Here is a 60948-nt window from a genome sequence, read left to right as displayed (position 1 = left end):
TGTGATACAACACCAATAAATAAGCAAAAAGCCTCCAAATCATTCTCAAACATCACACAAGGAAATACACGAATTTCATACGCTTAACAAGGGTTTAGAAATCCATTTGCCTCAAATAACCGATCAATCACACCGGGATTTGAGTCTTCCCTTTTTGTCGAGCTTCCAAACCAATGCAATTTAAGTACATATTCACAATAATGTTTCAAAACTAACAACATCCATATTACTATAAGTTTACCTAGGTCCAGAAGATCACCCAAATCTATAATCAAGTTCCTAAGTTTCAAGCTTAGGGTTATGTCCCAGTTCTTTTCCAATATTCATAATTTAAATGGTATTTATATGATACGATAGATCTAATATTTAATGATCTATCCGCGGAAAGAACACAACATTCAAACCCCAATACGCCACTGGATACTCATTCTAATTACTAATTTCCATCCACCTATGTACATAAATCATTACACATTAAAATATTCCTAAAAACTATTCACTATAATTTTTCCAGAACCCACGTTGACATTTACCAATTTCCAATGCTTTCATTTATGACAAATATTTTGTCCTTTCTCTTTTTCAATATAAGGATTACTTTTCAACACTCACTCTCAGAACAAATTCACACTCATTCATACATATTGCCATAAGCTTGCCCTTATTTTCACTGCTTTAAGTTCGCTATACAACTTTTAGGATCACGATAGGACTTTCTTAGTTTGTAACATAGGCTCAGGGTTAGGTAGGGTATATTTAGGTATACTTTAATGACTTGTTTCCCTCCTTGACATATCGGCTAAACATACCTCTTTTCAGCATTTTATTTCTCCCAATTTTTCATATTCTTTTACCTTGCTATTTTCCCTTCTTTCTTCATTTGTGTAAGTGACTCTCTTCTTTTCTTGCTTGTTTTTATTTATTTATTTATTTCACTTTTCTTTCAACTAATTCTTGAGTCACTTTACTTTTGTTCTTTCTCTCTCTTTGTTCTTTTAATTCCACTTTCCAGAGCATTCCTCATAATAGCCATTCTCAACTCATGGCTTTGCCATGAGTCAAAGTACACAATACCCAAAGTTGGGTCAGGGCCATAAAAAGGGTTGTTTACTGCATTAGTCACCCTCAACTTATGATTTTGGCATAAGTTGAGGTGCACATGTCCAAGGAGGGACCAGGACCAACACATTATTCTCAGAAAAGATCAGTTGGGCTGAAAAAGAAAGGTCTAGTTTAAGCTCAAATCATTTGGATCAAAGAAGGATTAATTTCATTTGGTTTTCTTTTATTTAGGCTAAAAATGGTCTATATTGAACAAGGGCCTATGATCCTTTCCTAATTGTCTATTACAGCTTACTTTTAGCAGGACTAACAAGGCAAGTTCTAGCTCAGTACAAATAGTGGACTAATCGAATCTTCCTCACACTCACTTGACATCTCATTACTCTACCAGATTATCAGACATCTAGTTCGAATTTTGGACTTAGGGTCATGCGGTGGTGTACCTCTATGCCATGCTTAGAGCCACACATTTATCAATTACTATGCCTAGTCATGCATCGTTTTCATTTTATCAGGATATCATTTTAGCCATCATGCTTCAGAATTAAAAAATGTACACAAGATATAGACATGCCGGTTCAACAAAAAAAATAATCAGTCTCTTGGGGAAAAAGAACACAGGCAAGAAAACTCCAAAAGAGCATAGTGAATTGGGCTACTCATACTTCACCCTAACACTCACTTTCCATTTACCCCACCCCCAACAAAAAGACATGCAGTTGTCCCTAATGCATAAAAAAAATTGAAATACAAGAGTGGTAGGTGAAGCAAACCTGGGGCGCAAAGCGCCAACGATCAGCAAGTTGGTGGTCCGGTTCCCCTGAACCCACTACCTCTGTAATCAAGTAAGGGCCAGTCAGTTTGGACTTGAGCTTGCCCGGAAGCAAACGCAACCTAGAACTGTCTAAAAGCACCAAATCCCCAACCATAAACTCTCATCTTTTACTTTTTAGTTCATTATCCTTCTCCATCTTTTCTTTGTGGGATATGGCAGATACCAATTGGAGCTCACCACTCTGCCTCATAAACCTACAAATGTTGAAGGTCGCTTCTTTCATTGTTCAACCGAAATTTCATCTGCCCCTTTTTCATATCAACTAAGGCTCTACCCTTAGCAAGGAATGGCCTCCCAAGAATAATAGGCACTTCAAAATCGACTTCACAATCAAGAATAACAAAATCTGTCGGAAATATGAACGACTCCACTTTTACTAGCACACCGTGGAGTATCCCTATAGACCTTTTCACTGTTCGATCAACCATCAGTAGCCGCATCGCAGTGGGCTTTGGGTCACCCAAACCCAACTTCTTGTAAATCGAGAGGGCATGAGATCCATGCTTTCCCCCAGATCACATAATGCTTTCGCAAAATGTAATGACCCGACTGTACAAGGAATAGTGAATGCACTCGGATCTTCTTTCTTTTGTACGAGAGATCTTGTAGCAATAGCACTATAATGCTGCTATCTATCATCTTCCTCGAAAGGACCGGTCTTTTCTTTGTAACCATATTTTTCATAAACTTGGCATAACCGGGCATTTGTTCTAGAGCTTCTACCAAAGGGACATTGATAGAAAGCTACTTCAGCATTGTTATAAAACGCCGATATTTAACATCCTCGGTCTTTTTCACTAATCTCTGAGGAAAGGGTGGTGGTATAGGCATGAGAATTACCTTTATAGGGACTTCTACATCTTTTCCAGTGCTATCTTCTGCTTCACCACTACCCTCTACCACCTTATTATTATCCTTTCTCACATTTTCCTTATTTGACGGCATAGGTGGGTCAATGGTTTGCTTACCACCTCGAGTAGTGATTGCCATATAATGTGCATCATTTTTTGATTTTTGGTCACTGTTGCTAAGAAGAGTGCCCGATTTCCGTGTGTTCACAGTCCCAGATAATTGGGCTATTTGCAACTCGATCTACTTAATCGATATTGCATGTGTATCGACTTTTTGCCCAATACCCGCTAATCACTCCTTAACTTTTTAATGTGCTTATCACTAGCATCGAACCTCCTCATCATTTTGTGCAACATATCCTCAACTCGTGCCATACTATATCCACCATCCTTAGGAGTAACATCACGATTTTGAGGAAGGACATAGGACCTATTCTTATCATTTCTGTTACCGTAGTTACCCCTGTTGAAGTTGTTGTCGCGGTTGTAGTTTCTATCTCGGACATAATGACCCTCACGGTTATAGTTACCATAGTTTCGACCTTGGTTCCCTTGACCTTGGCGCCAATTATCCTGATTTGAGCCTTGGATACTCGGTCGGAAACCCCCCCGTCTGCTCATTTACCGCATAGGAATCTTCCGCATAATAACATTCATCATTAGGTGGTGGTGGTTTAGACTAGTAGTTAACTGCATTTATCTTTTCTACCCCCCAGTGACATGTTTTAGTATCAACCCAAGCTCAGTTCTCAGTGAACCATATAGCAGCCTCTCCCGTCAGTGAGAAAGGAAACACTCTTAGCCCTATTACATCCAAGTTCAAGTCAGGCCTCCCTACACAACTTTTACACACTGCCCTAACCTTAGCTATATAGGCATGTGGATCCTCAGAAGGTAGCCTTGAAAACAAACCTCTGGCAGTGAACATTTGCATCAGGCTACTAGTTACCACAAAGGTGTGACCTTGTGGTAAAGGGGGCAAGACAAGTGGCACATCGAAGTCTGCTATATTATCATAGCCTCTGTAGTATTCTTGGGGCTGTAGAGCGGGATTTTGTCCCCTCTGTTGGTGTTCACCCGGAGCATCGGATAACAACTGACCATGAACATCAACCGGATCTGGGATGTTCTGGTTTGGATCATCATCATTAATTCCCAAGTTTCGATTCATGTTGCACAGCGTATGCTCTAATTCGTGATCATAGAGAAACAAGGGTTCTCTTCCTCTAAGTGTATTTGGCATACAATGAGGATGATTCTGCAAGAATCAAAAACAATAAAACAAGGTAAAATCAAGAAAATATTGACTAAACTATAATAATAAGTTTAAGTTAATCTAAAAGCTACTTTCCCTGGCAGCGGCGCCAAAATTTGATACGCTCAAACTTACTTCTCAAATAAGAAGTAAAGTGGTCGTGTCAAGTAAATAACCCAACTAATGAGGTTGGGATCGTTCCCACGAGGAAAATAGTTTAGACTTAACTTCAATATATTATTACTATTGTTCAGTCAATTATTTCCTTGGAAAGCAAAAATGATAAAAGGGAGGTTTTCTATTTCTAAATAGATGAAAATAACAAGCGAATTTAAAAGAGACAACTAACAGCTTCAAATGTTGGAGTTTAATCAATTAATAAAAGTAACTAGGGTTTACGTGTTCCCCACAGGTCCATAACTTGATAATTCTAACTATAACTATTTTTTTTCTAGTATCTTTGCATGCAAAGTGATAAGTTATGTATTTCTAAATTCTTGGTCCGGCATCTAGAAAATTTCACTCTGCACCTTGGTCCGGCTACGAGTGTTGCTAAACTAACCCTTACATTTACCTCATATTAAGCATCGTATTCGATATTTGACTAAGTTATTACCCCGTACCAATCAATACTAGCCTATTAGATAGTATACACTAAATCTATGTTGATAATTCTTTTCCTATTATCTACCTCCTTGGTCTGGCAAGTAGCATTAAGGCGAGTTCTAACGTTGGTCATCCGTTAAAAAGACTTCTAAGCGAAAGAATTATCAATACATGCAAGACACTATTCTAGAATTGTTATTTTAGTTAGGTTTTACCTCATTATTCACCTATGGTTCCCACAACCCTAGTTATGGAGTTTAGTTACCCATAGTCATAATCACAATATTCAAATATGTAATATAAGAATTCATGCACTTACTTCAATGAGAAAGAATAAAATCCAAAAGTTCACTTGATTAATCAGCAAAAGTCACCAACAATCAATTACAAAAGTCTAAAAATATTCAAGAGTCTCAAAATAATCAAGAAATCTCACAAAGAGTCTAAAAAATAATCAAGAGTCTCACAAAGAGTCTAAAAAATAATCAAGAGTCTAACCTCAAAAACGAGATTTTTTGAATTATTTATAAAAAATAAAAACCTAATTAAATAAGGACTCTATTTACTGGAAATCTGTCAAAACGCGGCTGGATCGACGGACCTAGCGATGGATCGTCGTGGTCATGACGGACCATCATGGACTTCGTCGTCCCATACTTGTGCAATTTCTTCTGCTGCTCTCTTCATTACCCTAGGTATGACGGATCGTTACAGGCACAACGGTCCGTCGAGGGTCTCCGTTCCAAAACACTTGAACTCTTGGAATTTGGGTACTCGGACTATTTCTCTGATTTTCATGACGAACCAGCAGGACGGACCGTCATGTCTACGATGGTCCGTCACTCACTCCGTAACCCCACACTTGGTCAGAATTCCCCATCTTCCTTCAGCAGCTGAACTACGATGCCACCTACGGACCGTCACGAGCACGACTAACCGCCACAAACTCCGTAGGTGGTACTTTTCTGTATTTCTTGCTCAAAAACCCCCCGCATTCATCTTTTAGATAGATTTCCTGCAAATAAAGAGAAACTTACATAAAAATTAGCACGAAAAGGCTTTTGGACACACTAAACTTAAGGAAAAAATATTAAAAATACCGTGAAACCATGGTATATCACAGTACCCATCAAATTATCTATGCTCAAATCAGCCAACCAATATATTAAAACTTTGATCAAACTTACCATAATAAAGAAAATAAACTAAAACTAAAATTACACGCATCAAACAACCTAATCCACTTATAGTGATATGATGTACACCCATTCTAAATTCTTAAATTGTAACTTCTAAAAAAAAGGAATCATTGGCCAATCACCACTTCACTCCCTTAATAGAAATCTAACATTGATAAAGAATTAAGGGTTGAAAAAACAAAAAGAAAAGGAATACATACTGATCCAGAAACATACGAAGCAAATCCTTCTCCTCCTACTTATTACAATATTATTTTCACACACATTCATATGCAGAAATTAACAAAAATACGTAGAGCGCTTGATGCAGTACTTGAAGCAGCTCGAAATTCGCAATGCCGAAACACTCTGCCTCTTTCTTTTTTTGATTCTTTTTCTTATTCAGTTATGACCCATTTAATTCACTTTAACCCATTGGCCAAGTCGTATAGAATATTATTAAGTGATCGCTTTAGTTTATGAATTATCGATTAATTAACTCGAGTTAAATAAATATTCAAAATTTCCAAAATTGACCTTTCATGTTATTACACTTTCCGTTTAAATATTGTCCTTTTCTAATTTGAACCTTATTTTTTATTGCCTTCTAGAAAGTTTTGTTTAATTTTTTTGCCCTTGTAACTCTGAATTCCTTTTGCTCTATCACAAACAATTATTTCTCCAATAATAATATTTAAAACTCACTCCCTTGAATTACCCTTGTCTACGAAATCATTTCAAACATTGGCATCAATAACAATCTCACTATTTCTTTTTATATTTTTTCTTCTTCTTTATTGTGTAATCAACGCATTAGTAAAAATAAAATTAAGAATTATGAAGGTTGAAAGTGGAAGTGGACACAAATACATATTAAGTTAAAAATAATTAAAAAAACACAAATTATAGTGAAAGATGAAAAATCTAATTGATTTTTTTAATAGAGAATATGAAAATAATCAATATAGTTGAGAACATGAATAGAATAAACAACTTAATTGGAGGAAAAAAATAATTTTGTACCGACTAACCAACAAATATATACATTATTTTGCTAAAATATTAAAACATTTCATTTGACATTTCTCTTAAATTTTTATATGAATATTTAAGATTTTTTTTTATATTAATATGAGAACACTACAAAAAAAATAGTAAATACCGTTCACAAATAAAAGTCGGTAATTTTCGACTTTCGAAGATTGGTATGGTTAAAAAGAATAAAAAATATTTTTTTTAGAAAATCAATCGCAAGGAGTCGGTTTTTATGAAAAAATCAAATAGCGATCTTTGAAGGTCGGATTTTTTCTCAAAAAATGAACTACAATAAAAATTGACCTCTTGATGTCGGTATTAAATAAATCAATATATAAACAATATTTTATTTTTTCTCTATTTAATGTAAAAACAAAATTGAGTAATATTTTAAATTAATTTTATTTAAATTGTCTTCCGAAGAAGATTTTGTGTAAAATAAAAAACAAAAAAATTATAATATTGACTTTCGAAAGTTGATAAAATTAAATAGTATGTAATTAAATTAATTTTTATTAAAATATTTATATGTGACTTTCAGAAAATTGATGAATTAATATTTTCAATTAACTTAAAATAAATCGTCCTCCGAATTACGATTTTATATAAGTTCAAAAATAAATTAATTTTAAATAATGACTTCCTTATGTTAGAATTATTAATTAGCATGACTATTTTTTTTTTTTTTATCTTACAATTTAATGTGACACCGACCTAATGAGATCGATATTTTTTTGCTTAATCTAATTACTTTTAATAAAAGTAACATCCGAAGGTCGTTTTTTTTTATTTGAAGACATTCAGAGGTCGACCTATTTAAAATATTCCTATTAATCATAATTTTGCTATTATGCATAATACTAAATTTATAATTTATGAAATAGACAATTGAACATCGTAAAGTACTATACAAAGCAAATTCTATCAAGATTTTTACGTTCGCTCTTGAATGAATATCAAGTGTAGTGATCATACCATAGACAATGACATGTAAAGGACAATTCATCGAAGAATGAAATATGTGAATTATATACTCGTCGAGTAGTTTAACAAATCAAGTCTTATATAATGTTTCAGATATGAAATATATTATCAATCAAAGAAATACTGATGATCAATTTAAGGATATTTATGTATTAAGTTTGATATGGATAAACTTCTGTTGATAAATAAAATTAATTTTTTTTAATATATATTGTTGACAATCAATTTTGACCGACTTATTCGATTAAATACATATTTTTAAAATATATTACGAGTTTAAAATCTTAATTGATTTAGTCTAAAATTATATATTATAGTATCACTAATTTATAAAAATTATCAATTATTATTATTAAATTATTATATATATGATCCACAGTTAAATTCGAAATAATTATTTTATTTAATTCTTCCTTAAAATTTAGGTGTATTTAATTTATATAAAAATATTTTAATTTATATAGTATTTTATTAATTGAATAGCATTTTCTTAATCTCTCCTTAAATCATTTAAATCATAACCTCTGTTGTTCAATTTGTTTAATTCATAGCCCTTTCCAATCCTATTTCATTTTCAATTTTATGTCAATTATGGCATCTGTTTATAATGTTGTTCAATTTGTTTAATTCATAGCCCTTTCCAATCCTATTTCATTTTCAATTTTATGTCAATTATGGCATCTGTTTATTTCAATTATAACCTTTCATCACTTTTTAATTATAAACTATCTGATTCAATTCAAATTCTCAGCAGCTTTCTTTTAATCTCAACCATTCGTTCAGCCAAGTCAACTACAAAATCACATCTTGATCGTCCATATCATTTAAATGAACCAACAAAATTACCAAAACCCGAAGCCATTCATTCATCTTCGTCACCTCTAGTCTCTATTCTCCTAGCAGCTCAGCCGAAGCAGCGAACGCCGCCGGCCAGCGAGCAGCCGCGAAAACCAGCCGGCAACCGAGCGCCGCCTCTTTTACGTTCTTCACGCCAGAAAGTGCAGGCCGCTCCGGCCAGAGGCAGCGCGAGGACCAGCTCCGACTGGCGAACCTCTTTATCTCTTCTCCTCCGCTCCAGTGACGACGACAACAACAAACAGCGGGGCCAGCTGCTGTGACCAGCGAGCGTCGAGCAGCCAACTCCGGCGAAGGTAAGGACCGGCGAACCCTATCGAAGACGACAACAACAACATCGAGACCCTCACATCTCCATTCCTCTCCTCTTTGGCGAAGTTCTAGTAATCCAGGTATTTTATTATTGATCACATATGCATAACAGTACTTATAATAAAGCTAAATTGAAGTTTAGTCGGACTTTTACATGGTCCAACAATTTCTGTAAATAACTCTAATATTAGAGCTGTAAAACTATTCAAATTTATTTAAGCTCTAGTTATATGAGACTAGCAAATCTAGATAATCGAACTTGGGATAGAAGGACAAACAATGTTTGTGAATGTAGATTTATTAGGAGTCTAGACTCTCTAGAGAAAAATTAACTCTTGACTCACTTCAGCCTTTTTCTCAATATGAAACTGACACTTTGAAACAATAGAGTTCATTCCAACAATCTTTGTATGGAAACAAGAAGACATACTGATTCCCAAGTAATTCATGACATTCCTCAGTCATCTTATCCAAGAGTCAGTTGTATGGAAGTTAGTGAGCGCTCTTCTGCATTTATTTGACCTAAAGTCCGTCTTTGTTTGAAACATATACAAACACACCACTGGATAAAACAAACAAGAAACCTCAGAATTAACTAGTGGAGCTTAGGTATAAATAGCCATGTCCTATTGGAGAGCCATTCAAGTCAACCAGGCAGAAGCAAGAACATTCAGTCACTCCTGCTAATGTTATGTATGCACATATGAAAATTGAAAGGCTGCATGAAGTAGAAGAATCAAGTCAAACCATTTTAGCTTTGAAGTATGGAACCCACTAACATGCGCACATTGATAAGGACTCAACTTCTGAACTCCTCGAGCGCACAACATTTCAAAAACTAATTTCAGCATATCTGTGTTTAAATTTCTAAAGTTCAAGTACAATTGTTTCATATAATGTGTTTGTGTCCATCTAGTATTAATGCTTAACTTTAATTTTGTGATAATTTGTTCCTGTCCATCGAGTGTTTGCTTAGATTTAGATTAGGTGATAATGTATTTGCTTAGCATAAGTACCAACACTAGATAAAATTGATTTTTCTTGCAAGATCAAATTGTGTCCATCTAGTGCTGATACTAAGCTTTAATATGTGTTTGCATACATTAGTAACAACACTAGCTTCCAAGATCAATTTGTGTCCATCTAATGTTGATATTAAGCTTTAATTTCGGAATCAGTGTTGTGAAAGGCTATCGCCTATCGACAATGGCGAGAGTCGAAGCAGGGCGACCCTTCATCGCCTTTGAGCTTTGTGGCGAGGTGATTTCCAAAAGGCGACACCATAGTGACAAAAGATGAGAGACCTGAGGCAATAAAGTCGGGAACACCTTTTGTATTATCTTAAAAAAATGCGACCAATCTAGGGCTTTAAAAGTAAAAGGGTAATTTTAGGGTTTTCGACTAGACTCCTTCGACGACCAACCAGACTTTTCCGGCTACTCCAAAGTCCAACCAATACATATTTCTTTAGATATCTTCTTTCTTCCTTAATTTTGTTTCCTCTACTTCAGACTTCAGAGTCACTTCACTTCTGTTTGACTTTTTTTTCGGTTTTTTCTCATCCAAATTCAATATTTGCTAATGTGTTATTGCTATTGAGAATTTGATTATTTACATATGCAATTAAATATTTGAACTTTTTGTATAAATTGGTATCACATTTCAAGAAGACGAACGCGTCACCGCTTGCCTTGCCTTGTGGCGTGGCAGACCCTTTGCCTTTTATCGCCTTTCGCCGTTCAGAACACTGTTCAGAATAATGTGTTTGTTAAACATAAGTACTCAACACTAGGTGATCCTTTGATGACAAAATTGATTTTCTTACAAGATCAATTTGTGTCCATCCACTGTTCACACCTAGCTTTAATTCAAAAATAATATATTTGTTAAGCATAAGTACCAACACTAGTTGATCCTATTGATGACAAAATTGATTTTCTTGCAAGATCGATTTGTGTCCATCTAGTGTTTATTCTAAGGTTTAATTTAGGAATACTGTGTTTGATAAGCATAAACATCAACACTTCTTGATCCTATTAGTTGGTGGATTTAGTCGTTGCAATTAATTCAAAAGTAGTTATAGATAATGTTGTTTAGTTGTTGAAATAAGTTCAAATAAAGTTTGGTCAACCCCTAGCCAGTTTGACTCATTATTTAAAATAATTTGGTTTAGTTGGTGTATTTAAGTCAAAACTAGGTAGAGTTAACTAATTGTTTCGTTGTTGCGATAAATTCAAATAGATAATGTGGTTTTGTTGGTGAATTTAGTTGTTAGTTGTTTTAATAAGTTTATATAAACAATATGGTTTAGTTGGTGAATTAGTTCAAAACTAGTAAGAATTAAAAAGTTGTTTAAATAAGTTCAAATAAATTATAATGTTGTTTAGTTGGTGGATTTAGTTGTTGGAATTAACTCAAAACTATTTAGAGTTACAGTTGTTTAGTTGTTGAAATAAGTTCAAATAAATAATATGGTTTAGTTGGTGAGATTAATTCAAACTAGTTAGAGTTAAAGTTATTTGGTTGTTTAAGTAAGTTCAAATAAATAATGTGGTTTGATTGGTAGATCTAATTGTTAGAATTAAGTCAAAACTAGTTAGAATTAAAGTTGTTTAAATAAGTTCAAATAAATAATTTGGTTTAGTTGGTGGAATTAATTCAAAACTAGTTAGAGTTAATATTATTTAGTTGTTTAAATAAGTTCAAGTAAACAATGTGGTTTAGTTGGTGGATTTAAGTGAAAACTAGTTAGAATTAAAAGTTGTTAAGTTGTTTAAATAAGTTCAAATAAATAATGTGGTATCAGTTTCCAAAAAATAAGTTGAAATAAATAATGTGATTTAGTTGGTGAAATTTAGTGAAAGCTAGTTAAAATGATGTTTGGTTGTTTAAATAAGTTAAAATAAATAATGTGACTTAGTTGGTAGATTTATTTGTTGGAATTAAGTCAAAATAATTAGTTTTGAAGTTGTTTGATCGTATTTTAGTTTATTTTGAAGTTGGATGCAGTTTATCTTGAAGAAGATCAATGTATGTTTTTAAAAATGGTGTTAGCAACTCTTTGGGCTGTTTTGGTAGAAATATGCAGGTGGATAACTGAAATTGCTGTTTGTAGCAGAAAACCGGCCTCTGGAGGTCAGCATCTCAAAAATAAATAAACAAAAAATAAAAGATACCGACCTCTTGAGGTTGGAATATATAAATAAATCAAATAAAAATAAACAATATCGACCTCAAGATGTTGGAATATTGGAGGTAAAAAAATACAAAATATAAAATACCGGCCTCCAATGGTCGAAATTTAAGAATTAAGAAAAATAAAAATAAAAATATACTGCTTTCCAGAGGTTGGAAATATTATTAATTTTTCAAAGATTAAAAATTAATTAATACTGAGTTTTCAAGGGTCACACCAGGTTTGCGTAGTGCGGGGCAGATTTTTATCCTATGCATGGCTTTCTCTCGTCACAAAAAAAGGAATTTTGTATTTCCCCCAAACCCAGTTTCAGAAACTCAAATTTACTCAAGTTATTGCCAATTTTTTATTGCAGTATGTCTAGTTCTGGGGAAGATTTTTCTCAATTTGGTATTTCTGTTGAGGAGAAAGACAAGCTTGTAGCAGAGGTGATTCGGTATGTATTATTCAAGAGTGAACAGAGTTCAAGTTGCCCTGTAAAGAGGGAGGAGCTAACCCAATTGATCACCGGCAAAAATTATCGTCAAAGAAATCTCCCTGCTTTTGTCATAAATGAGGCAAAATCCAAACTTTCCTCTATTTTTGGCTTTGAAATGAGGGAACTTCAACGCTCTCGCTCTTCCGCTCCTCAAAACCCTCGTTCATCTCAGCAAGGTTTTCTTTAAACTATCTTCTTATTTTATTGAATGTTCTTTTATTTCAAAAGTTTAGTTGGATTAGAACTCCCAATAATGTGTACTGTATGTAGCATTGGCCAATTCGTGTTATCTTTTTTGGCAGTTTATGAAGAGCTTGCTGTTTATTCACCTCATCAGTATTTAGAGAAAAGGCCTTCCTCAAGTATAGACCGCAGTAGCAACCAAAGTTGTGGCCTAGTGTTTTATGAAGTGATTGAGAGGCCTGAGGTCTTAGGTTCAAATCCTAAAAAAAAACAAAAAAACATTAGATGATTCTTTTTTTATGTCCTAGCCTTGATGAATAGAGTTATCTGGTACCACTGTTGCTATTGGGGTATCCCGTGGAATAAGTCGCTGGCCCCGACACAAGAGTCTTAAAAAAATGGATACAACCAATTTTGCTCCCAATGTTTCTTTCTATTTTTAGTTTGGAGTAGATAGAGAAGATTTGATGCATTCCTGAGCATCTATTGGATGTTATAGGAGGGAAATTCAAGAAGAAAAAAGTAGAGCCTCTTCTTGACTTGCAAAACATTAGCCAGGTAAAGGAGGATGGGTTGCACTAGGTTAATGGACAATGTAAAAATAGAAACTACTATTGGGTTACTCAAAATGCACCCATCTAGGAAGGGAATACATTGCATCCATGGGTGGTGTGAAATGAGGGTTCTAAAATATCAGAACAGATCCCGTGAATTCATATAGCTAACTTAAACTAGTTTAGCATTCTGGTTTAGTTGATTGTTGATTGTACTGAGTAACTAAAATCTTGCGTGTTGAATATTTCTTTAGGTAGTTGATTTATTTATCCAACAAAGAAAAAGAAATCTGCAGGCATACCATTCAAAACTCCTCTTGCGTTCCATTTGAATATCTTTTTGAGTAATTTTAGTTTTCATACAAATTTTCAAAGAACTCAAGACATACCAATCATCAAAAATTTAGACATGTTTCGTAGAAGTAGCAAACCTAGGTCTGCAAGGCTGATCTTGAGCTTCCTGCCTTGATTTTAGCAACACCGTTTCCGCTAAGATCTTTTGTTATCTGTAGCTCTTTAAACATTTTTATAAGCTTCCTCAAGCTTTAATCTTTCAAAGATTGTTTATTGCCATTGCCAGCGGTGCATATACTCCACGATGAGAATACTTCAAACTGACTCAACTTTTTGGTTGGATACTGGGAATCTAAGGCAGCATGAAATATCCAGCAACACATTCTTTAGGAGACAGATTATAGGATACTGATGTAAGAGTTTGATCTGTGAAGTCACTTCAGCTTCTAGTGCTCTTTCCTCTTCTTCTCTTTTCTTATATATGGTTGAGCCTGCTTGTTAAACCCCACTTGGATAACTAGCGTCTTTTCTAACTCCCCCCTTGATGAGGCCCTTGTCATGGTTGGAGAGAGTCCTTTTCACTAGACTATCCTCTTTTGTCAGCTTCTAGTGCTTAGTTATGGAAATCTATGTGAGATTGTTTGCTAATGGGCATATCAGCATTCCTTTGCATAAAACGGAATTAGAAATTTCCTCTCTGTTTAGGTATTCATGTTTTATATTGTCTGAAGCTTACGATCTGAATTTTGTCATGGCTACCCATAGGATTGAGTTAAAAATTTATTTTGATGTCACAAATAGTCTATAACATCAAAAAGTTCTTCTGCCTGTACTTAAACTTTCTGTTTACACCAAAAATACTAAATTATACAATTCATCTTGAATTCTGCAAATTGTTCTTCTTGCCCTCAAAACATCTTTGATTCCTTTCTTTCCACACTGTCCACCATATACAAGCTGGGACAATCCTCCATCTCTCCTCCTTAATTGTAGTATTGCCTATATTGGTCCAACAATTTAGGAGTTGTGCTATGCTTCTTGGTTTCACCCATCCTAAGGCTGCCGAATATTCTCCATAATTGATCTGTCCATTTGCGATGCAAAAAGAGATGGTTGACTGACTCTGCCTGTTCCCCAAACAAATAACATCTTGAGCATAGGTGGAACTTCCTCTTCTTTATATTTTCTTGTGAGAGCACTTCTTTGCTAGTAACCATGTGAAACAGTTTACCTTGTATGGGATTTTGGGTTTCCAATCATCTGCCATGGTCAGAGCTGCATCCTGTCATTTAATTTGAATGATTGAGATCTTTATAAGCTGATTTGACACTGAAAACCCCTTTGCTGCCGATCTTCCACACAACCTTGTCTTCTTCCCTAGTCAGATTGCTGAATTGTGCCATTATATCCTGGAAGGCCACTATGTTCCCATCTCCAAATCATTTAGATTCCTCCTAAGATGTAAGTTTCACCCCTGTCCTGTCCACATTTCAGCCACAGTTGCGTTTTGTTGAGAGCTTAGTGTATACAAGTCTGGCAATAATTGTTTCAGGGTTCTTAGGGCTATCCATCTATCCTCCCAAAATGACACCTTCATTCCATTACCCACCTGGAATCTTATTCTAGAACGAAACAGAGGCCAAAGATTTCTTACTGCCCACCAGATACCACATCCATATGGTGTAGTTACCTATTCCCCATTTCATATATTTCCCTGATCACCTCTCTCCATAGCATATTCTCTCTTGTCATAAACTTCCAAAGCCATTTCAACATTAGGCTTTTGTTTTGTTTCTTCATGTACCTAATCCCCAGCTTCCCCTCTTTCTTGTTTCTTCTGACCTCTTCCCACTTGACTAGATGAAACTTCTTTTTATCTTCATTTCCCTGCAAAAAAGGTCCAGTTAAGTTTACAGAAAACAACAATCACAGGGCAGCTGGCTTACCAGGTCCTCCAAATAATGTCCTGAGACAGCCTTTTTAAAACGAGTTATCCACTTCCCACCATGGCAATAAGAAGCATCCTTCACAGACAAATATAAATATAATCATGAAATTAAGTGCCCGTTTGATTGGCTTATTTTAGGTGCTTTTAAGCCAAAATAGCTTTTAAGCAGTTTTGAAGTGTTTGGGTAAAGTTAAAAAGTGCTTATAAGCACTTAATTTTAAGCCAAAATAACAAAAATAAGCCAAAAGCCACAAGTTAGAAATCCTAACTTATGGCTTATAAGTTGTAAGCCAAAAGCCAATCCAAACAGGCCCTAACTCAGGTAAGAGATATACATAGTTAAGGACTTAAACAAAATTGAAGACACAGAAATGCAATAGTTAGCATGAGCACCAAAACTATAACCTCCCATAAAGGAAGAATACCCTCCTTGAAAAGATGCAAATAAGTTGGGCTGGGCAATGCTGATGGACGAGCCAAGTGGCAGTAGCAAAACCAAAAACCTTCAACTCTGGATGATGAACACAAAATAGATCGAAAAGGCAGTCAAATTCACGTAAAGCCAAAGACCAGAAGTAAGTTGACTTACAGTACTAAAATCAACAATTTTCTTTATAGTGTCCTCGTACGATGTTTGTGTGCGAACCCCAAATTGAGTATACCAGAAAACAAACTTGTTCTGATCATGACGATGAAGCTAAGTGAGTACCAGAAGCACAATTCATAAAAGATAAAAAGTAAACATGGCTAGAAAATAATACTGTGCTTATGGAACTACAAAGTCGTGTCCCTAGCATATATTTTTTTTATATAGTGGGAAAACAGAGCATGATAATAAGCTGCAAGCATATCCTGTCATCATATGCGCATGCTCCTAGACATATCTGCAATTCTAAAACCCTCCTGGCGTGACTGGCACAAGTGAACATGCTTGTTTTGGCCTTCTCCAAAGAAGAAATGCAGAAATTGCATGCGCATCACAAATGTGACCACCGATGTGGGTGTTGATTGTTTTAAATAGTAGCCTTCGCTTTCATTCGTATGAACCAAGTTTTCCTTTTAATCCGTAACAAGTATCTGCCTTATGTTTGTCACTGCTGATGGATTTTTAAGTGGTGTCTTGCTTGAAGACTTCTTCACTAGTGTCAGGCAGCTTGTCTGAGTGATACATTCTGGCGTCTTCTTGCCAAGGCTGCAGGATTTTGCATAGTATTCAGTTCGGCAGTGAAGAATGTGTGGGGCAGCATTAGATATGAGATACACCAAGGGACAAAGAACATGAACAACACCATCCACATTACCCTCATCATGATCAATTCCTGATTGTTCTCTCCAACAACTTCTATAGTAGTGACTAGTGTCTGAAACATGAAAACACTGGTGACTTCCACCCACCTTAATCTCACACTCACTATCCTGGGATGCATCAGGTCTGAGAGAAACAAGGGCTGGAGACTATGAGCTTCACTCTCCATAGTGGCCTCAGCATAATCAACTTCAGATTCTTCAATGGGTTCTTCTTGTCCAACAACTTCTACAGTATTGACTAGTGTCTGAAACATGAAAATACTGTGACTTCCACCCACCTTAATCTCACACTCACTATCCTGGGATGCATCAGGTATGAGAGAAACAAGGGCTGGAGACTATGAGCTTCACTCTCCATAGAGGCCTCAGCATAATCAACTTCAGATTCTTCAATAAGTTCTTCTTGTCCAATGACTTCCATAGCAGCAGCTGGTGCATCCACATTAGCCTCAGTATGATCAACATCATATTCTTCCATGGGATTTTCTCAGCAACTTCCTGACCATGAGCTGCACTGTTGACACAATGCAGAATGATAAAACTGCACTGTTGACACAATGCAGAATGATAAACTTCATATTCTTCCATGGGCTCTTCTTCTCTAGTATCTTCCATGTTAGTTTTTGCAGTATCTTTCAGGCAATGCGCCTCTTCATGGAAATCTATGTTTGTTCTGGATTGTCACTCACAAGTTCTTCCATCAACTCTTGTTTTCCTGCAACGTCAGATTTACATTCTGCAGCCTCATCCACTAGACATTCAAATATCTGATTAAAATTATCTTCTTCGTCTCCATTTTCTGCCTCAAATAAGATGTATCACCACGATGGGGCTCATCCTGTTCATGCGGCTGTTTGGTCAGAACCACATTGCCATCTTAATTACTATTCATATCATCACCCAAGTTCTGGTTTTTGTTCTGAAAATCTTTTTCCTTTTTAGCCTCAGCATGATCAATTTCAGATTCTTCCATCGGTTCTTCTCTTCAGATCTGTTGTTATTGTGACCAAGTGTGGCTTCCTTTGAGCCCTCTTATGCTTTTGTATATAAAGCAACAAATACCAGGGCACTGCCAGTGTCTTGTTGAAAACCATCTTCCATGTCTACTTCATGTTGTACCAAGGTATTTGAATCTTGACCTGATACAGTATCTGATTTATTCTTCATGTTCAAACTCTCAAATGATTTCAAATCAAAACCATTTTGTCTAATTCTTCAGTCTATTGAACAGAATTCTGCTCAGAGTCCACCTCCAAACTTTCATAAGTTTCTTCAAAAAATGCATCAAACGTGATGGTTCCTGACTCTTCATTTTCTTGTGTGCTTGATTCCTGCATAGGTTTCCAGCTAACTTCGCTGATTGATGAGTGCTATAGACTTTCCTAACTGAACTTTTTGCCTTCTCTTCCTTTCTCTAGCTAGTGAGAACCGCTGCTCGTGTCTTTGGAACGTCTTTCTTTTCTTCTTCAATTTACCCCGGTCTTCTCTTTTGGTTCACACTCCTTCATTTCTGTTTCCAGCTTAGTGCAAAGTGAAGTTGTTACTTACACCCATCTTCTGGTAGTTGGTAATGCAGGTGTCTCATGCATATCATTTTGGGCTTCATCGAAGTCTCTTACCAATGATCCTCTTTGTCAAGGTCTCCAAAGTTTCCAAGTCATGTTATGTTTTATAGTTTGGGAACCAGTTCGTGGTACACTTGTTACTGCTTCTGACTTCCAGGATACTCCATGGATGGGTTTGCAATATCAGATTCACTTGTTTTCAAGGCTTCTTCAATCCCATCACCAAACTCAATAGATTGAAGACAATTGGCCATGGTGACATTGTGATGCTAGCTCTGATTTTGTTCTTTCACTTCTTGCAGAGAGCTTGCAATTCTCTCCTTATGAGGCTGTGGATATCATCTGTGTTTGAATGAAACAGGGAAATCAATCTGCGATTGTTGGGTGTGGGTGGGTGAGGGATGAGGTTTTTGTGAGCGATACTTGGATTTTCCATCTGATTATCCCTAGATACATGGTACAAAGTGTGGATATTTGCTACTTGTAATAAGTAATCTTCAAAAACAAACTAAAGTTGGAACTGTGATGTATTTGTATAAGATTAGTGTGTGTTAGTCGTATTCATAATTGAGGCTTGCAAAAATGGAATTCTTCATTCTAAGCTGCAAAGTGTTTTAGTGTTGTTAATCTATTCGGAATCATAGGCTGGTGTATTTCGTGGTTGAATTGTGTATTTTCAACATGGACTTTTTCATGATGGACAGTGGCAGCTGATGCAAAGTCATATATTCTCAGAAGTCAGCTACCTGCAGATGTATACAAGGCATTTGTGGAAGATGAAAATAGATCACACGTCAACGCTCTTACTTTTGTCGTTACTAGCATTGTTCGTCTTGCTGGAGGCAAAATTAATGAAGGTATATTTGCAATTTCATTTTTGCTTGAACATATTTTTCAATTCCTAGTTATTCCATGTCTTTTACTTCCTAATATCTAATGAGAGGAATGAAGCTTACATTTGCTGCTATCATTGTGTTGAAGAAAATCTTTGGCATCATTTGAGACGACTGGGATTGTCTGAAACTGATGAAAGTCATCCTGTTTATGGAAATCTCAAACTAGCATTGGAAGCAATTGTTCAACAAAGGTTAGAATTGTCAAACCAGAGGATTTCATGTCCATGTCATACAGTTCTTCGTTATGTTCTGATTTTTTCACATCCACAGATACTTGCACAAAGAGAGAGTTAATGGTCCAGAAGGTAATGCAACGTTTTATGAACTTGCTGAGAGGTCACTAGATGGGCCAATTAATGATGGAATGAAAGAGCATATAGCAAAGGTATTATTCAGACTTTTGTTGCATCTTATGGTTTTAGTATGCCATTATCTCCTATTTTAGTCTGCTGCAAGGATACTGCTTGTTGTATCGAGTTGCATTCACCTGGATTATGAACTGAACTGTCAATCTGAATCATTGTGTCAATAAGCTTTTGCTGCGTCCCTATGGTTCCCAGAGTAGGTTTGTATGGATATCATTATTTGTTGCAAGAAATGTATCCGCTAGATTCCCAATGTACCACAGTCCGTGCATCAATAAAATATATGCTTTTTTTCTTCCTATTTGGGAAACTGTGTGATAACTCTAGCAACCAATCCCACAAATAGAAACTGTCTAATTTACATTAATACATGATGCTTGTTGCAATTTGACAAATTTGCCATTTGGTCAACTCCGAAATTCCAAATGGCCTTTGCTAATTAACCTTGAACTATCCTTTGCAGATTGTGAATAAAGATATCACCTCGGTGGATGCTGACTAGTTTCTTTACTGCTGTCTGGGATTCGTCACAAGTGTTTTTGGCCATAGTTCCTCCTAACTGTATGATATTGGTTTTTGAAGCTGTTAAATTGGTATGATGTTTTAGATTTTCGTTCTGTCTATTTTTGTGAAATACAGCCGTTCATGTATTTACGCAGCTGAATTGATGTTATTCAATGATCGTCTTTTTTGTCTGGCATACTAATCAATATATATGTTTATAGAAGCATTGATATAGCCCCTTGTATAACCAAAATCTTTGGTTAATCGTGCGTGAACAAATAATATTTGACAATGTATCATCCACTTTCTTTATTTGGTTAATCGTGCGTGAACAAATAACTAGCAATCCAGATTTAATTAAGTTGTTTATTTTGGAGATGTGCTTCAAAATTCTAATACAACACAGGGAAACTGTTTTTGAAGTTTGCCCTGTTGTCAGCCAAGAATAAAAGAGTGCTGTCTTTTCCAAAGGCAGCGAAAATGGTTCCTTTTTGCTGTATTGGTAGCTTGAAATCAGTTTCAAATGCTGTTAGAGGAGAAATATATTCATTTACCATGTTGCTTGTTACATGTCCCAAGTTGGGAGGATTCTACTGTGTAATAGAAACTCTGTTTCAACGATGGCATGCGAGCTCTCTTGCTCATGCCTGTCGTAAGTTATGTTAACATGCACCGAGAGAGCATGTGAAATGGGAAATGTCTTGAAAGGGATTTGAAGGGTAGTTATGTCATTGATCAATTCTGATGCTTGGTATTAGTAATAAACGAGTGTTTGTCATACATGGTTAAAAAAGTGTACCAAACAAGTATTACTATACATGGCTAAAAAAGTGTACCAAACAAGTACTAATAATACACAAAGCTAATCCAAGATTAAAGATGCACATGGAGAGTTGAAAACTAAGATTAAAGATGCACATGGAGAGTTTAAAACTAAGATTAAAGATGCACATGGAGAGTTGAAAACTAATTCTGAAAGCATTACTAAAGTGTTTGTAGACTACTATAAAGACATCTTAGGTGACACAACTTCAAGTAGAGTCAAAGCTAATACTCTTACTAATGAGCACCAATGAAAGAGTTCACACATACAAGGATGTGAAGATTGCATGTTTGGGACTGGGAAGAATGAAAAAGTTGTTGATTTTTTTACAGGAATGGCGAACAACTTTATTAATCACTTTTACTAATATTGCCTTCATTCCAGAAGTTCATTGTCCAAGAAAATGCTAGTCAATACAGACAAATATCATGTTGCGGTGTAGTTGTCGTTAGGTAGTGTGTAGTAGAATAATGCTCAAGTAGACGCAAGGAAGATGATGCTCATATAGTAGCAGATAACCATGCAGACTTTATTCTAGGAAGATCTATGATTCATAATGTGCTTATATGCCATTATTTGTTCAACCATTAGAAAGACAACTCATAGATGCCTCGTGAAAGTTGATGTCAAAAAGGCCTATGATATGTTAAGTTGGAAATTTCTTGAAGAATCAGCTGATGAGGAACATTTAGTCCTGTTGTTTTTAATATCTTGTGTGAACCTCTTTGTACTAGCAATGACCTAGTTTTTAACAAACTGCTATATGGAGCAATGCAACATCTGAATCATGTAATGGAACTCGAAATCAAACTTCGAGTGATATATACTTGAAAATATGTAACGGAATATTTGATTTATACAATTAAGTCCTCATATAATATGCTTAGGTCCAGCTTTTGAAATGCATCCATTTGGCCATGGCTGCAAATATGGACAATTGAAGACGGTATGAAGTTTAGATGGTTTTGTTGGATTTCGACCCATGGTGCTTGTCTAGATCAAAATAATGATTTTTCTTGATTAAAAAAGGGGGACACTGCACCCAATCATATCAAAAAGATAAGGAGAACTATCCATGCTTGTGTTGTTTAGATAATCTAGAATGAGAAAAATAGAATAAAGACAAGGTCGCAACAATGCATACTAGGTATAGATCCTTAAGACTTTTGGCCCTTTGCTACCCTGATATTTATAGGTCTCTTTCTCTTTCGCTATTGTACATGGTCCATTACTAGCTTAGTACTTGGTTTACTAAGTGAAGAATATGCACTTGGCTTGCTAAAAAACCAACTAGTGTGGGTTGAGCTAAATTAAGCATTATGCATTTACTTCATCACGCCATTTTCGACACTAGGGAGAAACAAAATGGTAATAATGTGCAACTGCATATTCAGCCAAATAGTTAACCAGTGCAATTGATGAGACATAAAACACCTTATTACCGGATTTGGCAACCTTGAAAGGACTAGCCATATTTAGCTCAAAAAAGCTAAAACAATTAAATCAATTAGATAGTAACATCACAGTAACTACAAGAAGATAAAGTGACAATCAACTAATAGTCATAAATATAAGAAACCACAACAATTAAACTGAAAATACATAAAAAAGAAATAGGAATACAATAACAACTAATGTAGTGCAAGTAAATGGAAAACAAAACTTCAACATTTAGAACATTATAATTATCAAATACCAATTTTGATAAAACTATCTTTCACTTCTGCTACCTTGAAACAACCATGAACTTTGCTGAAATACCCTATCGTTTGATTTTATTCTTCATTATGTATCGATAAGTTTTGTAGTCCAGCTATTAATTAAGTCCATAAGCCTCCATTCCTCCCCATAACCCATCCGCGTAGACATTGTTCCCTTTGAACAAAATAAGTGATTCCCTGTAATTCTAAACATAACAAGTGAGACATCCCTCGAATACCAAGATCTCCATTATTTGGATCATAAGAAACCATATCAGTTCTCCTAGTTGAATACAAAATGTCACCGTTGTTCCTAAATCGAACAACTTCCTCCATAGTTACAACCAAATATATACAGTACAATCTACTCTAAGATTCTAAAAACTCCATACTGTTTCATCACCCATAATTCACACAAGCGCCATCTATCTTCCTCCTATAATTAACAAAAACAAGTGATTCCTCAAATAACATAATCGGTAAATTTGTTGGAGTTACACTAACTAAAGCATTCGGTAACATAATAACCCCAAACACCTCATCCACTATACTAAAAGACATAACTAAACTCAGAATTCCACAACCATTCGAAACCACATCATACACAATCTAATGTACAACTCCATTAACAAAAGCCCGAGACCACATAACCTCCATCATGCAATATTTAATCTGAACTCCTCCCACTCTCCTCCAAACTCACTATTAATTGAATAAATTGCAATATCAAGAGAATCATTATACCTGAACATAATATTCATATGATACACAAGTCTAACCAACTTATAGTCATAAATCTCAGGCAAATCAGAACCAAATCCAAGAACAAACACATGAGGTGACTTAAGTCTTAATTGAAGGAATATGTATACTTATAAACTTATGAATAAAAGGGTTCCACAAAACAAGACTCCGCAACTCACCATGCAACTCATCATACAAACACACAATTGGTGAGGTGAGCAGAGATGAAAGGAAAATTGGTGACGAGTGAATGGTACGATTTGTAAACAACTGTAAATCAAATTAAGGATTTAACAGGTAGTTTCAGTTGGATTTCTCTCAAAAGCTCGTAACCAAAGTAGGCAGAGTCAGAATTAGTCGTTTGTCAAATTTGAGAGTAAGAGGGACAAGAAGAACCCTAGTTGTGGAAGACATTTGTTGTAAAATTTGGTTGAAATATAGGGATGTCAATGGGCTAGGGAAGATATAACTTTTGAGGATCGGGGCGGGACGAGGCGGGGTAGGACAAGCTTAGATATTTTTAAAATAAAAATCATGCGGTGCAGGGTGGGTTGCAGTTTTTGAATAAATGCTAAAAATCGCTTTATTTCACTTATCTTCTTGCTTTTTTCCCCTACAAGTAAAAGAAATGGCTTAGCAATTTTAGTATTTACTCTAAACCTGCGACCCGTCCTGCACCGCATGATTTTATTAAAAAAATATCTAAACTTATCCTTCCCTGCCTCGTCCTACCCTGCCCCTCAAAAGTTATATCTGCCCCAGCCCCATAGAGATTTATTTATTTAAAGCAAATTTTATAAAAATTGTCTTCCACAGCAATGGTTCTTCCTGTCTCTCCATTTTCCTCTCAAAATCTATCAATGACTAATTCTGAATCTGCCTACTTTTATTCCGAACTTTTGAGAGAAATCCTAGCGAAACTACCTGTTAAATCCTTAATTCGGTTCACAATTGTTTGCAAATCATCGCATTCACTCATCACCATTTTTCTTTCATCTCCGCTCACCTCGCCCAAACCCCACATTCCAACACCTTTCTTGTTAGTTGTTACGTCAGAACTCGCAAAAGAGAACACCATTTGTTGTTTCAAGAATCGACCTTTTCCTTGCATCTTAAATAGGAACTGAATTTCCCTTTCAAATGCCAAGAAAGGTATTTCAAAATTTGGCTGACATTGTGTATTTGTATGATTATTTTCTTGGTGAGTTGCAGAGTCTTGTTCTATGAAACCCTTCTATTTATAAGTTTACCTGTGCCTTCAATTAAGCCTTGGTCACCTCATGTGATTGTTCTTAGATTTGGTGTTGATTTGATTGAGACTGATGACTATAAGTTGATTAGACTTGTGTATCATACGAACATTATGTTCGGGTATAATGGTCTCCTAAGATTGAATTTTTTTTTTTATTAATAGTGGGGTTTGGAGGAGAGTTGTAGGAGTTGAGATTAACCATTGCATGGTGGAGGTTATGTGGTCTCGGGACTTTGTTAATGGAGTTGTACATTGGATTGCGGATGATGTGGTTCTGAATGGATGTTGAATTTGGAGTTATTATGTCTTTTAGTATAGCGGATGAGGTGTTTAGGGAGATTATGTTGCCGGATGATTTAGCTGGTGTAACTCCAATAAATTTATTGATTATGTTGTTTGAGGAATAACTTGTTGTTGTTCATTATCAGAGGGAGATAAATGGCACATTATGTGAAGTATGAATGACTAAACAGTGTGGAGTTTTGGAATCTTGGAGTAGATTGTACCGTATAAATTTTTTTGTAGGTATGGAGAAAGTTGTTAAATTTAGGAACAACACTGAAATTTTGTTTTCAACTAGGAGGAATGATCTGATTTTGTATGATTCAAATAGTTGACAAAATACAGATCTTGGGGATCTCTCACTTGTTTTATGTTCAAAATTACAGGGAATCACTTATTTCGATCTAAGGGAATTCTGTCAATTCAGGTGGGTCTTGGGAGGAATGGAGGCTTATGGACTTAATGAGTATCTGGACTATAAAATTTATCGATACAATAATGAAGAATGTGATAAGAGGATAGGGTATTTCACCAAAGCTCATGGTTGTTTGAAGGTAGTGGAAGTGAAAGTTGTTTTTATCAAATTTGGTATTTGATAATCATAATGTTCTGAATGTCGAACTTTTGTTTTCTGTTTCCTTGCATTACATTAATTGTTCTTTATTCCTGTTGCTTTTTGATGTATTTCAATTTAATTGTAGTGATTCCTTATCTTTATAATTTATTAGTTGATTGTCATATTATCTTTGTGTAGTTACTGTGATGTTACATATCATCCATTTTATTATTTTTATGCTAAATATGGCCAATCCTTTCAGGGTTGCCAAAACCGGCAATAAGGTGTGTTGTATCTCATCAATTGCACTGGTCTAACTATTTGGCTAAGTATGTATTTATGCACATTATTACCGTTTCATTGCTTCTAGTGTGATTTGATAGTCATAATTTCCATACTTTCCTGATGTCGAAAGTGACGTGATGAAGTAAATGCATCATGCCTACTTTAGCTTAACCCAAATTAGTTGATTTTTTAGCAAGCCAAGTGCATATTCTTCACTTTGTAAACAAAGTACTAAGCTATTAATGGACCCTGTACTATAGCGAAAGAGGAAGAGAGACATGTAAATATCAGTGTTTTCAAGGGCCAAAAGTCTTAAATATCAATACTTAGTAAGCATTGTTGCAACCAGTGTTTTCAAAAACGTTTTTGGGGCGAGTCCCAGGGCGAGTTTCGGGTCGAGGCGTACCAAAAATGCTCTGGGGCGTAAATTAAAAACGTGGATCCATAAGGCGTAAGTCCTAAAATTTGAGGCGTAAGCCCTGAGCATAAAAACGTAAGTCCTGGGCGTAAAAACGTACTCCCTGGCGTTTTTTACTTCTTTTTTTAATTTTTTTCTTTAAATCATATTATTATTATTGATTAATGATATTTCTCAAATAATAATTTTAATCATTTTTTCTTCATTATTGAATATTAGTTCTTATCTCACATAAAAATCATAATTCATTATTACTTTTGCTTATTTTATTAGTAATAAAACTATAAAATTGAGTATACATGTGACTACGCCCCGTAGATCAATGAGACTTACGCCCCATGTCTCGATGCTTACGCCTCGCCCCATATTGTATAAAATGTTTCGACTCACGCCCTCGCCTTCTAATACTGGTTGCGACCTTGTCTTTTATTTTTGTCATTCCAGATTGTCTAAACAAAATAAGGGGGGATAGTTTTTCTTATCTTCTTGATACATTCGATTATGGTGTCACCCATTGATACCCTAATATATTGAAACTTTATTTTAGTAAATTGCATCCTCTCATTGAACTTGGTTGACCTCAAGAAGATTGCTTTTTTGATTTTGTTGTATCACAAATTGTGTTCCATTTTTGTATCAACATAAAATATTTTGTTCTATTTCTGTATCAAGATAAAATATTTCACCTTCTCAGCTTTTTGATAGTTGGACATTTTTGTGTAGCAACTTTGTTATACAAAAAAAAATTATGATTCCTCCTTTCCTTTTTAGTTGCCATCTTCTGCTTTTCAAGATAAAATATTTTGTTGCATATTTCAAGTATATATGTCACTCAAAGTCTGATTTTGAGTTCCAACACATTATTTCAGATGCTGCATTGATCCAATTAGCATCTTGTTTACTATCCCTAGACCGAGATCATAGATCGTCTTCTTTCTATTTTCAAAGCGACGATCGACACCTATCTAAGACAAACACTTTTCAAGCTGGCAAACCTAATTCTTTCAACTTTCTGATAGTTGAAATGGTCCTAAGGGAGTCTTTAAGTGCTTCAAATTTTCATTTTCTTAGTTTTTTTTGATTGTTGGATAATTTTATGTGGTTTCCTTATTGTACAAAAAAAAATCGTTGTTAGCAGAGATTGTAACTGGAGATGTATAATACAAAGACATTCAGTTAGCACTTCTTTACTTTGCTATGTTGGGAAAGCGCGACAACATATATCTCAATTTTGTTACAAGAACTCAATATAGTAGCTTCTTCAATATGATCAAGCAACATAGTTCGAAAATTGCTTGAGGTCATATTGATTCGACTGGTGTTGTATGAATGTTAAGTCCAATTAAGATAACGATGCTACTCTTCATTGTATATAAATCATATGTTATCAGAACGATCCAAACTCGAAAGACTTGATTCCTTTTCTGCCATTGATACCTCACATCTAGGGCTCAATGAATACGAATACATATACCAATGTATGTTGTAAACTCAATCAAGTAATCAGTATAAATTCTTGATCAATAGAAATAATCTTGGGTTTTCTTATTAGAGCTAAAAGTTGCTTCACCAGAGCCTCTGCTATGAAAGTCAACCTTATTGCCGGATTTGGGACTCTTGAAAGGACTAGCCACATTTAGCTCAAAAAACCAAAAACAATGAAATCGATGAGATAGTAACATTGCAGTAACTACAAGAATATAATATGACAATCAATTTGATAAAGATAAAAAATCACAACTATTAAACTTAATATACATAAAAAAGAAACAAGAGTACAATAACAACTAATGAAATGTAAGTTAATGAAAAACAAAAGTTCTAACATACAGAACATGATAATTATCAAAAACCAAATTTGATAAAACATCTTTCAGTTTCACTACCTTGAAACAACCACAAACTTTGGTTAAATACCCTACCTTCTGATCACATTCTTCATTATTGGTTAAATACCCTACCTTCTTGTCACATTCTTCATTATTGTATCAATAAATTATGTAATCCAGCTACTCATTAAATCCATAAAACTCCATTCCTCCAAGGAATCCACCCAAATTGACATTGTTCCCTTGGAGAAAAATAAGTGATTCCATGTTATTCTGAACATGAACAAAGTGAGAGATCCCTCAAATACAAAGATCTGCATTTCGTACACTATTTGGATCATAAGAAACCATATCATTCCTTCTAGTTGAAAACAAAACATCACCGTTGTTCCTAAATCCAAAGACTTTCTCCATACCTGTAACCAAATTTATATAGTACAATCTACTCCAAGATTCAAAATTTAATACTACTTTATCACCCATACTTCAAATGAAGCTCCATCTATCTCCCTCCCATAATTAACAACAAGTGATTCCTTAAACAACATAGTCGATCAATTTGTTGGAGTTACACTAGCTAAAGCATCCGACAACATAATATCCCCCAAACACGTCCTCCACTATACTAAAAGACATAACTAAACTCTGAATTTCAAAACCATTCGGAAACCACATCATACACAATCTAATGTACAACTCCATTAACAAAAGTCTGAGACCACATAACCTCCACCATGCAATGCTTAATATCACAACTCCTACCGCTCTCCTCTAAACCCCACTATTAATCAAATAAATTTCAATCTCAGGAAGACCATTATACCCTAACACAAGATTCATATGATGCACAAGTCTAACCAACTTATAGTTGTCAGTCTCAAGCAAATCAATAACAAATCCAAGAACAAACATATGAGGCGATTAAGGCTTAATTGAAGGCATATGTATACTTTTAAACTTTTGAAAAGAAGGGTTCCATCGAACAAGACTTTGTAACTCACCAAGAAATCATCATACAAACATACGATGCCATTGCAACTTCCAACAAGTTTGAAATACCCTTGTTTGCATTTGAAAGAAAAATTCAGTTTCAACGTAAAATTCAAGGAAAAGGGTCAATTTTTAGATTCTTGAAACAACGAATAGTGATCTCTTTTGCGAGTTGTAACGTAATTCCTAACAATAAAGTTGTTGGAATGTGGAGTTTCGGTGAGGGGAGAAGAGATGAAAGAAAAATTGGTGATGCATGAATGATATGATTTGCAGACAACTAGAATCGAATTAAGGATTTAACATGTAATTTCGGTAGGATCACTCTTAAAAATCCGAAAGCAAAGAAGGCACATTCAGAATCAATCACTGATCAATTTTGAGAGAAAGAGGGAGAAATAAGAGGAACACTAGTTGTGGAAGCCAATTTTGCATTTGAAAGAAAAATTCAGTTTCGATGTAAAATTCAAGGAAAAGGGTCAATTTTTAGATTCTTGAAACAACGAATAGTGCTCTCTTTTGCGAGTTCTAACATAATACCTAACAAGAAAGGTGTTGGAATGTGGAGTTTGTGCGAGGTGAGAAGATATGAAAGGAAAATTGGTGATGCATGAATGAAATGATTTGCAGACAACTGTGGATCGAATTAAGGATTTTACATGTAATTTCGGTAGGATTTCTCTTAAAAATCGGAAGCAAAGAAGGCACAGTCAGAATCAGTCACTGATCAATTTTGAGAGGAAGCGGGAGAAATAGGAAGAACACTAGTTTTGGAAGCCAATTTTTGTAAAATCTGCTTTAAATATTGGGATGTCAACGGGCCGGATATAACTTTTGAGGAGAGGGGGGGGGGGGGGGGGGAGGGGGTGGAGGCGGGGCAAGGTAAGTTTAATTTCTATTTTAGTAAAAATCATGTGGTGTAGGGTGAGTTGCAGGTTTGGAATAAATGCTCAAATCACTAAGCTATTTATTTCACTTATCTACTGTTTAGGACCTTTAGGCCAGAAAATCCAGCAATCATATACTTACCAGATTAACCTTTTATTTGTGTTTTATTAGCTTAATCCTATAACTTATTCTTAATGAATCAGTACTTATGTTTTTTTTTCCTTGTGTTATGTTAAGTCAGAATCCATTGTTTACCTATTCTTGGGGATTGCTTCAAGTCTTATATTCAAATATGGGTGAATTTATAGAGTTATTATGTTGTAAGTTAAGGTTGGATGAGGATTAATGTATGTCATTTATGATTTATGACCTAGAGCCCTCCATCATAATTTTATTACAAGTTTAATTTTAATTATGACAATTGATTGGAAAACATGGTTTCCTCCTCAAATGATAGTTGAACATCTAATATTTTCAAACTTTGATTCTTTAGTACTAATTGTTCTTTTGTAATTTGTGTTAGCCCCTAAATACTTGTAACTCAGTTTTAATAATGAAAAATAATTCTTTCCTCAAGAAGCACATATGTGAAATTCACCCAAGTACAAGACGGAAAGAAGCAATCACTTTTAACGAGGGGAAATTTGGTCGCTGAAAAATCATATTTCGGTCGTTATTAACATATAACAACAGAAAAATAATGTCGTCACCAGTCGTTAAAAGCTTTGTGGTTAAAAGTTAACCACCGGATTCCATGTTCGGGCGTTAAAAATCTTTAGCGACAAGAAAAAATCTGGTCGCTTTATGTAATTTTTGGCGACGAAAATTTCCTTTCACTAATTAACATGTCGGTCGTTAATAACATTAGATTACAGAGGTAAATATGTTCCTTATCAGTTCTTTTAGTGAAACAATATTATATTTTTGAATTGTTTGCAAGTTCCAACTCAGTCTAATTATTACATGATTATTATTGTAAATATGTATACAAAGCACATTAAAATTTTACGAGAAATATTATTTCATATAAAGATTCATAGAAAATTCCAAAGAACTAAATTATTATATCATCAAAAGTATATCTGTCAACTTTATAACATTTATTAAAAACATAAAATACAAAAATAGGTAGCAATGGAAACATATTTAGCAACTCTTGATAAAAATATACAATTGTATCGCTAGTCTTCCACTTGTTCTTCAATACTTTTAGTTGTTAGACTTGCTGATCTGCACTTTATTTGTGGATAGATTCTTAAGACTCCAAATTTTGTTATCTGTAAAAAGAAAAAGTACATGTTAGTTTAGTAACAGATGCTAGTTTTTTTCTACAAAATCAAAATGAATCAATAAAAAAATAAATACAACTTTACGAGCTATTTAATTAAATTTATTGGACAAGAGAACTTAATTTAGTTGAATGGAACTGTCCAAAGAGAGTTTGTCTCTTCTTTTTTGAATAAGAAAAATTCAATTTGAATATTGAAGTCTGGACTTATCACAACAAAAGGTATGCAATAAGAAGTAAACAATTACATAAATAGGAAGTCGCACTAGTTATACATCCCTGTCATTTGATTTTTCTTATATTGTATTCATACCTAAGGAATATAAGAGGGGTATCGGAAGTTATAATTGTACCACAAATTACAAGTGCAAGTATTTCAGATTAGAGACAATCTTCCTGTTTATATGGCTACATCATGATTATCATATACGCTAATGCCTCACTTTTTATCAACACTATACCATTTTAGGTCTATGGCAACACTAAATTTGGACAACGCTTATAAAGTGTTGCCTTAAATACTTTTGGAAACGCTTTTAAAGTCTAGCCAAAGATTTTGACTTTTTGCTACACTAATATTAGCAACACTTCTAAAGTGTACTCTTTAATGGGATAACCTACACTTTATTAGGCCAAAAAAAAATATTAAAGAAGTATAAAAAAGAATATAACATTAAAGAAATAAAAAAGGCAACATTTTCCTATAACTTCAGCTGAAGCTTCCATTTTCAATTGAAGAACACCATTTGCAAGAACTCAAGAAGAGGATTGAAGAACGGAAGAAATCGATTTTTACTACGATTTTCGTCACATTTCTGTCAAACTTCAACTGAAGAACACCATTTTCAGCTGAAAGATCGAAGAGCGCTGCGATTTCTCTGATGATGAACTGAAGAAGACGATTTTCCTCTCAGAGCTTCGTTGTTCAAGATTAGAGAGCCGAAGAAGACGATTTTCTTCAAAGATTCATGGGTAAAACTGTTGTTCCATCAGATTTCCTTTTGAAAATTGAAAGAAAATGTTTCACAAATCAACTTGTCTCATATCTTAAAGCTTTAGGGTTGTTGGAATAGAGTTGATCAGGTAAGAGATTTTATCTTCAAAAGTCTAAATTATAGCTTTAAGATTTTGATATTTTTGTGTGTCAGTCAAAAATTTAAGTTAGGATTTTTATGTTCTTGTGTTGTTGATACGAATTTTGTTAATTTTGAGATATTAGTTTGTAGTTGTATTACGTATAAATGGGCAGATTATCTTTGACAGACTAATTTTTCTCTTGAATGTAGAAGTTGAAGTTAAGTCGCCTTTATCTGAAGAACTGAGTTGTAGCTAAGTCGTCTTTCTTCGAAGAACTGAAGTATTGAAGCTGGTGATACCTACGATATTTTCTCCCTAATATAGATTTCGTCAAGTGTAAGTAGCTACTCTACATGAATTTCAAAAGGTTTTAATATCTGTTTTAATGTTACTGTTTTTTTAGTCTTCCTGAGTTCATAGTTGTGCTCGCCTTAAGCTTGGTTTGTTCCTTTGTTAACCATATTGATTCTGTCTTGTAGCTGTTTGCTGGTAAAATTTTTCTTTTTTCGACTACATGTCTTGAAGTGTCTAGAAGTCATTTTGTTGTTTCTCTAGTGCATTTTCAAGTATACATCAGAAACTTTAGTTCAATATTACTTAGTTGTTTTGGGATCACCTCGTAGTATGAATTTGCTAAACTTGCTTTGTAGTTTGAGTTGCACTATATAGAAAACGAATCATATGCCTTAGAGATAGGAGATATAGGATAAATCTTTCAAGTCTAGAAGGGGTGTAGTAACTTGTGAGAGCGTTTTGCAAGAGCTGGACATTACCGTTATGACAAATAGAAAATTTCTTCCTATAAAGGGATCTATTAGCAAAATAATAGTAATAGACTTTAACTTTTGTGAACGGACAGTAAATAACTTCTTATTTTTTACAATAACAAGTAACTGTGTATGACAAGTTTGATTGGTGACCTAAAAAATACATTTTATTACTTTCTATAACTGGTAAAACTACATTGATCGCGTAACATGCTTTAATTGTTAATGTATATAACTTAACTCCTTAGTAAAACAGTTATTTCTACGTCTTTAATTGTTTTATTTATTTTTCTACTTTCAACTTGAGGATTATACTTTCTTTCTTTTCTGCTAACTATTAATAGCAATAACAGAATAGAAGTAGAAGATTTGTTTTTGTAGTAGGGACAACCTGTTGAGTTTTAGATATTGTTGAAAGTGAGGCTTACTTCGTCTAAGGCAACACTTTTAAGCGTGATCAATAACTCTGAAAAGGCATCGCTTTTAAGTGTAGTCTAATAAAAAATAGGTGTTGCGAATGCACGTCTTCAAAGCATGTCCTTATACCTATTTGGCTACGCTTTATAAGTGTAGCCAAAGATGACAACATTTAAAAAGTGTTGCCTAATGTCAAAGGTTACGTTGTCCAAAAGTGTAGCTTTTTATCAACATTATGAGAAGTTAAAGGAAGAGATATTAGTGCTAAATTGTTTAACTAATCTCATTTATAAGTTTGAACCGTTAAAAATATAGGGCACAATTTTACATAATAACAAAGAAGAGGTCCTATATTTTAAATGTCACTACCAACTATTATCAAGAAAGTATTTTACATATGAAAAGATCAAGTTCGCACATGAGAACAAAAGATAATCTACTTAAATGTAACTAAGAGTATATAAAAGTGTCTCTGTCTAACGACTTGAGATTAGTGATCAGTAGGCCACACAAAATTAAAGAACTTGCACCTTGTCTTTATTTGTTACACCCGAGACCCACAGAAATTGGTAAGAGAAAACTTGATGGTAGTCATGCTACAAAATATTTTCTTTATATTTCATTCACCAACTAAGGATTGAGAATAATCCTAGAAGAATGAGAAGATGCCAAGCTCTGCATAGCTTTAAGTTTGAAGAAAAAATGGTAGTTCTTATGAGGATAAAAAGTTTCAATAACTAAGTTGATGAGTTAATTATAAGAACTTCGTTGTTTAGTATAACTCAACAGCCACGTAGTTCTCTGATTCCTTTGTGCAGTATCATTGATATTATGTTGTCGTAGCTCAATGTTGATCATCTCTTTACGCATTGACTACAATTCTTTTTCTCCTCTTTTTTGGTTAAATATGAAACTAAATGTTCTCATATATAATGAGTATTAACCATGTCTTAATATTTTATACATATCCCAAATAAAGAGTGTCATGTTAGTTCACGTAGTCCTCGCAGAAATAGGATTCCCGTCAAGCATAGCTCCAATGTGTCCCATAGTTCTTGACATTATTAGTGGTTATATTGAGGGCGAAGATCTCCACCAGACTTCATAAAATAAGTAGTCTTTTGGTTGGGTGTTTGCAATTTTTTAATTTCTTTCACTCCAAATGCATAGTGAGTTTGCTCTCTCCATAACATTCTCTTTCGATGCCTAAACAATCTTACTCTTTTTTTATTTATCAATTATATGTTTTTTTAAACCATGCAACATACTAAATGTGTATGTGTAGAACAAAGGTTCTTCTATTTCATAGTACTATATTAGATACACTATAACATCAGAAATAAATATTTATTTCTTATCTAGTTCATGGGTTTAAAAAGCCTCCAATTGAAATAGAATTAGTCATCTTTCTCTTTAAATTCAAAAGCATCACTGCCTGTCACTTCGGGTGCAAAAAAAATACTTAGTTCATCTCTAGAATGGTAGAAAGGATTAACCAAATCATTCAATAATCACCACCTTTATTTTCAACCAAAGATACCACCAAATATCTTCTAAGCTTAATAACACAAGCAGATTAAAATATTAATAAAAACAAGCAGACAGAAAACCATATAAAAAGAACCCCACTTGGAACATAGTGAGGAAATTTATGATCAGACAAACTATGTGTTCCCCAACTGCAATTGATGGTTAAAACTGCAGAATTATAGCTAAATGAGCAGGAAATAAGAATGCTAGTTCATTTGGGCAACTACTGATGTCGATTTGTTGTCCAAACAGTTCAAAACTAAAACAGCTTACTTTGATGTAAAATGGTCGCGAAAACTGCAATAGATGAAAAAAATAAGAATACCATACCCATATCCAACGCACTGAACTAGGTTTTAGGGTAATCTCCAACCCTTAATCTCCATAGATGTAATTAAGATGCTTGCTTACTAGGGCCTTCATCGCCGATTGAGATTGCATCGGCTCCAAATCGACAAATTGAAAGAATTTTGGCAGAAACTCCATTCCATTTAACAAAACCTAATATATTTTTGGGATAAAAAGAGAGAATTTTGATGTTATGTTTCTCGGGTTTGGAGAAAATTGGGAAAAGGTAGCGGGCCTTTGTTTTTTAATCAATTACTTTATTTTAAGGACAACTTTCACATATAGCAAACAAAAAAATCATATTTGTATAATATAGCAAACTTTGCATAATTGCGTTCCATAGCAAACATAAAAACTGTATAATTCGCTATACATATAAAAATATATAATTCGCTGGCTAAATTGTATAATTCGCTGGGCTAAATTGTATAATTCGCTGGCCTATTTTGCTGCAATTATATAATTAGCTTTGCATACAGTTGAATCGAATTAAAATGTATGTATATTGCATAATTATAAGTGTATGGCAAGAAGATATATGTTTTTCTCGCTTTATACAAAAACAGAAACACAATATATACACTTCTGTTGTATAAAGCTAGAAAAAATTGTATTTCACTGCAATTATATAATTCACAATTGTATAATTCTTGGCATTTTTCTCTGCAATATTTGAAGTAAAATGTTTGTAAATTATATAATTAAGTGTATAACACGAATATATACATTTTTGCATGTGTATATACAATTTTCTCTCGCTTTATACAAAACAGAAACAGAAATTATACACTTCTGTGTATAAAGCGAGAGAGGCGAGAATGAGAGAGTGGCGAGCGAGACTTCTGGGAGAGAGACGCCTGGCAAATTTTTGCCAACGTTTGCTATGGAGCACAATTAAATCAAACCCTAACTATTCCATTTAATTTAGGTTATTAGTTTGCTATTTTATACAATTTTCCCTTATTTTAACGAGGGAATATTATTAATTTTAAGAAACATATATTATTCATTAATTAAAATTGAACAAAATAAATCATTAACAACCAGAAATAAAATTAGTCGTTATAAATACACTTATAACGACTGGATTCATTTTCCTTCGTAAAGTATTGGTCGCTAAAGGTCAAGTCGAAGAACAATTAATACCAAAGAATTAAGGAAAGAAACACGTGTGAAATTTTTATTATTAAAACTAATTTACAAGTATTTAGGGGCTAACACTAATAACAAAAGGACAATTAATACCTAATAATTAAAGTTAGAAAATATTAGACGTTTAACGATCATTTAAGGAGGAGACGAAGTTTTCCGATCAATTCCCATAATTGAAAATTTAACTTATAATAAAATAATGATGGAGAGCTCTAGTTCATAAATCATAAATGTCATATATTAATCCTGATCCAACCTTAACTTACCACATAATTACTCTATAAATTCACCTATATTTGAAAATAGACTTTGAAGTAATCCCCAAGAATAGCTAAATAGTGAATTCTCACTTACTATAACACAAGGTCAAAAGAAACATAATAACCAATTCTTTAATAATAAGTAATAAGATTAAGCTAATAAAACACAAATAAAGTGTTAATGCGGTAAGTATAAGATTGCTGAATTTTTTGGCCTAAAGGTTCTAAATAGAAGATAAGTTAAAGTAATAGCTTAGTGATTTTAGCATTTATCCCAAACCCGCAACCCGCACCCCACCCTGCACCGCATGCATGACTTTTATTAAAAAAATATCTAAACTTTTCCTGCCCCTCCTCGTCAGCCCTGTCAATCAAAAATTTTATATGCCCCAGCCCGTCGATCGACATCCCTATATTTAAAGCAAATCTCAACGAAATTGTGTTTCTTGTCTCTCCTTCTTTCTCTCAAAATTAAATGATTGATTCTGACTTTGCCTACTTTGGTTCCAAACTTTTGAGAGCTATCCTATTGAAACTGCTTGTTAAATCCTTAATTCAATCCACATTTGTCTGCATATCATGGCATTTCACACATAATGAATTTTTTCTTTCATCTCTGCTCACCTCGCCTAAATCCCACATTCCAACACCTTTCTTGTTAGGCTTTACATCATAACTCATAAAATAGAGCACTATACGTTATTTCAAGAATCGTCCATTTTCCTTTGATTTTATATTAGAAATGAATTTCCCTTTCAAATGCCAACAAGGGTATTTCAAAATTGTTGCCAATTGCAATGGCTTCATGTGTTTGCTTGGTGAATTGCGGAGTCTTGTTCCATGGAACTCTTCTATTCATACGTTTATTAGTATACTTATGTCTTCAATTAAGCCTCAATCACCTCATATGTTTGTTATTTGATTTGATGCTAATATTTCTAAAACTGTTGACTATAAGTTAGTTAGACTTATGTATCATATGAATATTGTGCTTGGATATAATGGACCTCATGAGATTGAAATTTATTCGATTAATAGTGGGGTTTGGAGGAGAGTGGCAGTATTTGAGATTAAGCATTGCATGGTGGAGGTTATGTGGTCTCATGCTTTTGTTAGTGAAGTTGTACATTGGATTGCGTATGGTGTGGTTCCGAATGATTGTGGAATAAAGAGTTTAATTATGTCTTTTAGTATAGCGGATGAGGTGTTTAGGGAGATTATGTTGCCAAATGCTTTAATTGGTGTAACTTTAACAAATATATCTGTTGTGTTGTTTGAGAAATCACTTGTTGTTTTTTATTATGGGAGGGAGATAGAGATGACACTTTATTTGAAGTATCAGTGATGAACCAGTATGGAGTTATGGAATCTTCGAGTACATTTTATTGTATATAAATTTTGTTGCTGGTATGGAGAAAGTTGTTGGATTTAGGAACAGACGACGACGTTTTGTTTTCAACTATGAGGAATGATTTGGTTTTTTATGATCCAAACAATGGACAAACTACATATCTTGGTATTCGAGGGATCTCTCACTTGTTTTATGTTCAAAATTATAGGAAATCACTTATTTTTCTCAAAGGGAACAATGTCAATTCAGGTGGGTTCTTCAAAGAAATAGAGGTTTATGAATTTAATGAGTAGCTGGACTACATAATTTATCTATACAATAATAAAGAATGTGACAAAAGATAGGGTATTTCACCAAAGTTCGTGGTTGTTTAGTGGAAGTGAAAGTTGTTTTTATCATATTTAATATTTGATAATTATAATGCTCTGCATATTGAACTCTTGTTTTCGATTTACTTGCATTACATTAATTGTTACTGTATTCCTGTTGCTATTTGATGTATTTTTAATTTAATTGTTGTGATTCCTTATCTTTATATCAGTTGATTTTCATATTATCTTCATGTAGTTACTGTGATGTTACTATCTGATCGATTTCATTGTTTTTATTTTTTGAGCTAAATATGGCTAATCCTTTGACAGTTTCCAAATCTAGCAGAATGGTGTTTTGTGTCTCGTCAATTGTACTAGTCTAACTATTTGGATGAATATGCAGTTATGCACATTATTACCATTTCATTGCTTCTAGTGTGATTTGATAATCATAATTTCCATATTTCTCTCTGATACCGAAAATAGTGTGGTGAAGTAAATGCATAATGCCTAATTTAGCTCAACCCACACTAATTGAACTTTTAGCAAGCCAAGTACATATTATTCACTTTGTAAACCAAGTATTACTGTATTGAGCTAGTAAATATCAATGTGGCAAAGGACCAAAAGTCTTATGGATCTATACTTAGTATGCATTGTCGCGACCTTGTATTCTATTTTTATCATTGTAGATTGACTAACCAAAACAAGCGGGGATAGTTCTCCTTATCTTCTTGATAGAATCCAGTATGGTGTCACCCATTTCTATATCAAGATAAAATATTATTTTTTGCATATTTTGAAGAATAGATGTTACAAAGTCAGATTCTTCCTTCCATAACATGATCTCATAGTTGCATTAAATTTCTTGTTGTTTTTAGAGAGATGATCATCACCTATGTTAGATAAGCATTTTCCAACCACAACAAACCTAATTCTTTCAGCTTTTTGATATGTGAAATGGTCTCAAGGGAGTCTTTAAGTTCTTCAGTTTCTTCCACTTTCTTAGCTTTTTGAGAGTTGGACATTTTTGTGTTGCAACTTTGTTGTACAACAAAAAATTATGATTCCACCTTTCCATTTTCGTTTTCATGTTGTGCTTTTAAAGATAAAATATTTTGTTGTATATTTTAAAGTATATATGTGTAGCTTTCAAAGTCCGATTTGATCACATGATTTTAGATGCTGCATTGATCCATGTAGCATCTTGTTTATTATCCCTAGACTGAGATCATACACCGTCTTCCTACTATTTTTCGAAGCGATCATCAGCACCTATCTTAGAGAAATTCAACCTCAGCAGACCTAATTCTTTCAGCTTTTTTATAGTTGAAATGGTCTCAAGGGAGTCTTTAAGATCTTTAAAAAAAATTCACTTTCTCAATTTTTTTGATATTTGGATAATTTATGTGGCTTCTTTATTGCACAATAAAAATCTTTGTTGGCGGAAATCTGTAACTGAAGATCTACTATACAAAGACATTTAGTTAGAACTTCTTTACTTTCTGGAAAGCGTGATAACATATATCTCAATTTTGTTACAAGTACTCAATATAGTAGCTTCTTCAATATGATTCAAGCAACATAGTTCAAAAATTGCTTGAGGCCATACTGCTTCGACTGGTGTTGTATGAATTTTAAGTCCAATTAACATAATGATACTACTCTTCTTTGTATATAGATATGATGTTTCAAAATGATCCAAACTCGAAAGACTTGATTCCTTTTCTGCCACTGATAACTCACATCTAAGGCTCAATGAATACGAATATATTTACCAATATATGTTGTATACTCAATCAAGTAATCAATATAAATTCTTGATTACTCTTGGGTTTCTTATTAGAGATAAAAGACACTTCACCAGGGCCTCTGCTATAAAAGTCAACCTTATTGCCGAATTCGGGACCCTTGAATGGATTAGTCATATTTAGCTTTAAAAAGTAAAAAAATGAAATCGATCATATAGTAACATCACAGTAACTACAAGAAGAGAATATGACAATCAACTGATAAATATAAGGAATTACAACAATTAAAATGAAAATACATCACAAAGAAATGGGAATATAGTAGCAACTAATGTAACGCAAGTAAATGGAAAACAAAATTTCAAATACTCAGAAAATTATAATTATCAAATACTAAATTTGATTAAATCATCTTTCACTTTCCCTACCTTAAAACAACCACAAACTTTGGTGAAATACCCTACCTTCTTATCACATTCTTCATTATTGTATCAATAAATTATGTAGTCCAGCTACTCAGTAAGTACATAAACCATCATTCCTCCCAAGGATCCACCCAAGTTGACATTGTTCCCTTTGAGAAAAATAGGTGATTCCATGTAATTCTAAACATAAAACAATTGAGAGATCCTTCGATCTGTATTTCATCCTCTATTTGGATCATAAAAAAACTAGATGATTGCTCCTACTTGAATACAAAATGTCTTCGTTGTTCCTAAATCCCATAACTTTCTCCACACCTGCAACCAAATTTATATAATACAATCTACTCCAAGATTAAAAGATTTAATACTTCTTCATCAGCCATACTTCAGATGAAGCGCCATAGATCTCTCTCCCATCATTAACAACAACAAGTGATTCCTCCAACAACATAATTAATCAAATTGTTGGAGTTACACCAGCTAAAGCACCTGACAACATTATCTCCCAAACTCCTCATCCTCTTTACTTAATGACATAACTAAACACTCAATTCCAGTGCCATTTGGAACTACAGAATACACAATCCAATGTACAACTCCATTCACAAAAATCTGAGACCACATAACGTCGACCATGTAATGCTTAATATCAACTCCTACCACTCTCTTCTAAATCCCACTATTAATCAAATAAATTTCAATCTCAATAGGACTGTTATACCCGAACACAATATTGATATGATACACAAGTCTAACCAACTTATAGTCTCTAGTCTCAGTCAAATCAACACCAAATCCAAGAACACACATATGAGGCGACTTAGGCTTAATTTAAGGCATATGAATACTTATAGAATTATGAATATAAGAGTTCCATAGAACAAGACTCCGTTACTAAACAAGAAAATCATCATACAAACACACAATGCCATTGCATCTGCCAACAATTATGAAATACCCTTGTTGGCATTTGAATTCCGATGTAAAATCCAAGGAAAATGGTCAATTCTTAGATTCTTGAAACAACAAATAGTGCTTTGTTTTGTGAGTTCTAACGTAATGTCTAACAAGAAAGGTTATGGAATGTAGGATTGGGCGAGGTGAGCAGAGATGAAAGAAAAATTGGTGATGAGTGATTGCCATGATTTGTAGATAACTATGAATAGAATTAAGGATTTAACAAGTAGTTTCAAAATGTTTCTCTTAAAATTCGGAAGTAAAGTAGGTAGAGTCAGAATGAATCATTGATCAATTTTGAGAGAAAGAGGGAGAAACAGGACGGACCCTAGTTTTGGAAGACAATTTTTGTAAAAATTGCTTTAAATATAGGGATGTCAATGGGTCGGGGCGGAGAGAAATCCCCCCCTCAAAAGCTATATCCACCCCATCCCGTCGATATCGCTATATTTAAAGCAAATTTTATCGAAATTCTTTTCCACAACTACGGTTCTTCATGTGTCTCCCTCTTTCTCTCAAAATTGATCAATGACTGATCTTGACTTTGCCTGCTTTGGTTCCAAACTTTTGAGAGAAGTCCTATTGAAACTACTTAATAAATCCTCAATTCGATTCACAGTTGTTTGCAAATCATGGCATTCACTTATCACCAATTTTTATTTCATCTCCGCTCACCTCACCCAAACCCTACATTTCAACACCTTTATTGTTAGGCGTTACATCAGAACTCGTAAAATAGAGCATTATTTGTTGTTTCAAGAATCTAAGAATCGACCCTTTTCCTTGGATTTTACATCGGAACATAATTTCCTTTTCAAATGCCAACACGATATTTCAAAATTATTGGCAATTGCAATGACTTCACATGTTTGTTTGATGATTTGCTTGGTTAATTGCGAAGTCTTGTTCTATGGAACCCTTCAATTCATAAGTTATAAGTATACCTAAGTCTTCAATTAAGCCTTAGTCACCTCATATGTTTGTTCTTTGATTTGGTGTTGATTTGCCTTAGACAGATGACTATAAGTTGGTTGGACTTATGTATCATACAAATACAGTGTTCGGGTATAATGATCCTCCTGAGATTAAAATTTATTCACTTAATAGTGGGGTTTTGAGGAGGGTGATAGGAGTTGAGATTAAGCATTGCATGGTGGATGCTAAGTGGTCTCAGACTTTTGTTAATGGATTCAAAAATTGGATTGATTATGATATAGTTGTGTAATTCAGAGTTTAGTTATGTCATTTAGTATAGCGGATGAGGTGTTTGAGGAGATTATGTTGTTGGATGCTTTAGCTAGTGTAACTCCAAAAATTTATCGATTATGTTGTTTGAGAAATTACGTGTTGTTGTTAATTATTTGAGGGATATAGATGACGCTTAATGTGAAGTATGGGTGATAAAGGTGTTGGGATTTAAAGGTGTGAACATGAAGTGAAGGGTGTTAACTACCCTGAAGGATTGTAACTATGATGAAGGGTTGTGACCTTTATAAAATGATGTATTCTTTCTAAAGAATTGTACTGTTTGAAAGGTGCTTTATTGACAGTGTTGTGACCTTTCAAAAATGTTTTCTTCTTTACCAAAAGTTGTGACCTTTACGCTTTGTTGGCTATAATAGAGATGTTTATCTCATTTTTTTGCATCGAATTCTTCCTTTCTTATGCATACATTTCTTAACAAAGTCGATCGATCATATCTGTGTGTGTGATATGTTGCTGTCATTTGAGTTCGTTGAAATTATCGAAGTTTGAGATATCGCTACTTCTTTAATGGTTAATCCGTTTTATCTTGAGAGGAATTAATCTGCAACCTCGAGTACTTGAGGGGATTAAATTTTTTAAGGACACAGTGGGTTCTGTGGACTCGGATAGTTCTTTGTGTTTTCCTCTTCATCTTTTATTATTTTTGGTTTGCTAATATGAATACAAGACAAACACACTTAAGAAATTTAAATATTAATGGAATTTTCTGTGGTAAGAAAATTACTTTTATTTTCTCTTTTTTTTTGTTGGAAAAAAAAGAAGAAAAAGAGAATTATATTATCACATGATAAAAGAGATTTGGGATGAATTAGTACTACTTTAATATGTTAGGGTATATTTTCTATAGTATAGTTTTCTTGGATGGGTAAGATTTTTCTTTATTTTCTTCCAAAGTGCGTCGAAGCAATTCACCCTTCAGTTTTCTTTTCAATAAGAAAAGTTATTCTATGCATAAATGTTAAGATATTCACTTTAATTTTTTTTCTATATTCTTGATTTAATATAACTATGAGAAGTAGTAAATGAACAATTGTTGTCTCCTAACAATATTTGAACATGAGTTTAGTTTCTTGTTGAAATTAATTGTCCTTTTGAGAAAAATAGAAATATGATGGAAATTGAGAAAAGGAGAAAAAATTTAGCAAGGAAAGTGACTTGCATGAAATTATTGTTGACATACAGAATATGATTCAATGAGAGTAAAAATCTGAGTCTATATTTATTTCTCTTGATTATTTTTTCCTATCGTGTATAAGTTATGAGAATTATTTTATAAACGTTAGGATAGATGGTCATCATGTGATGACCTCATAATATATGTTTATTATTACTAATATGTATTCTGTTTAAAGGGGGGAAAAACTTTTGTAGTTTTCTACTCCATGTGAAATTTGATTGTTTCTTGACTATTGAAGAATAAAATATTTTGATTTTTTTCTCCTTCAGTTTGAAGAATATAAGAACTTCACAAAAAAATTAGGTAGTGCATTGGTTTGAAGAGTTCACCAATTTGTTAAATACTCTATTTGAATGAGTATCAGAATTTAAGAGTACAAAATCTTTGTCAGGAATATTAAGGATAAAAGATTTAATAAATATAAAATCTTCATCGTTAGATAGAAACAGTATTCTATTTGACGTTTCTGGAGATTAAAACCTTTTTGGTTTACTACTATGTCTGAATGTGAAACCTATTCGAAGAATATAAAAATTTCAATAGGTTTTCCTTTTAGGAAAAGATTTTTGATTGACTAATCCCTTTTCTAGTAGGAAAAGATTTAGGACTCTATAAATAGATACATGTTCCTTCTAACTTAATCAACATTCACAATGTAGTCTTAAAGACTTTGAGAGTTTTGGTTAGGGGGAGAATTTATGGGTTACAAGCTTGATACGTTATCACTTGTGTGAACCTTCCATATATTCCGAGTGAATTGGTTGAGATTTTTTCCCTTTGTATTTTGTACTCTCATATTTATAGTGGATTGGTCATCTTTTTTGTGGACGTAAGTCGATTGACCGAACCACGTTAAGTCTTTGTATCTTTTGGTATATTTCTCGTTGTCTTCTTACTCGTGGTCTTTTGAGATTTTCATTGCTAGCTTCCGCATTTACACATGCTTATTTTCGGTCCTAATAAGTGGTATTAGCACCAGATTCAATGATGGAGTCATCTTCAATGGTTCGATAATCGATGATTGAACCAGGTTAGAAAGAGGTGTTCATCTTGGCGGGTGTAGTTCTAGCCGCAACCTTTTTGACAGTAATAAAGATTTTTATTGGACAAATTTTTTCAGAGAGGTTCTCTGTGTTGATACATAAATTTGGCAAAGGAGATTATGAAGAGGAGAAGCAAGTTGTTGAAGATTAAGTGAAGAAGGTGGACAAATTTATTTTGTCAGAAATTCAGTCCAAGGGGGATTTGTTGGGTTTTATTTGCCCTAAATTTCTTACCATAAATAAGTTTTCCTTTTAGGAAAAAGTTTTGGATTGACTAATACTTTTCCTAGTAGGAAAAGGTTTAGAACTCTATAAATAGAGACATGCTCCTTCTAACTTAATCCGCATTCACAATGTAGTCTTAAAGGCTTTGAGAGTTTTGGTTGGGGGGAATTTTATGGGTAACAAGCTTGATACGTTATCACTTGTGTGAACCTCCCATATATTCCGAGTGAATTGGTTGAGGTTGTTTCCCTCTTTATTTTGCACTCTCATATTTAAAGTGGATTGCTCATCTCCTTTGTGGACGTAGGTCGATTGACCGAACCACGTTAAATCTTTATATATGTTGGTATATTTCTCGTTGTCTTCTTACTCGTGGTCTTTCGAGGTTTGTATTGCTAGATTCGACATTTAAACCTGCTTTTTTCGGTCCTACCACATTATGTTAACGATTAGAAGAGTATAAAAATTTCATCGTTAAACTAGAAACAAGTTGTATGAAAATTGAATATTTATTGTTAGTATTCTAAATACTAAGTGATCTGTCTAATTGTGACAAAAAAAGGAAAAATAACATCAGTGACATAAAATTAGTGATTTTTGTGCCTACAATGAGTGTTTTTATATGGATTAAACCTCTAAAAGAAGGTTTCGTGTTGCCAATGTGTATTTGGATGGTATACAATATGAAAGCATGAGAAAAATATGTGGAAATAATTTCACATACTTGAAAAATATTTTTGAAAATATATTTAAAATGTGGGGGGGTTCTTTACTTGTGATAAAGACAAAATTAGACGTACAATCTAATTTAAATTTCAAAGTACAAGATATGAAATTTGATGACATTCTTGTATTATGTTATACTTACTAAATTTTTGGAGTATATTTGATATTCTGGTCTTTGAGTCTCTCTTTACTAGTGTATATAATATTACTACTATCAAACCAGAAGATTATATTACTCGTACAAAAGAATTGTATTTTTTTTTATGAAAAAATTTCACTTAAAATATTGTGATTTTTAATGAAAAGAAATGTCTATTTAAATATTTTTTTGCTTATAGACATGAACTCTGGTGGAAAATGATTCGTTATGCTTGTGTTGTCAAATAGACATTTGGGTCGTATAGCCCTTATTGGGTTGATGAGACTAACCGAAATGACGAACCATATCAAACAAAAAAAAACGATTTGTGGTTTGGTTTGGTTGGTTTGGCGATTGAAAAAAGCCCGACCACTCTTGGTTTAGTTTGGTATTAAAAGAAAAAAAAAGTCAAATCGAAAAGTCAAATCGAACCCAATCAAACTGATATATATATATATATATATATATATATATATATATATATATATATATATATATATAGTTAGTTAGTTAGTTAGTTAGTTAGTTAGTTAGTTTATAGATTTCAATGTTTATGTATTTTATTTCAAATTTTAGCTTGTAAAACTTGTAAATATTTATTTTGTATTAAGACCCGAAGTTACAATTATATTGTTATAGTTTTTCAAATTTGAAGTTAACAATTTACTTTATAAAATATTTTATTTTGTATTCAGTTTTTCTCTAGCCTTTAATCTTATTAATTTAATTTAATGAACGTTGATACTTCAAAAAAAATATTTTGTACTCATGTGAAATTTATCATATTTTTGAAATTTTCTATTCATTCAATATTTTTTAAGTTTATTTTATCACACAGGTAAATGAAAAATATCTGGTATCTTTTTCAAAAACTGTACAGTTGTAAAAAATGAAAAATCAAAAAATCAAAAAAAAATTCGAAAGAACCGACTAAAGGTGAAAAAGAAAAAAATCAACTTTATGTGATTTGATTTGATTTTTAGATTTAATAAACCGACATATCTGGTTTACTTTTTTAAATGAAAAACAAACCAAACCAACCTATGTACAACCCTAAATATAGTCATCGATAATTCTATTACAAATTGAATGTTATGGAAAAGTCTTTCTGTAAAGGACATATGAGAAGGTGTTGATTCTAAAACAATGTCTGTATTTCAGAAATTTATAAAAAAAATTAAAGAATAAAATATTTGTGTGAAAAGGTTACCTCAAAGAATGTCTTTTCAAACTTAGTATTTCTATTTGTTCTTACTTGCTTAAATCAAATTGTTTGTGACATAAAAGCTCGGGCATGTCAATTAGAAAATCTTGCAAAAACTAATCAACTTAGATGTTTACCTAAATTCTAGTGCAATAAATCGAAATGTCAGGTATGTGTTGTTGAAAGAAATTTTAATACCTTAGAATTGATTTACACTGACATTTGTGATATGAAGTCAATACCATCTCGTGGTGAGAAAAAGTGTTTTGTAACTTTTATTGACAATTGCACTAGATATTGTTATGTTTATTTGCTGAATGTTAAAGATCAAGCAATAGAAACATATATGCAATATAAAACTGAAGTTGAAAATTAGTTAGAAAAAAAATTGTCATGATTAGATAGATGTGGAGAATATAAATTTTCTTTTGCAGAATTATATTTGGAAAATGGAATCATCCATCAAATTATTGAACATTCTCACTTCAATCTAATGAATTGTTGAATGGAAAAAACGAACTTTGAAGGAAATTTGAATATTCTATTTATAAGTTTAGGTTTACCACATAAAAAAAATTTTGTGTGTGGGGGGGGGGGGGAGGGGGGAGACAACAAAAAGTTTTTCTGTTCAGAAAGAGAGAAACAAAAAGTTTTGTTTGTTAGTAAAGGGAGTAACAAATAAAAAAATAAAAACTTTTGTTTGTTAAGAAAGGGAGCAACAAAAATTTGTGTTTGTTCAGGATTGTTGTATCCTGATAGAGAATTGATTGTCCTCCTTAAAGTATATACAAGCAATAACTCTTGAAAGATAGTGATCTAACAATTTTCAATACAGTTTATTTCATAAATGGAAAGGAGGGAACTATTCCCAAAAGGGTCAAAATAGGATCTAAGACTGTGAATTTTATGTTCATTGGATATGCTATAAATAGTAAATCATGTCAATTTATGGTTCATAAGTCCGAACTATCGAATAGCTAAGTGAACAGTCTAAACGACCTTGGAAAGAACCAAAGGAGAATGAACTTAATAAAGAGATTTAGAGGCGTAGTAAATGTCAATGGACAAATTACTTCCTCCGAGTTTGATTTTGTAACATTTCTTCTTGAAAATATGTCTCATATATTCTAAAAGTTATGTCCTTTGTGGACTCATTCTCTTTTAAAAATGGTTGCAAATAGTAAGATAGATTCAATCTTGATCAATCATATTTGAGAAATAAATTTTTGGTTTCAAAGTGGATCTACAAAAGAAAAAGAAAGTTGATGAAACTATTGACAAATATTAAGCAAGACTTGTGATCATAGGCTTTAGACAATAAGAAAACCTTGTTTGACATATAATGTTCACTAACTAGAATTACATCAATTAAGATGTTGATTGCGCTAGTTGCTGTATATTGCCTTCATATTCGTCAAAATGGATGTGAAAACAATTTTTTATATGAGAATTTAAAGGAAGAAAGTTACATTGAATAACCCGAGGGCTTTGTTGTTCTTGAAGAAAAGAAAGTTTGTAAACTTGTTAAGTCACTCTTGGACTAAGAACAAGCGCCCAAATAATGACATGTGAAGATTGCCAAAACTATTTTGGCAAATGAATTCAAGATTAATGAATATGATAAATGTTTTTACATTAAATACACTCCAAATCACAAGGTCATTGTTTGTTTTTATGTTGATTATATGTAAATCATCGAAAAAGATATTTCTGACATAAATGCTACTAAGCGTATGCTAGAAAGTAACTTCGATATGAAAGATATTGAAGTTACTAATGTGATTGAAAATTTACTTGACAAGTTCAAGAATTTGGATTTTAATATTGTCAAAGACACCAATAAATGTGAGATTTGTACTTCAAAGGAATGAAGGCAAAAGTGTCACAATTAGATTGTACTAGATTATTGAGAAGTATGATATATATCATGAAGTCATGTGCTATATATTAGTAAACTGAGTCAGTTTATGATTAATCTCAATCAAACTCATTGGATGACAATAAAAATAGTTTTGGAGTATCTAAAACATATGTAGAAAACTATTGCTTTACATTATAACTAATATTCAACAATGTTGAAAGAATATAGTGATGCAAATTGAAACACCAGGTCAAATGAAGCAAAATCCACGAGTGGATATGTATTTACTCATGTGGATGAATAGCCTCATGGAAATCTTCAAAACACAAATGTATCGCTTGCACTGCTATGAAATCTAAGTTTATCACTCTAGATAAGGCCAATGAAGAAGTTGAATGACTCCAAAAAAATTTGAAATATTTTTGGCCCAACCCTTTTAGCTCCAGTATGCATAAACTGTGAGACTTAATTTACAATAAGTAGGTTATGAAACATGATGTATAACAAAAAGACTCATCATATATGACGTAGACATAATATCATTAGAGAACTACTCTCTAGTGGAATTATTATAATTGACTATGTAAAGTCAAAAGATAATGTGTCGGATCCAATCATAAAAGGCCTAACTAGAGAGGGAGTTGATAGATTATCAAAAGGAATGGGACTATGGATAAGGACAAGTCATTGTGGCGGTAACTCTACCTAGAAGACTAGAGATCCCAAGATCTAGGTTCAAGGAGATCAAACAAAGTCATTAATGATGGTTCAACATTGTCAAAATATTTTTTATGGTCCATTCTTATGATAAGACAATGTTCAGTGACAAGGATAAAGACATTAGGACTTTTTAATGGTTTGTAAGTTTGATACAGGATATATCAAATGGTGTATCTACGGGATAACACATTTAGAAATCACCTATGTAAATGTGAAGTGTAAGCCGCTTCAAGAAGAATTCGTCAAGGACAGTTCCTTACGCACTTATAAACCAAGATGTGTTTATAGCTGAAACGAACAAAACAATGAGAACCAAAAGGGATGATTGTGTGACTTATGTTATCTAGGTATACACCAAATCTCGATGGTTCAAACATATCAAATCTACCGATTGACCGAGTATATTCGATATGTGTTCACTATGGAAAGTTCAAAGGGAAACCCACTTATCTAGATGCAATCAATCCTTACTTACGAATCACACAGTTTTTCACTCTTATGTTTAAACAATAGTCATTCCCTATTCATGTGGGGGATTGTTGGGTTTCAAAGGTGTGAACATTAAATGAAGAGTGTTGACTCTCCTGAAGGGTTATGACTATGCCGAAAGGTTGGGACCTTTATAGAATAATGTGTTCTTTCTAAAGTATTGTGACAGTTTGAAAGGTTGTGCTTTTTCGAAAGTGTTGTGACCTTTCTGAAATGTTTTCTTTTTTTCAAATAGTTGTGACCTTTACCCTTTGTTAACTATAATAGATATGTTTGTTTCATTTTCTGCATCAAAATCTTTCCTTCTTATGCATACATTTCTTAAAAACAAAATCGATTGATCGTATCTGTGTGTATGATATGTTGCTATCATTTTGAATTCGTTGAAATTATCGAAGTTTGAAGTACCACTACTTCTTTAATGGTTAATCCATTTTATCTTGGGAGAAATTAATCTGCAACCTCGAGTATTTGAGGGGATTAAATTACTTAAGGACACACAATGATTCTGTGGACTCGAATAGTTCTTTGTGTTTTTCTCTTTGTCTTTTATTATTTCTGATTTGCTAATCTGAATACATGAGACAATAGAAGGATTATGGAGTAGATACAATGTATAAATTTGGTTGCAAGTATGGAGAAAGTTGTTGGATTTAAGAACAACGATGACATTTTGTTTTCAACTAGGAGGAATGATCTGATTTCTTATGATTCAAATAGTGGATGAATACAAATCTTGCTATTAAAGGGATCTCTCAATTGTTGTATGTTCATAATTAGAGGGAATCACTTATTTCCCCAAATGGAACAATGTTAATTCAAGTGGCTTCTTTGGAGGAATGAAGGTTTATAGATATATTGAGTAGCTGGACTACATAATTTATGAATACAATAATAAAGAATGTGATCAAAAGGTAGGGTATTTCACCAAAGTTCGTGGCAGTTTCAAGGTAGTAGAAGTAAAAGATGTTCTTATCTAATTTGGTATTTGATAATTATAATGTTCTAAATGTTGAACTTTTTCCATTTACTTGTATTCCATTATAATGTTCTCTTTGATGTATTTTCAATTTAACTGTTGTTATTCCTTATTTTTATCAATTGAATTTCATATTATCTTCATGTAGTTACTGTGATGTTACAATCTGATCGGTTTCATTGTTTTTGTTTTTTTGATGTTGAGCAAGTCCAAACAGTGTTGAAACTTGATCTGTGGAACCGGCTTTGTGAACATATCAGCAGGATTATCAGCAGTTCCTACTTTCGTCACCTTGATTCTCTTCTCACTTCTCAGAAAATGATACCTCACGTCAATATGCTTGGTTCTCTCATGATGGACTTGATCCTTGGCTAGACAAATTGCGCTCAAACTGTCACAATACACCGTAGCCTGATCATGATGCAGACCAAGATCACTAACCAGCCCTTTCAGCCAAATCCCTTCTTTTGCAGCCTCTGTCAAGGCCATGTACTCCGCTTCCGTAGTAGACAAAGTCACTGTAGGTGGCAAAGTTGCCTTCCAACTGACGACAGATCCTCCAAGGGTAAACACATAGCCAGTCATCGATCTTCTTGTGTCAACATCTCCAGCATAGTCAGAATCAGAATAGCCAGTAACCAAGCACTGAGTATCACCTCCATAAATGAGACCAACGTCAGATGTACCTCTAAGGTACTGGAAAATTCTCTTCACAGCCTGCCAATGTTCTCTCCCTGGTTTTCCCATGAATCTGCTCACTACACTGACTGCATGTGCTAAATCTGGCCTTGTACAGACCATAGCATACATCAAACTTCCTACGGCACTGGCATAAGGGACTCGTGACATATACTCTTTCTCTTCTTCTGACTGTGGAGCGAACATGGCAGTGACATGGATATTGGCAGCACTGGGGGTATCAATAGGCTTAGATGAAGACATGCCAAACCTCGCCAAGACCTTCTGAGTGTAGCTTCTCTGTGACAAGAAAAGTTTCCTTCTCTCTCTGTCTCTAATGATCTACGTCCCTAGAATCTTCCGAGCGGCTCCCAGATCCTTCATCTCAAACTCAGAACTAAGTAAACCCTTCAACTTCTGAATGTCATACTTCTTCTTTGCAGCTATCAGCATATCATCTACATAAAGCACCAGATAGATGAATGAATCATCCTTGAGCCTATTGTAGTAGACACAACAATCATATGAGCTCCGAGTATAGCCCAACTTCACCATATAGTTGTCAAACCTTTTGTACCACTGCCTTGGAGACTGCTTAAGTCCATATAAGGACTTCTTCAACTTGCAGACATGATTTTCCTTCCCTGGAACTTGGAAACCATCCGGCTAAGTCATGTATATATCTTCCTCCAACTCTCCATGTAGAAACGCTGTCTTCACATCAAGTTGTTCAAGCTCCAGATTCTGATGTGTAACTATCACTAGTAACACTCGGATGGAAGTATGTCTGACCACTGGTGAGAAGATCTCATTGTAGTCCACTCCCTCTCTTTGGTTGAAACCTCTGGCAACAACCCTGGCTTTATACTTGACTCCTTCGGCTGGTGATATCCCTTCCTTCTTCTTGAAAACCCATTTGCAAGTAATAATCTTTCTCCCCGAAGGCTGTATGACCAGATCCCATGTCTGATTCTTGTGTAGGGACTCCATCTCATCTCCCATAGCAGCAAACCATTTTTTAGAATCAGGACTTAAAATGGCTTCTTTGTAAGTAGACGGCTCAGATGTATCTACCTCTTCAGCAACCTGTAGTGTATAACCCACCATGTCCTCAAAACCATACCTCGTAGGTGGCCGAACTCCAACCCACCTTGGCCGATCTTGAGCTATACTCTGATGGATATCTGATGGCATAGATTCTGGAATATCAGTTTCTGTCTGTGGCTCTTGATCCTCCTCTTTAGGGTCTTTCAAATCGCTCTCGTTCTGAATGACTTGAAACTCCACCTGTTTATCAAGACTCCCAGTTTCTGACGTAGTTGTAGGCTTCACAATGGTTCTAAGCAGAGAACTTTCATCAAAGACAACGTTCCTGCTCATAATAACCCTCTTTTCTGCTGGAGACCAGATTCTGAAAGCTTTCACTCCATCTCTGTAGCCCACAAATACTCCCTTTTTAGCTCTTGGTTCTAACTTACCTTCACTGACATGATAGTAAGTCGTACAACCAAAAGTTTTCAGATTTGAATAATCAGCAGCTTTTCCTGACCACATCTCCATAGGTGTCTTGCACTGTATGCCTGTATGTGGTCCGCGATTAATCAAGTAGCAAGCTGTACTAACCGCTTCTGCCCAAAATCTTCTATCTAGCCCAGCATTAGAGAGCATGCACCTTGCTCTCTCCAGAAGTGTTTGATTCATCCGCTCAGCTACACCGTTCTGCTGTGGTGTATTTCTGACTGTACGATGTCGAGCAATCCCTTCATCCTTATAGAATTGATCAAATTCAGACCAGCAGAATTCCAGCCCATTATCAGTTCGCAACCTCTTGATCTTCTTCCCTGTTTGATTTTCCATCAAAATTTTCCACTCCTGAACTTCTGGAAAGCTTCACTTTTATGCTTCATCATGTACACCCAAGTCATCCTTGAGTAGTCATCAATAATGGACACAAAAAATCTGCAGCCTCCCAAAGACTCAACACGGCATGGACCCCGGCAATCAGAATGGATGTAATCAAGTGTGCCTTTTGTTCTGTGAATGGCCTTTGGAAACTTGTTGTGATGTAGTTTTCCAAAGACACAATGTTCACAAAACTCTAGGCTCTTAACCTTATGACCAGCAAGAAGATCCCCCTTTGACAGAATTTGCATCCCTCTTTCACCCATATGACCAAGTCTCATGTGCCATAACTTAGTCATATCCTCCTGGTGAACTTCTGACGATGCAACATGGGCTGAACCTGTATCCATGGAACCTTGTATAAAATACAAAGTACCACGCATGACACCTTTCAGAATCAGATTTGAACCCTTCCAGACCCGCAAGACTCCATCTTTTCTTGACCAGCTGAATCCCTTGCTATCCAAAAAACTGAGAGATATCATATTTTTCGTTATCAATGGAACGTGCCTGACCTCGTTCAATGTGCAGAAGCTACCGTCATGTGCCCTTATCTTGATCGAGCATGTCCCAACCACCTTGCAGACAGAACTGTTGGCCATCGAGATGCTGCCTCCGTCTACCTGCTCATAAGTCGTGAACCACTCTCTCCTAGGACAGATGTGATAGGATGCCCCAGAATCGAGAACCCACACATCTGAATGATGAGTGTGCTCATCCGCAACTAGGGCAATGTCTTCTGTAGAATTTGTGTCTTCTTCAGCAACAGTAGCAGAAACTGATTGTTTTTTCGATTTCTTCTTCTTCTTCGGACAATCAAATTTCCAATGTCCCTTCTCCTTGCAGTAATTACAAACATCATCCGGCTTTGCACCCTTCAACATCGGCTTATTTTTCTTTCCGCCATTTTTCCTTCCCTTTTCGCTACTGGTGAACAGACCGAAAAGTTATATGTCCGTACTTGTGCCGTTAGCCTTATGTCGTAATTCCCTGCTATGAAGGGCCAATCTGACTTCTTCCAGCGACAGAGTATCTTTCCCAACAATGAACGATTGAATAAAATTCTCAAGCGACATTGGGAGAGATACTGACAGAATCAAGGCAGCATCTTCATCCTTGATCTTCACATAGATATTACGCAATTCTAATAACAAAGTATTCAATTGCTCTAAATGTTCCCTGAGTTGTGTACCTTCAGCCATTCGTAAACCGAATAAACGTTGTTTCAGAAGCAGCTTGTTGGTTAGAGATTTTGTCATGTACAAACTCTCCATCTTCAACCACAGACCAGCAGCAGTCTCTTCATCCGAGACCTCCGTGATGACGTCATCCGCGAGACACAACATGATCGTTGAGTGCGCCTTTTCCTCCAGAATCGCCATCTCAGGAGTAACGACGACGTTCTTGTCTTTCGACAACGGCGCCCAGAAGCCTTGCTGTTTCAATAAAGCCCGCATCTTGATCTGCCATAAACTGAAACTGTTCCTCTCTGTGAATTTGTCGATTTTCACGTTCAAAGCAGACATCTCGAATTCTTCAAGAACACCGATTAACCGAGAGACTCTGATACCAATTTGTTATGCGGAATTTGAGATAACATGAGAAAATATAAACGCGAAAAACAAGACAACAGATTTACGTGGTTCACCAATAAATTGGCTACGTCCACGGGGAAAAGGGGGAGCAGTTTTATTATGGAGAGGCACTAACAGAATACAGAATAGGGTTTGCCATAGCGTCTATATATAGTGCTAAGCTGCGCCCTAACAGGCTTGGGCCAAACATACAGAATTGACAGATAATTAAGGGCCCAATACAACAACATTGTATACCGTCGGGCCGGGGGCGTCTCCGCCCCCCCGGACCCCCAGGCCAGGGGGTGCATCGCCCCCCTAGACCCCCCGACTCTCTGACTGCGCAGCGAGACTCCCGTCCTTTCTGTTGTAACGGGTCCGATTCAAGGCATTCAACAAACTGAATATGCAGTTATGCACATTATTACATTTCATTGCTTCTAGTGTAATTTGAAAATTGTGTGATGAAGTAAATGCATAATGCCTAATTTAGCTCAAACCACACTAGTCAGTCTTTTTTACACAACCAAATGCATATTCTTCACTTTGTAAACCAAGTAGTAAGGTAGTATAATAGCGAAAGAGAGAGGCTTGTAAATAGCAATATTGCAAAGGACCAAAATTTTTAGGATCTATACAAAACAAGAAGGGATAGTTCTCCTTATCTTCTTGATAACATTCGATTATGGTGTCACCCATTAAGCTCCTAATAAATTGAAAAATAAAATAAAATTACATCCTCTCTCATTGAACTAGGCTGATCTCTAGAAGATTGCTTTTGATTTTGTTGTATCATAACTTGTGTTCCATTCTGTATCAAAGTAAAATATTTTGTTGCATATTTTCAAGCATATATGTTATAAAGTCAGATGTTGCGTTCCATAACATGATCTCATATATCACATTTCTTGTTATTTTTGGAGAGATGATCATCACCTATGTTAGATAAACATTGTCCAACCATAGCAGATCTAATTCTTTCAGATTTTTTTATATTTGAAATAGTTTAAAGGGAGTCCTTAAGTGCTTCAATTATACAACAAAAAATCGTTGTTACAGGAAATTCACTTAGCCACTTCTTTAATTTCACAATTTTGGGAAAGCACGATAACATGTATCTCAATTTTGTTATAAATACTCAATATAGTAGCTTCTTCGATATTATTCAAGCAACATAGTTTGAAAATTGCTTGAGGGTATTCTGATTCAACTGATGTTGAATGAATGTTAAGTTCAATAAACATAATGATGCTACTCTTCGTTGTATATCGATCGGATGTTTTCAGAACAATCCAAACTGGAAAGACTTGATTCTTTTCTGCTGCCAGGAAAGACTTGAATCTTTTCTGCTGCCACTGATACTTCACATCTAGGTCTCAATGAATGTGAATACACATATATACTAATGGTTGAATTCTTCGATGATGCCTCCTAGAAGATCCAACTTGATTACAGATACAATCCACATAGGACGAATATATAATCATAATCGAATTGGGTCGGTTATGTTCGGTTTTATGTATTATAGATTTAGGTTATCGGTTTTTAAATACACTAAATCAATAATCAAACTAGTAAGATGTTTTTATCAGTCTTAAGTCGTTAACGGTTCATTTTTTGGTTTAATCAATTAGAAAATGTTCATAAAATAAATATATGACTTCCAACATTTTATCGTGACAAAAAGATAATATTATTTTATTTAATGTTCATAAAATATACATGAAAAACATTATATAAGTGCAACAAAAATAAAAGAACTAGGACAAAACTGTGAATTGAAAGTTAAATGACAAAGGTAGTAACCAATAAGGTACTGATGTTAATATTTATGTAGGGTTAAAATAGTAAATTACTATAGTCTTAGTGGGTTATGTGCTTACCCAGTAAAATAATATTAAAAATCCAAAACTGAATCGCTAATCCGTGAATTTTTTATAAAATTATTAAAAACTCGTTAATCCAATAACTAAATAACAATAAATGAATAATATTTGGGATAAGGCACAAGTACCCCTTAGACTATGATCGGAATTCTAGAAACACGTCTTAACTAAACTAAGGTCCTATTATCTTACGTGGTACACTCCATGACTCCATGTAGTTGAGGCGCATGAAAGATATTTGAATGTTACGTAAGCCAAAACAATGTACAAGATTACAAAAAAAATGGGTTCAGGGGTAATGGAACTTTAGTTTAGTTAATTTGTGTCTCTGACATTTTAGTCATAGTCATCTAAGGGGTACTTATGTCTTATCCCATAATATTTTTTAAAATTTGATCTTTTGATCAGTTCAATTTTTGCATGCTCCTAACTACTGCAAATAGATAACATAACGACTCCGCGTTAAAATATAATGCATACCCGTGTTGAGAATTGTTGCGAATATAATTCTATGAAATATATTTTAACAATAACATAGAAAAAAACTCATGTGCAGGGAAGACTCTCAAAGGAGCAGCAATGAAGAGTTATCACCTACAATGCAAGTAAGTAAACTAAGATAAGGAAATGAAATCATCTAAAAGAAAGAAAAAAGGATTTGTTGTGACTTGTGATTTTGTGATCAATCAACAAATCACCTCTAAATCAAAAAAGGAAACATAGCATTAAGATTTGATAATCAAAACCAAGATTTGGATGGAGGATTAATACACGAAAAATAGCAAATACTCTGTATAAGGCATACATAAATTTCATATTGACGATCGAAAAGAAAACAATCACACAAACATATCTTATATGGACATGTATACTCAATCAAGAAATTAATATAAATCCTGAATCCTAAATTGAAAGAAATGCCCTTGGATTTTCTTAGTAAAGCAAAAAGCAGTTCAATAAAGCCCGTTATTAAAGTTAGCCTTACCAAATGAAATAGTTACACATTTCACATGAGCTTGTATATTGTCTCTTTGCATAGACACATGGTATTATTGTATTTCCAAATGCACAGACTTGACATCCATGTTTTAAAAAACTTTCCTTATATTGCATTTATTTTATGCCGTTTTATATTGAAATGAGTTTGGTTAAGTTTGAGTGCCAGGTAAGTTCTTCGGTTTCTTTCAAACTTATGTCTTGTTTTAGAATTCACCTCGCATACTCGTACATTTAATGTACTGACACCATTTGGTCTGCATATTTTATGATGCAGATACAGGTAACTAGGATCAGAATACTGCGCTTCGTTGATCCGGTTGAGCATTCAGAGTTTTATCGTAAGCCTCCTTGCCTTCTGGAGGATCCCTTTCGTCGCTTTCAGTATTAGTTAGTTCATTAGGATGTCGTGGGTCTTATCCCAACGTCCATCTCAATTGTTTTAGAGGCTTCAAAGACAATCAGATGTTAGTTCATTCGTCATTATCTTGTTATTGACTTATGTTCATATTTGAGTTGCCATTTTTGCTAAGTTAAATGTTTATTTCTGAATTATTATGAGTTTACTTTTGAGACTTTTGAATTATCTTGTGCTTGAATTCTCTTTCTCTTGCTTAAAAGTCTTCCGCTAAATAAGTAAGTCATGCCTAGGGTTCGCTTGGGGCCAGCAATGGTTATCGTGTGTTAGTCCCGCCCATGGTGTAAGCTCGAGGCATGACAACGTGATCCTACGCTTCATTCCTAGACCCTTTCTACAATAGGCGTCGACTACCCATGAAGTTGTTTACGAGTTGTAGATGGTGGTCATGGTTACTCTACATCAACTCGACTTTCATCTTATGGGATCTATGAGTGGACCATACGGTTCGTAAAAGTTAGTACGGATCGTAGATGCCCTCTCGTAGACGGTTCTTCCATTTTTTAAGAAGGGATATTTTAGTCTTTTCCCGCATTTAAGCCTAAGCTTCAACGATTTTATACATAATTAAGGTCCTTTTAATATAGTTCAACCCTATATCTTTCGTAATCACTCCCAAGACTTAGAGCAAGGATTCAAGAAGAAAAAACTAAGGTTTCAAGAATCTTCTTCAAGAATCATGATCTTTTCGGAATGTAAGACTGTTTATATTGTTGGACTAAGTTGAACCTTATTCCCTACATCTAAATTCAGTAAAAATAAATTTTAGGGTTTTACCTAAGTTCCATGAATCTTGAATTTGCTACAATACTGTGTATTCTGAGTTTGAATCATTGTTCATGTCTATTTTATCACAAGTAATCCTATTTTAGTTGAGGATCAATGAGGATATTTGCATAATTATTTTCGAGCATTGATTTTGCAATTAAAGTATAATTATTTTACCAAATCATTTGAGAAGAGCTTTAAGTGAACACCAATGGTTCCAAGTACATTCGTTTGTTTTGGAAGGCTTTACTAATTTAAGAAAAACATAAGAGTTTCATAAGCATTTTCAGTTCATTAAAGTAAAAGATCAGTATATGCTTAAAGATTACCTGAGTTTTATCTCAACCCAAATATTATATGAGCATAATTTCGTATTTTTGAGTAGTAATGCACACCAAATTGGTAGGAGTTAAGACAACTCAAAACCTTTAAACTATATAGTGAGCGTAGAATAGGATCGTACCGTTAGTTTGGGCGACTCCTCACTAGCCTCATTGAGGGCTTTTTAGTTGTATCATCATGGGGCTTAGAAACTCCCCAAGAAAAGTAAAGTATACTTCCCTTCGTCCACAATTGTTTGGTTGGTATACTAAAAATAGATATCCAAAATTAATTGTCAATTTAAATATTAAAAAAATAATTGGTTACTTTTTTCCAAATTTGCTCTTAATGATAGTGTAGTTCAATCGAAAAGTTATGTAGACTTTTGATATTGTTGATATAGTTGGATTATATTAGTCAAATTTCATCTTATATTAAATTTTCCTTGAGGGAGTGTGCATGACCTTAACATGACAAACAATTATGGACGGATGGAGTATTATTTTAGTATTTGCTATCATTGCATATCTTATTGTGAAGCTTTTAATGATTTTATTTCATCTTTATGCTTTACTTTAGTTACGTGATTTTCAATCTTCCATCTAGTTCAATTATTTCTTTCATTCAGCTTTATTGAATACTTTAAATTTCATATACTGAGTCATTTGACGTTGCATCATTTATATGCAGATACAAATATTCAGAATCATCAACAGACTCTTCGTTGACATCAGATCATTATTTTCCCCACATCACCTAATCGATCACCTTGAGACTTTTTTTCCCCATCAATAAGCAACATTTATTTTCTTCATGCCCTAAATATTTGTAATGAGTGTAATACAGTGGAGGATTATAAGACAATTTTATGATAATGTCCAATAGTTTAGCCCGATTCTTTCTCCAAACTA

General features: G+C 34.1%; 1 protein-coding gene and 2 long non-coding RNA genes across 3 annotated transcripts; 2 read left to right on the top strand and 1 right to left on the bottom strand.

Moving 5' to 3' along the window:
- The first annotated feature begins 8660 nt into the window (after positions 1-8660).
- Positions 8661-20585, top strand: LOC101266462 (uncharacterized). Its single transcript, XM_004248499.5, has 6 exons — positions 8661-9053; positions 12525-12823; positions 19204-19356; positions 19481-19586; positions 19666-19780; positions 20224-20585. Exons 2-6 carry the CDS (start codon positions 12526-12528, stop codon positions 20260-20262), a joined length of 711 nt encoding a protein of 236 aa, XP_004248547.1. The 5' UTR covers positions 8661-9053; position 12525; the 3' UTR covers positions 20263-20585.
- Positions 20586-31075: 10490 nt separating this feature from the next.
- On the bottom strand, positions 31076-35711 carry LOC101266768 (uncharacterized). Its single transcript, XR_183168.5, has 2 exons — positions 35441-35711; positions 31076-31308 (listed from the first exon to the last, which is right to left on the bottom strand). It is a non-coding gene; the product is annotated as an uncharacterized lncRNA (long non-coding RNA).
- LOC104649539 (uncharacterized) lies at positions 32054-32906 on the top strand. Its single transcript, XR_743463.4, has 2 exons — positions 32054-32402; positions 32606-32906. It is a non-coding gene; the product is annotated as an uncharacterized lncRNA (long non-coding RNA).
- Positions 35712-60948: the final 25237 nt, after the last annotated feature.

Source organism: Solanum lycopersicum, chromosome 10 (genome assembly GCF_036512215.1).
Source record: "Solanum lycopersicum chromosome 10, SLM_r2.1".
NCBI lineage: Eukaryota > Viridiplantae > Streptophyta > Magnoliopsida > Solanales > Solanaceae > Solanum > Solanum lycopersicum.
The sequence above is the reverse complement of the archived record's forward strand: the minus strand, read 5'-3'. Positions and strand labels throughout refer to the sequence as shown.

Bases quoted from the DNA above. Each gene is read 5' to 3' on its own strand.
- LOC101266462 (XM_004248499.5), top strand. From the start codon at position 12,526: ATGTCTAGTTCTGGGGAAGATTTTTCTCAATTTGGTATTTCTGTTGAG. The intron at 19,357-19,480 runs GTATATTTGCAA...ATTGTGTTGAAG, and splicing joins TGGAGGCAAAATTAATGAAG to AAAATCTTTGGCATCATTTG. The intron at 19,781-20,223 runs GTATTATTCAGA...TATCCTTTGCAG, and splicing joins TGAAAGAGCATATAGCAAAG to ATTGTGAATAAAGATATCAC.